Below are 72,089 nucleotides of genomic sequence, written 5' to 3'. Positions count from 1 at the left end.
TTACAGTGTACTTGACTTGGACTGCGTAATATAATTTTGGCCATACCAGATATTTGAAGGAAGACGCATGAATCGGCAGAAGCCCTCAGGACAAAATAGTCAAAAACATTATAATGGAAAGGCAGGTATAAAGAAAGGAGATTGAAGGAGGTCATCCTGCAGAAATAATGTAGCACAATATTACCTGATCCTAAAGAAGTGTCCTCAGCTAGTGGCACCAGGAGTCAGCCTAGTCCTTTAATGCCTAGAAACTACATTAGTGTCAGATGTCCAATTTTTGCACAGAAACTTTCTTTTTGTGGAAGTCTGTAATCTCCAGCTGTTTTGAAGCCCTTATTATTGACTTTACATCTTGCTGGTGGAGATATGTAGGCACAATTATCTCCTATGGGCAAATTCACCTGTGTTGCAAATGGCAGGGGTTCCTTTTTTCCCAGTAAATACAAAGCACACACACGTGCTACAGAACACTTGCTTTTCAGCAAATAGTCACCACTTGTAGCAGTTACAATGTAGAAGATAACAGAAATTGTTCAGTATACTTGGCTGGCTATGGCTATGATCAGTTTTTTAGTTTCACTCAAGCTGCAGGGATTCAGGTTTGATTGTGACAAGAACCCCTCTGCTCTAGCAGTTGTGACAGTTTCTAGCCATGCTACATAAAGTGACAGTCTTACAATAGTCATCTTATATTTAACAAGGATAGATCTAATGCTTTTCAGTTACCGTAAGGCATGGCATAATAAGAGTACCCAGGAGACTGCAATTTGACTGGTCTGGAACACTGTAGCAAAAATTAATTGTTTTGAAAGATAGGCTCTTATTTATTTATTGCAGGTACTTATATAGTGCCATCAATTTACGCAGCTCTTCACATATATATTGCACATTCACATCAGTCCCTAACCCTCAAGGGGCATACAATCTAAGGTCCCTAACTCATATTCATACATACAAGGGACAATTTCGACAGGATCCAATTAACTTACCAGTATGTCTTTGGAGTGTAGGAGGAAACTGGATTACCAGGAGGAAACCCACGCAGGCATAGGGAGAACATGCAAACTCCAGGCAGGTGGTGCCGTGGCTGAGATTCAAACCAATGACCCTAGTACTGCCAGGCGGAAGTGCTAACCACTTAGCCACTGTGCTGCCCCTCCTATTATTAATCAATGATTCCAAATTAATAATAACTACTTCGCTGATGATCTTTTGGCTGTGACCAGGAGTAGGTCATTATACTCCAATGCGCTTTTTCTTGCGCTATCTGGTTAGTGCGTTTTGCAGCTATTCTCCTATCACGGAAGTCACGAATTTGATTGGCACACGGATGTACTTCTAATGACTCTAACATCCCTATCACTATATGCACTTTGTTTGGTCGGATGAATCATTAATACTTACCCGTCCATTGTTTACATTAATTTGTACGTTTAATTTGGTGCATGTTATACCTTCAATGTATTTCTTTTAATTCTGATGTGCACACGCCAATTCTTTTTACTACATGCTCAAGCGCTGCATTTTTGCTGTTTTCATTTTCTATGAGGAGGTTATACGAGGTTTACCTTCATGCTAGCAGCTTGAATCCCTCAGACCAAGCGCTCGTCTTTTACCCCATTTTACTATATGTTATTTAAATGTTTTGTGTGTTTTTAACCACTTCAATACCGGGCACTTTTACCCCCTTCCTGCCCAGACCATTTTTCAGGTTTCAGCGCTCTCACACTTTGAATGACAATTGCACGGTCATACAACATTGTACCCAAACTAAAATGTTATAATTTTCTTCACACAACTAGAGTTTTCTTTTGGTGGTATTTAATCAACACTGGGGTTTTTATTTTTTGCTAAATTAACAAAAAAAGACTGAAAATTTTGAAATAAAAAACACGTTTTTCTTTGTTTCTGTTATAAAAGTTTGCAAATAAATAATTGTTCTTCATAAATTTAGGCCAAGATGTATTCTGCTACATGTCTTTGGTGAAAAAAACCCAAATTAGGATGTATTTTTTAGTTTGTAGGAAAGTTATAGCGTTCACAAACTATGGGATATATCTGAATATTGATCAATCCTGAAGTACTGACAGCCAATCTAATTTCTTGAGGTTCAAAAATGTCAGAACAGTACAGATATCCCCCAAATGACCCCTTTTTGCAAAGTAGACAGTCCGACGTACTTCATAAGAGGCATGGCGAGTTTTTTGAAGTTGTATTTTTTTTATCATAATTTTTCGGAAAATGGAAAAATTAAAAAAATGTTCACTATTTTTTTTTTACATACTGTCACCAGTGCAGTACAGCGTCATCATATAACTGGCATGGCAGTGATCAGGGACACTGACTGGTGACAGTATGAAAAAATATATATATAATTTTTTTTAATTTGTTTAATTTTTTTTATTATTTTTAATTTTATATTACGTTTTTTTCTTTTTTTTAAGATTTTTTTTCATATTTCATATGAAGTGATCAGTATTTTTTTTTTTAATACACAATTTGCTCATAGCAAAGAATTACTTTGCTATAAGCAAGCATTTACCTGAATGACCGATTCATTCAGGGTTTTTTTTTTTTGTGCTTAGCTGTGATTTGGCCACAGCTAATCACATGACACAGCTGGGCTGTGATTGGCCCAGCTTGTGCATGTGATTGCTGTGACCATTCACAGCTAGACACACTAGTATACAATGGATGGCATGAATGAAGCCATCCATTGTATACAACTGTCATGTGACCTGCTGTGATTGGTCACAGCAGGTCACATGGTACCGACAATGGGGCTGGTACTCAGATCTGTCATCGGCCGTGTCTGAGGTGCACAGACAGTGACAGATCATGCCGCGGCTCTGCAGGCATGCAAACTGTACATGCCCGAAAGGACGCCATATGGCGTCCACCCGGAACGGTGAGGGTTTTTGCCGGCCGCCATTCGGCCATAGGCCGGCCGGAAACCGGTTAATGTTGCCCTTTAAGCTCCATTAAATGTTATATTTAAAAAAATATTTTTGCATTGGCACACGTTATCAATACCCAGGTATTCAAAACTTTTTAAACAACTACCTGCAAATTAGCCAAGAAAATTACCAGGATCAAATTGGATTCAATAGGATTAGCCACAATTTTCAGGCACTGGCAGAGCTTGAGGGGTCACAGGGGTTGCAATGGTGACCACGCCCATGCTGCAGGCATATGTTGCATTTTATGCACAGGTGAATGCAGAGAAAACACCTGCAGTGGTGGGAACCCATGGACAGGAGGGGGTGACTAGTGAGGTGGTGGCAATTACAAAAACCGATCCCCTGAATGTCTCTCCATGCAGCAGTTGAAAGCTGCTTCTCTTTGTCCCCCCCCCCCATGGATTTTAGCTGCTGCATGGAGAACCATTCAGGGGATTGGTCCTTATAATTGACCACCCCCTCTTCTCTATCAGATTCCCCCCTCCCCCACTGCCTGGGTCCTCCTATGTGCCCTCCTTCCACAGCGCTGCCAGCTTCCCTTCTCTTTTCTCCCTTGGCTGCTTCAGAATGGAGAGCGTGGGAAGGGGCCAGTAAATATGCTGGCCCCTTCCTTTTCTGAATGAATACAGTAATTATTCAATACCAAAAAATATATAAAACATCAAAATAGCGCAAATAAAAAATGAAGAAATAAAAATACTAAATAAACAAAATATATAAATAGAAAAATAAAAAACCTCCAGTGAAGAATTTGCCAAAAAACTTAAATGATAAAAATATAATAGATTACATCAAATAAATAAGTCCCACTCCAAATCAATAAGGTGAAAAATACATTTGTAAAAGTCCTCCAAAGAGCCTTTGACCCGTGATGACACCGTATTAGTGCTTTAAAACTATGAAAAATAAAAACGAATTCCCCCATCGCATCAAAGAGCTGGTAAACTGCAATAAATTCCATTTTTATAATTTGGTTTAGATAAACTTTAATTTAACAGACTTAGTTATCTGCATGCTTAAACCAAGATAGTGACTAACTAGGTAGAGAATCAAAAAGAAAGACAATGATGTCAGAGCCTACACCTTTAAAATATCCAAGCAATGGCAGTTCCTATATTTCTGTCCTTATATATTTTTACATTTAAAAAACCCACCAGGTAATCTCCTCCAGTGCAGCATGCATGAAAAGAATGCATTACAGCTAAAAGTACAACATCACTTTTGTTTGGCTCTCCATAAGTATTATTAAGGCATTATTCAAGGTCACTTGTGCTCCCTCTGTGCTCAATATTTGCCTCTTCCCTGCTAATAACTACGTCTATCCCTGGTGATTCCAAATGGGTTGTTTCACTTAAATGTAGAACTACATACTGTTTATTTTTGAAGATCAGCATTTAAACGAAAATTGGACAAGACATTCCCACATTATGCTGTCCGAGTGAAAGCCAAACAGGTGCCATCCGCAATACTGTGATTTTTCTGCCATTTAGCTTATCTGACCCAGAAGGACCAATTAGTGTTACTTGTCTGCAAAAGTCTCTATGGAAACTTGCCAGATTAAATCTCCATGTAATAGCAGAAAGCAAATCCTGTGATTGCCGTTCCGCATACGATTACAAGTGTTTGTGGTCTTTGCATACTAATTTTAAGTAAGAGAATGTTACTCACTAATGACATTTTACTAAAGTTGCACTGGGCCTGATTTACTAAAGTGCAGTGTAGTGAGTTTAAGTTCAGTGAAGTGAAAGTGGGTCAGGTTTACTAAAAAATCCACTTCTGCCATTTAGTCGTATCAAGAAGCAGCTTTTTTTTTTTCAGTTCAGTTAATTGGATGTTTCAAGTGAAAACAGTTCCACTTCAGCACATGTAACATTTTAATAAATCATGCCTGCTGAAGTGACAATAGATGTGGATTTACATGATGATGACCTAGGCTCTGATAAACTAAATTGTTAGACATTTCTTTCTCATCGGAAATTTGTTGTTGGTATAAATTTGTTTTTGGTGTAAAATCTAAAAACGAATTACTATATACAACACAAGTTATATGGAAGAGAAGCTTGCTTTAACTTTAGTTTTTTAAAGCAGTATTAATCCCAAAAGCAATCATTTATTATATCGCAGCTTTTTTGGGCTTTCTTTCCTTTATACCTGGTGATCCTGCCAGTACCTCTGTTTATCAACCAAACAAACTGTTATGAAGATATGGCAGTTAGAGGGTTGAGATAAGGCAGTTACCACTTACAGGGGTGCTTACATTGATCAGTTCATTTCATATATGTAAAACGTTTATCCCATAAGGAAAAAAAAGACTGCTGCTATAACTGATTACACTGTTCAACAGGTAAAAAGTTTTGGGCATAAAATTAGCTAATCTTACATAATATTGGGGTGCTGAAAATGAAAATGATCCTAAAAAATGTTGATTGGCTCTAATTTCCATGATATATTCACCCATCTAATGACGTAAGCCATTCAAAATTATGATGCAACTTCAGCTGCATATTGCGCAGTTGATACTGGTGACCAATAGAAAATTGCATGTATACTGAGATGATGCAATATTAGCCTTTAATTGCATCACTTCACTGCATAAAAGCTGCAGTATCTGTAGCTGATTGTAGTTCGACAGCGTCTTTACATTTCGTTTTATGCTTATATAGGCTACTCAGTAATGCCTCGAACTTGTGTGAATAAAGCAGATAATTTCTGCTATATCTGCTGTGAAATAACTTTTATCTCACAAAAAAGGAGGATAACAGGAATGATTAAGAAAGCCTACAACTTGTATTTTGGCTGCAAGATAGGAGACCAGGACAAGAGCTGGGCACCACATATATGCTGCAATTCTTGTGGGACGGCACTGGAGCAATGGTTGAATGTAAAAAAGGCATCTATGCCTTTCGCTGTGCCAATGATTTGGAGAGAGCCAACAGATCATGTTAGTAATTGTTACTTTTGTATGGTGCCTCCAATTGTAAAAGGGCTAAATAAGAAGAAAAAGTTATGATGAGTTTCTTTCTCTGTTGCGTGGAAAGGAAAAGGCTGCCTGGACAGCATTTGTATCAGTGACATCAAATTTTCTTGGAAACAATAAAACACCAGACTACAAGAAAGTGGTAGAAAAACTCATCCAGACTTACAGAAATCTGGGTTGCAACATGTCTCTAAAAATTCATTTTCTACATTCGCATCTGGATTTTTTCCCACCAAACTGTGGAGCAGTGAGTGATGAACACGGAGAGCGCTTCCATCAAGACATTGCAGCTATGGAAAGAAGATATCAAGGTAAATGGAGACCATCAATGCTTGCTGACTATTGCTGGACAGTTGTAAGAGATAGCCCTTTCCTCGAATACAAGAGAAAAGCCAAGAGAAGCAAAACCGACACAAACTGAAGACAAAACTAGTGAGAATCCTAAGTATTAAAATGATTCAACTTAGCTTATGGCTATAATTTTTCTTGGTAATCCTATGCAATATATTATGCCATTTAGGCTTTGTTATGTAGTCAATATCACTTGCTTTATATTTGTGGAAAGACATCTATCTATATAATTATTGTGCATTATGTAGTCATTACGCCTATAGTAGAAAACTTTCCGTTTACAGAAAAACTAGAGCCAATTGACAAATTTCATTGTTATATTTGAACTCAGAATGTGAAATTCATTAAGAAATGGATCCTTTTGTTTCCAAAACTGGCAAAAAATAAAAATTTGTTGAACAGTGTTATTAAGTGTTAGCTGGAGTTTGGCTTTAATTTGTGTATCTAAAGCTACTAGTGCATCTAACACTCCTCTCTCTCAAGATTAACAATGTTGCTTTCTCTGTGCTCCTTCATCCAGGGTATACATATAAGGCCGTAACCCCCATCTAGCGATTTGAAATGTGCGTTTTTCACACTTTATCATATATTTTTCCTGAGTTTTCTTGCAACAAGCAAAGGGTATCTCATTGATTTCAATGAGCTGCCCAACGTGCAACTAACACAGCAAAGTAGCTCATGAAGCATTCTGCCTCATTCCAGTTTCCAGTTTTTTACCACTCTTTTTAACATGAAAGTTAAAAGTATACCTTATGGCACTGTGGATGGAAGGAAAAAGATCACCCCACCGGCAAGTGAGAAGAGGAGAGCATGAGTCCGAGCGATTCCAGTGTCAGCCAATACAAGTGAAGGGATGGACACTGCTCAACTGACCCCAGGAATCAAATGTTAAGGAATGTTAAGGAATGGCCTCACCTACACACACCCTGATGCGTTTCACCTCGCCTACTGTGGCTTGGTTTACCTCTGTGATCAAGCCCTGGTGGACGGGGTGAAATGCATCAGAGGGTGTGTCCAGAATGGCGGCTGAGGCCATTCCTTAACATTCCTTTACATTGGACTCCTGGGGTCCGTTGAGCAGCCTCCAGCCCTATGCTTTTCAACATATTTACTAGTTTTATTTCTGCATGTGGCAAAAAGCGTGCTTGCTTTCTGTGTTTGGTGTGCCATTAACAATTAATGGCACCACAATTGTGATGCACATTTTTCATGCATCTCTGAGTGCATTCCTGGTATGCAAAGATGCGAAAGGAGATTGATACACGTAGGGAAAACAGAGGGAAAAAACAAAAAAAAGAAAACAAATGCAACTACCACATCGAACAATTGTTAACCTGCTGTACATTACAATTTTAGTTTTGGGTTTATTATTTCTTTAAAGCCTATGTTCTATTGCAAATTGTATTTTGACCTATTCCTATTCCCCTCACCACCATATATTTGATGTTTAATATTTGATAAAATTAGTATGTACACATGGTATTATTAATGTAGCGATACACCCACAGGGGATGCTTGATAATGCTTGTCTCCAATGTTTGCACAGACCTTGCAAGCCTCCTGACACCTCTGATACTCTAGGTTCAGAGATATTTCAACTGTATGAAATAATAATGCAAGAGACATGATTCTTTAGTAACACCTCTATGTTAAGCTTGTTCAAAAGAGTAGGCCACAGAATGAAGGTTTAGGAGGTGCATCCCCAGTTAATGCATAAATGCAAACAACATCAGCAGGAGGGAGAAGAAAAGGCTTGCTGACTTATCAGCTCCCTCTGGACCACAGGCGTTACAATAGGAAATGCAAATAATTATATAAACACTCCAAAGCCTATGCCATAATAATAAAGTGATAAATCAGTGTAAAATAAATGAACAGTCCAACATATAATAAATGTGCATGTAAAGCAATGTGTCCACCACTTGCACAATAATTTTTCGGCTAATGGTGCTCTTCAAACATGAATCACCCAGGTGCTCCTTACACCCAGGGGCGGATTGACCATTTGAAAATTCAGGCACTGCCCGAGGGCCCGGGGTCAGTAGGGGGCCCTATTAGATGTCCCTGGTACCTTTTTCATAGGCTTTTTTGAGCTTGGGCAAGGACACAGGGGCCCCATGATCCCTTATTGCCCAGGGGCCCCATGAGTTGTCAGTCTACCCCTGCTTACACATATGTGCATTCCACAATGACTGTGACTCTCAGCAATAGAGAAGTCAAAACATGCTTAATACGAAGATCCTATGTTCCAAAGCCTCACTTGGATGGACACTCAATGCTTGTCATGCAACAAAATCCTTTGTGGGGCCTCTAAGTTCTTTTATTACAATTAGAGATGAGCGAATTATTCAAAAATTCGATTCGGCTGATTCGCCGAATTTGTGGAATAAATTTGATTCGATGCGAATTTATTCGCTGCGAATTTAACTTATAAAAAGGGTTTCTAGGCTCCAGAGAGCCTTTATATTAGTGCAGAACACTGTACCTTTAATTTAAATGCCCTTGGAGTCTGCTGGGGAAGAGAAATAATACTGTCAGTCAGTATGACATGCAGATGAGTGCCGTCGATCTTAGAATCACCGCACACTTCACTCATTTGGGCAGTCACGGGGCCAAAACCAGAGTGTGGAGCCACAGTGTGGCGGTGGAGGCAGCAGCAATGGGAGGCCATACAGCACCCTATGACAAAATGGAACCCACCAGCAGTGTGAGGAGACCTGAAAGTGGCACATGGCAGAGTTTGGCGATGGAGACAGCAGCAATGGGAGGCCGTACAGGGACCCATGACACACTCTGGACCTGGCAGCAGCAGTACAGGGGCCCATGGCAAGAAGAAGAAGAAGAAGAAGATGAGGATGAGGATGAGGATGAAGAAGAAGAAGAATAAGTAGGATGAGGATGAAGAAGAAGAAGTAGGATGAGGATGAAGAAGAAGAAGAAGAGGAAGAAGAAGTAGGATGAGGATGAAGAAGAAGAAGAAGAAGAAGAAGAAGAAGAAGAAGAAGTAGGATGAGGATGAAGAAGAAGAAGAAGAAGTAGGATGAGGATGAAGAAGAAGAAGTAGGATGAGGATGAAGAAGAAGAAGAAGTAGGATGAGGATGAAGAAGAAGAAGAAGAAGAAGTAGGATGAGGATGAAGAAGAAGAAGAAGTAGGATGAGGATGAAGAAGAAGAAGAAGAAGAAGAAGAAGAAGTAGGATGAGGATGAAGAAGAAGAAGAAGAAGAAGGATGAGGATGAAGAAGAAGACGTAGGATGAGGATGAAGAAGAAGAAGAAGAAGAAGTAGTAGGATGAGGATGAAGAAGAAGAAGAAGTAGGATGAGGATGAAGAAGAAGAAGAAGAAGTAGGATGAGGATGAAGAAGAAGAAAAAGAAGAAGAAGTAGGATGAGGATGAAGAAGAAGAAGAAGATGAAGAAGAAGTAAGATGAGGATGAAGAAGAAGTAGGATGAGGATGAAGAAGAAGAAGAAGTAGGATGAGGATGAAGAAGAAGAAGAAGAAGAAGTAGGATGAGGATGAAGAAGAAGAAATAGAAGAAGTAGGATGAGGATGAAGAAGAAGTAGGATGAGGATGAAGAAGAAGAAGTAGGACGAGGAAGAAGAAGAAGAAGAAGTAGGATGAGGATGAAGAAGAAGAAGTAGGATGAGGATGAAGAAGAAGAAGTAGGATGAGGATGAAGAAGAAGAAGAAGAAGTAGGATGAGGAAGAAGAAGAAGAAGTAGGATGAGGATGAAGAAGAAGAAGAAGGAGAAGAAGAAGTAGGATGAGGATGAAGAAGAAGAAGAAGGATGAGGATGAAGAAGAAGAAGTAGGATGAGGATGAAGAACAAGAAGAGGAAGAAGTAGGATGAGGATGAAGAAGAAGAAGAAGAAGAAGAAGTAGGATGAGGATGAAGAAGAAGAAGAAGAAGAAGAAGAAGTAGGATGAGGAAGAAGAAGAAGAAGAAGAAGTAGGATGAGGATGAAGAAGAAGAAGAAGAAGAGGTAGGATGAGGAGGATGAAGAAGAAGAAGAAGAAGAAGAAGAAGAAGGATGAGGATGAAGAAGAAGAAGAAGAAGAAGAAGAAGTAGGATGAGGATGAAGAAGAAGAAGTAGGATGAGGATGAAGAAGAAGAAGAAGAAGAAGAGGAAGAAGAAGTAGGATGAGGATGAAGAAGAAGAAGAAGAGGATGATGAAGAAGAAGAGGATGAGGATGAAGAAGAAGAGGATGAGGATGAGGAAGAAGAAGAAGAAGAAGAAGAAGAAGTAGGATGAGGATGAAGAAGAAGAAGAAGAAGAAGAAGTAGGATGAGGATGAAGAAGAAGAAGAAGTAGGATGAGGATGAAGAAGAAGAAGAGGAAGAAGAAGAAGAAGAAGTAGGATGAGGATGAAGAAGAAGAAGAAGAAGAAGAAGAAGTAGGATGAGGATGAAGAAGAAGAAGACGAAGAAGAAGTAGGATGAGGATGAAGAAGAAGAAGTAGGATGAGGATGAAGAAGAAGAAGAAGAAGAAGTAGGATGAGGATGAAGAAGAAGAAGAAGAAGAAGAAGAAGTAGGATGAGGATGAAGAAGAAGAAGAAGAAGAAGTAGGATGAGGATGAAGAAGAAGAAGAAGAAGAAGTAGGATGAGGATGAAGAAGAAGAAGAAGAAGAAGAAGTAGGATGAGGAAGAAGAAGAAGTAGGATGAGGATGAAGAAGAAGAAGAAGAAGTAGGATGAGGATGAAGAAGAAGAAGAAGAAGAATAAGAAGTAGGATGAGGATGAAGAAGAAGAAGTAGGATGAGGATGAAGAAGAAGAAGAAGAAGTAGGATGAGGAAGAAGAAGAAGAAGAAGAAGAAGAAGAAGAAGTAGGATGAGGATGAAGAAGAAGAAGAAGAAGGAGAAGAAGAAGTAGGATGAAGAAGAAGAAGAAGAAGAAGGATGAGGATGAAGAAGAAGAAGAAGAAGTAGGATGAGGATGAAGAAGAAGAAGAAGAAGTAGGATGAGGATGAAGAAGAAGAAGAAGAAGAAGGATGAGGATGAAGAAGAAGAAGAAGAAGAAGAAGTAGGATGAGGATGAAGAAGAAGAAGAAGTAGGATGAGGATGAAGAAGAATTCCAGTGCAGCAAAAAGTGTATCTGCAGAGAGCTCCGCTATTTCTGACAGTTCTCTGACAGTTCCTTCACATTTACAGCGGTTGAAACATTGTATCTATTTGTTTCCGAATAAAAACATCTGTATCCTAAATGGAAACAAATAGATACAATGTTTCAACTGCTGTAAATGTGAAGGAACTGTCAGAGAACTGTCAGAAATAGCGGAGCTCTCTGCAGGGACACTTTTTGCCGGCTGTAGAAGGGATGAAAATCAGCCGATCGGGGAAAATTCGATTCGCGCATCCGAAGTTTGCTAATATTCGGATTCGGCGCAAATCAAATTTTTCCTAATATTCTAAACGAATTCCACTTCGCCAGGTTCGATTCGCTCATCTCTAATTACAATTTCTGAACTCAGAACATCTGGTAGCTTTTGCTGCACCCTCCAGGGATGGTCTGACCCCTGAGTATCGATCAGTAGATGTGTCTCAGTCATTGTATTAGGCTCCCGGTCTCCCTGGGGATGATCAGGTGCACAGGTCCCAGCTCCTGGTCCTCCCAGTGTGTCTGATCATCACTGGGGGGACCGGGAGCCTAATACAACTACTGAGGCACCTCCGGGAGACCAGGACCCCTCTACTGACCGATACACTGGGGAGGGAGCTACCAGAGTTTCTGAGATCAGAAATTGCATTAAAGAACTTAGAGGCCCCAGAGAGGATTCTGTTGCCTGATAGGTTTTAAGTGTCCATCCAAGTGAGGCTTTGGAACATAGAATCTTCATATTAAGCCCATTTTGACTTCTCTATTACTGAGAGTCACACTCATTGTGGAATGCAGATATATATATGTCATGGTGTAAGGAGCACCTGGGTGATTTATGTTTGAAGAGCACCATAGTCTGAAAAATTATTGCACAGGTAGTGGACACATTGCTTTGCATGAACTTTTATAATATGTTGGACTGTTCATTTATTTTAATACACTGATTTATCACTTTATTAGTGTGTCCTATGCTTTGGAGTGTTTATATTTATTTGATATCGTACCTTTTATGTGCTGTTGCATTTTAATATTTTTTATATATATATTTTTTTTTTTTTTTTGCACACACGCTGTGATTTTCTATTAAATATATTACTCTGGCATAAATGGGTATAGACATCCTAATTTGAATAACAATGGCTTGCAAAGAGTTTCCTTTACCAGAAATAACAACTTGAGTCCTTAGATGTTTAAAGTTCCTGATGAGATAGTAGCCATTGTCTTCTGCTGGCAATGGTGGAGCCCATATATAGTAGTGAGTAATGGTAATTCAATGAAGATAACAGATAGACTGTGATAAATGCGCAAAGCAAAGCTCTCCTGGTACTGAGGTGTAAAGGTCTGCATGCAGTGTCTCTAGAGTGTTGTCAGAAAGAGTTTGGGTATCCACCCACTCACAAGTGACATGGATAGCATGGCATCCTAGAAACAAGGTTCTTGCACAGGCTCTTGGCTACTTGCAGAGAAGTGCAGAGTTACCATCTGACAACCTGTCAGTGTGGCAAGCAGAGATGACTGGCTGAACACTGGAAAGTGACAGTCTCGATGCAGAGAAGCTGATTCGATTCCAGTGTGGCGATCGGCATCACCGCTGTGCTGAACTGGTATGCAGAGTCCCACAGTAGAATCCAGAAATTTATCTCAAGAGGAGAATGACAGTCCCCTCAGCTCTGAATCTCAGTCCAAGAGAGCTAGGCATCCCCTTGCTTTAGAATATATAGGTTTTTTAATGACCCTCTGTATTAAACTCTGCCTGATAGTTGTAGTCCAATCAGCACTCAGGAACACAGCATGTTCTGGCTATAGGACTACAGATCCCATGATCCTCAGCTGTACAAGAGCTGTATCCACTCTGCTAACATGAAGTGATGTAATAGTCCCAGTACTGGGCACTAGGGCAGAAAAAGGATTAATTGTATAGTGATAGGGATAATGCCGGCACCTGATACATTAACATAGGCATTGCATGAACCAATCAGATTCTCTGTTTTATTGTCCTTTACTGCAAGGAAAAAATCTGGTTGCTGCTGGGCAACATAGACATCTTGAGACTATTCTTCCACCCGCATTGTCATAAATAAAGCCTTGTACATGAGAGTGTTGCTGTCAGGATCATTAAAAGAGCCAAAATGCGCCTGTGTGCCAGACTCAATTTGTTTATAAAATAAATAACTGACCATCTTCTTTACATTAAATATATGATAAACAGACTTACTAAAACATTTTTCAAAGAGAATCGGTCACCAATGGAAGTTTAAAGATACCTGGATCTCCACTTTTGATTTGTTATTATAGTGTAGTTTTACCTTTTAGGCATTACTTGAATTGTCATTTTTTTACCAATGTGTCATGTTTTCTCCCTCCTCAGCTTACAGATAGTAACAGATACTCAATAACTTTCTTAACACAAGATCTGTCAGAATGAAATAAAGCAAAAATATTTGTTAATTGAGAGTTGTTTCTTCTTCTGCAGCCCTTGCACAGATAGGAGGCAAGTGATTGTTCATGGGCACCATATAGCCCAACACTGGACTAACATTTCTAATCTGAGAGGAAACAAATAACACCACATACATCTATCTCCTGGAAGTTAACATGGTCATACACTATTAGATTTTTGTTTGTTCAGAAATGGGCTGAACGAAAAAAATAACTGAAAGAATTCTCCATCTATGCTATACAGAACTGGTGGACAAATCTCCCGCTGTGCCAACTATATGAGGCCAGGGGCGGACTGACAACTCATGGGGCCCCCCGGGCAATAGGGGATCATGGGGCCCCTGTGTCCTTGCCCAAACTCAAAAAAGCCTATGAAAAAGGTACCAGGGGCATCTCATGGGGCCCCCTACTGACCCTGGGCCCTCGGGCAGTGCCGAGTTTCCAAATGGTCAGTGTCAGTCCGCCCCTGTACGAGGTGTGACAATTTAATTCCCAGAAGGGACCAGTAAAAACCCTATCAAACACCTCTACATTCTTCAAAAGATTGAATGAAATTTGAAGATGAATTCTTTCTGATCTTCTGTCAAGATTTGAAACATCATCTTTGCTGAAATCTTTCTCATTCCCAAATCCTCCATTAGAATCTGCCATATTGATTCCCTGTTCATGTTCAATTCCTCGGCCATCATTTCCTCGGCCCATACTCGATCTGAGGGTACAATGGTTTGCACTCTGTCCACATTTGCATCCGTCCTTTGTGTTTTGGCTGCCCACCTCTTACATCATCATGGACATCTTCCCACCTCTCCTTAAACTGCCTATGCCACTCAAAAATACATGATTTCTTAAAGGAATGTTCACCATAAGCATTTTGTAACAGTGTTAAGGTTCCATTGCTCAAAGTAGAGGTGAAAGCATAGCCCTGTGTCCCAGAACATAGGGTATAGGCTTGTCCTAATACCAATCCAGGGGGCTAGTAAATGTAAAGAGGAACGGATTGCCGCTACTCCCGACCTGCCCAGGTGAATAAATGATAAAGAGTGGCCTGTTAACATATAGCTAAAGTTTCACTTGCACTTTTGGCAATTCAATCATGCAAAATATGATGTTATTCCACTGCTACAGGTCCTGTCACTCATTTTCTGCCAACAGCGCAATGCATATGAGTGTTTTTCTTCTACTACTCATCTGGTCTGCAACCCAGGCGAGTGCCAGTTAGAACATGTCAGAACACGCACGGATGTAAATGGCTGTGGGACTCACTACCACAGTGCTATGCCGCAGGCATTCCGGGAATTAAATTGTCACACCTTGTATACTGACACCCAACACCAATTCCGTCAGAATACCCAAACTGCCCAAGCAAAAGAATAAATGGACTACTGGTTTCAAATTTTGTAACTGAAATTGTCACTGGGCAGAGTTCAGAATCCACATATGTATAATTCAGTGAGATGGCTAAACAAATGTCCAAGTATCCAAGACAATTTAAAGGAGAAGTACAGCTAAAGCTCTTTTGGCTGTACTTCTCCTGTGGATCACAGGAGTGCAGTTTGTTCTGCACTTCTGTTACCCATTTTCAGCTGACAGTGGGCTGAAGTCTGCTGTTGGCTGACGTCACTCAATCAGTCCAGGCTGTGGAAAGATCCTGACTTTAAATTCAGGATTCACCACAGAGCCTGGAGTGGCACCTGGCTCAGCCTCTCAGTGAGCTGCTGAGAGCCTAAGCCAGCCGCTCTGTTCCCCTCCACAGCCCAGCTCTCCAGTGAGCATGGGGGCCCCCCATGACAATCACCGCTGTCTGCTCAGTACGGCAGGGAGAACTCAGCGATCAGTGGTCATGTGATCGCTGAATTCTCACAATTAGGGACAGTGGGGGACAGATTCAGCCTTGGACCAATGCTGCATCCACCTATGTAAGTATAGTTTGGGGGGGGGGGGAGCCAAACTTCTCTTTTAATCACAAAATTGATTCACAGCAGAACAAATCCAAAGTGTTTCAGGGGGCAAACAGACCCCCCTATCATCAGGGCTTAAAAATGTTGACTGTGCTTCAACTGACAACAGAGTTTTCTGCATTTACTAAGCACAGTCATAATTCTTAAGCCCCAATGAAGGGGAACTGTGTGTTTAGCCCTGAAACTCATTGGTTTTGTGGATGCAGCCACTGTTCAGAAATTTTGACTGGTTCCTTCAGTTTTTTATTAGAAAGATATCTGGGTCAGGGAGATGATGGGGCCACCCACTAAGCAAATTTGGCCATTTCACCAGGAACTGGCCACAATTCAAACTGTGTATGGCCAGCTTTAGTCTGAACTCTGCAAACAACTTAAACTGGCCATACACTCTTAGATTTTTTTTTTGTTCAGACTGCGGGTTCATCAGTCCATGCTGGTTGTTACGTATGATACCTTTAACACATTCTTGAATATAGTCCCTTATCATTGCCTCAAATACTAACATACTTTTATCGTGAGGCTGACTGGAGTTTCCTGGTATACATCCCGACCCTTGTTTGAATACTGGTACCACATTTGCACTATGCCAATCTGTTGGCACTATTCCAGTTAGTAAGGTGTCCTAAAAATAGAAATAGCAGCTTGACTATAATAGAGTTAAGCTCCCTGAGGACTTATTGCTTTAAGCCATCTGGTCCAGGCAATTTATTCAAATTAAGTAATTATAGGTCTGTTTTGAACCCGGTTTTCTGTCAGCCACTGGGGTATACTAACTATATTATTATTATTGTTTTTATAATAACTGTTCCAACTGTCAAACCCATCTTTTTAGTTTATATAAACAGAAGAAAAAGATGTATTTACTTCATCTGCCTTCTCCCCGTAGAGACCAACTTCCCATGCACATCATTTATGGAACTTACGTGCTCTGTCCTTACCTTATTACTATGTACAGTATTCGAAGATTTTTTTTTTTTTAGTTTGTTGTTACCTTCTCTAGCAATATATTTATAGTCTTCTATTTTAGCTCCTTTACAGCTTTTGCTGAATTCCTTGTAGTGCTGAAATGCCGCAAATGTCAATTAAATTTGTATTTTTTACCTCATGCATTTGCTTTTTTAAACAAGAATCTAGCTATGTAGGATTTAATTTAGTTTATTATATATATATATATATATATATATATATATATATATTTGTTTCCCATTGGAATATACCGGCAAAGCTGTTTAATTTATCCTTAAAACACAGTCGCTTGTCCTCTGTGTCTTTTTAAGACTATTTGGTCCTATCAGGTCTTATGCAGTAAGGATGACAATTTATTGAAGTTAATCTTTTTAAGATTTAAATTCTTGCCATACCAACAGGCTTCATTTCCTTGTAAATTAAGACAACACGATGGGCCCAAGCATCTGGTAAAGAGCAAACTGTTCGGCGATCAAGGTCCTGGTGACAGATTACACTGTCTATTTTTCTAATAAAGTGTCCTTGACCACCATTATCTGTTTGTTCTTGCCTACAAACCTGCTCTTGTCCTTACTGGAGCAGCCATTTCCCTGGTTGCTAAAGGAGATACTCATACTCATATCCCCATTATCATTCAACCAGGCATATTTATTGGGATGCTGTATATAAACTCAGGTTTAACCTTTCTAATGCTTTTATTTCTATTTTACTCAATCATTCTTCAAACTGTGATCCAGCTACCTACCTCTGGTGCCTGCTCCTCCAGTTCTCCACTCTCACTCTATACTGCCCCCAAGTTGTTAAATATCCACAGTGTTGCTATGTATACCTTTAGATCCAGTATCTGGGCTTTTGAATGAACAACTTGATGACAAATTTCAGAGTTCACCCTGTAATGGTTTTGAAAGCCCTCAAGAATAAGGCAAGGTGTTGCATTACCATTTATGAAAGAATTGGTCACCACTAGCTATCTGGGGTTAATCAGAATTTTAGAGTATTGCAACAATTTACAACAATGTTGTAGATAAGTTACAATCCTTTAATCTTGATCTGTTCTGCTACTCATTGTGGTGTACTATGCCCTTGTATCAACTATACACTTATCACAGCAATACATTTTACACAGGAAACTTTGCTTGCACTGTTGCCTAGTCCAAACCTTACAGGCTCTTTAGCCCTCTCACTGCAGAAACCAACCAACTTCCCAGACATCAGACAGCATACAGCAACCCCCTCTCAGCAGACACTAGGCACCAGCGCTAGTATAGCAGATCCAGCTTTCTCATTGCAGAAACCAGTCCTTTCACAATAGCTCCCTACATCAAAACTGTACAAAAAAGTGGCAACCACCCCAACCTATAACTAGCCTTTTCAGTAAGGTGCACGTGGAAGGGTAATGCACTTGACAAACAAACAAAAGATTTCCCATCACATTTACCAGCTAGCCTGAAAAACAACCAAATTGACCCTGTCTGGCAATTCATGTTAAAAACAGAGTTTTTAATTTGCACAAACTGCAGTATACAGAGGAGCCTTGACGTGGCCACTGTATATACTGTATTTGCAAATGTGCACAAACAAAACCCTCTGTTTTTAACATGAATTGTTAGACAGGGTCAATTTTGTTTTTTTGTGGGCTGGCAGGTAAGTGTCCTGAGAAATAATTTGTTTGTGAAGTGCTCCCTCCTTACCAGACCAGCAAGCAACCCAAAATGATGCTCTTGCAATGGCATCTTGGTGTTCTAGTTTTCTCCTTCTTCCCTCCTTTGGCAGCCTAGCAGGTTGGTAGCCCGCACTGTGTTCTCTCCTCTGCATCCACTTCTTCTCATCCTCTTCCCCGTTTTTGGTTGTGCAGCTCCAAATTTTCCAACCAATAGCATGAACTTCCTAAGGGATCAGATGTCATGGCACATTATCCTTTATTTTTACACATTCTTTGTCAAGTTTCCATTTATCTGACAAGTTTAAATATACAAGTAAAGTTAAACTTCTTCCACCATAAAAAACAGTTCTCTGTTCTGCAATGTCATCTGTCTGAGTAATGTCTCTGCAGAAATAAAATAAACAATAACATCAAAGTGGGTGTAAAAGGTAACTAATTTATGATTGTGACAAACTGCTATCACAGATTCCTCCTGTTTAGCATTTTGATTGAGTTATAGAAGACATTTATCATGCTTGAATTTTGAATATTTTATAGACTTCAGACATATCTTAATCAAGAAGAGTTGTTGCACAGATCACCTTCCATAAAAACAGGTTTTAATTCTGCTGAAACTTGAAATCTGAGAACGTCTTTGGGCATGCAGCATAATGAAAGTCTGGCAGGACTTTTATTTTTGCTGCATTGTCTATTAACTCTTTTTTGGTTTCATGGGGTAATGTGCATTTTTACGAAGATTTCTAACAACATATAATGACCTAATTTGTTTGTGACCCCTATATACAGTAATATAAAGGCAATTTCCCTTTCCCTATTACACCGTGCTTTATGACAATTGCAAGGTTTGGAGTACTGATAATCAAGTCAGGAGATTTGTCAGCTCATTAGCATTTGATTCACCAAAATACTTCTCATTGGTTGGAATATAGTTAGTTGCTGTCCTTTTTCCACTCCTTGCCTAATAGGGATCTATTGGTAAGGGACCCAACTTCCTTAGAGGATCTGCTCCTTAGGGGCTCCATGGCCGATTGTACCTTCTCAGTGATGTATAACATCCTTGTGCATCATCACATCCTGATCTTCCTGATTACACGGACCTCTGGGCAACAGAACTAGATGTTTCAATCCCATTGAAAGACTGGAAAAAAATTTTTTAACTTACTCACCTGTAATCTTTAGTCAGTAGGGCCCATGAGACTAGCTTCAAATTACTATCTAGGTGGTACCGGAGCCTAACCTTCTTTATTTAAACAGAAGAAATGCAGCGCTCTTAAAAATGATATTAGAAATATTAATAGACACAGTCCAGTAAAACAACAGTGTTCCTTGTTTCCCAGTGTAAATGGTAGAATTTTGCACTAACCAGAACGCGCATGGGTAATGCGCATATGTGTATATATCCTGAAGATCCTTTCTCCACTTAAGGCTGGTCAGGTATATGGCCTTGGAAGAATGGAGATCCTACGCCCTCATGTGGTGGGAAATGATCCAGCAGGTCAGAGCAATGACGATCCAGATGAGCCTCCACAAGGAACTGGCACAGGAATCCCAAGGGCTACAAGGATGGAAAAGCTCCTCACAGGAGACACAGGGGAGCACTCATAGTGTAGTAATTAAAACTTTATTTGAAAGCAGCATAAGTGCAGAATACAGGAGAAAGCCAAGTATGGGCAAACACACTGACCCTATTGGATGTCAAAATGGCCGCCGGGCCTCCTCGTGGCTCCGGCGGCTTGATGTCAACGGCGTCCTAGGTGGGACCCTAGGACGCCGTTGACATCAAGCCGCCGGTGCCACGAGGAGGCCCGGCGGCCATTTTGACATCCAATAGGGTCAGTGTGTTTGCCCATACTTGGCTTTCTCCTGTATTCTGCACTTATGCTGCTTTCAAATAAAGTTTTAATTACTACACTATGAGTGCTCCCCTGTGTCTCCTGTGAGGAGCTTTTCCATCCTTGTAGCCCTTGGGATTCCTGTGCCAGTTCCTTGTGGAGGCTCATCTGGATCGTCATTGCTCTGACCTGCTGGATCATTTCCCACCACATGAGGGCATAGGATCTCCATTCTTCCAAGCCATATACCTGACCAGCCTTAAGTGGAGAAAGGATCTTCAGGATATATACACATATGCGCATTACCCATGCGCGTTCTGGTTAGTGCAAAATTCTACCATTTACACTGGGAAACAAGGAACACTGTTGTTTTACTGGACTGTGTCTATTAATATTTCTAATATCATTTTTAAGAGCGCTGCATTTCTTCTGTTTATGTATTTTGGGACTTTTTATGTGTTTTCCTATATGTTCAGCTGCTTGCATTATTTATGAGCGCTTACTATTTACCACCATTATAACCTTCTTTATTGTCTCGATCTGTCTGTGGCTGACCTCTGCTGGCATTGTCAATAGAGTCAGGGTACCCTGACCCTCCATTGATGGGCTTGCCCTCCTGTTTATAGGTTCTGGACCTCGATCTTGGAGGTGTTCATAAAGATCATTGCTGTGACTATACCAAACTCTTCCCAGATTGCACTGCTGGTTGTATTCCTGGTACTCTCAAATATATTAACAAAGACTTATTAAGGCATTTTTAACAGTGGCCGAGGCTGGAGTAATGGAGGCTCTTAATGCACGTGAACTGAGCACCTATGACCATAATCACCAAACGTGACTCTCCTGGAATGCCTTTAGACTTTCTCAAGAATTTCAAGATCTACATATAGCATGTTGAAGTGGAATCTGTGACCCTCCTTATTATATTTTTTATATTTTCCTCTGGGTGCCGTGTTCAGAACCCCTTTTCTTTCTTTCTTTCTTTCTTTCTTTCTTTCTTTCTTTCTTTCTTTCTTTCTTTTTCCTTTTTCTGTCAATTATAACTCACATTGATTGTCCTTGCAGCTTATTCATATGTACTCCTATATGGGGTTAGCTCTGTTCTCTGACTTTCACATGCAGTCATTTTTATCTATAGAGTAAGTAATATAATTTTTTTTTCTTGTTGTAATAGTGTTTGGTTATAGGTTGGATTTGTTATCTACAGTATTTGCTCAGTATTTTGTTTCCATACTCCATCTTGTTTTGTACTGAAACTTTTAATAGATTCAGATTGAAAACAAAATATTTCTAAGCAAATGTACAGCAGTTGATCTGAAAAGAAAAAAACAATGGAATTTTGGAACCTAGGTATTTATGATTCATTATTTATATGATTTAATTAATTCTGGAAAAATTTACCTGACATAAACGTCTAAGCTGTGACCACATAGGAACACATTTGGTTATGCAAGTTCTCATGTAGTACTTGAAACCTTACAACAGCCTTTCTCAACCTTTTCAACGCAGAGGAAACCTTGACATTACTTTACGGTCTCAGGGAACCCCTGCTAAAAATGACTTTATCTACAATTCATGATACATTAGTGTGATAGCCAGAGGTAAGAATGATTCTAACACTTGTGGTCATTGGGAAGAAGTACCTCCTTACAGATTGCTAAAATGATCAATGGTGTCAGTGGGAACTTACCTGAGAGGCAAAAATTGCTCATTACTCAAGGAACCCCTGGCAACCTCTGGAGGAACCTTAGGGTTCCACAGAACTCTCATTGAGAAACCCTGCCTTACAACAAGTCACAGTGACCAACAATGACAATCTAATTGTATCTGTTTTCATTGACTTCTGTCTACTTTCTATACCTGGCATCATTTCTTGCTGCTGTTGTTGTACATGTCTTTTTTTTAGTATTTTTTAGGACATAATTCTTTTGCAGGAGAGGGTAATTAGTCTTGAGGTTGAATTATCCATCATTTGCTGTAGTGATGATGAAAGGGTGCTAGATAAATAAGACAGAAACACAATGGTCTATATGCTATGAATGGTCAGCTTCACTCCCTAGCCTCACTCTTTAGCCAAAGACTGCACATTCAGTATGTTATGACTCAGTCAGTAGCTTAGACCCAATGGTCTATTTAAACATAACATTGAGTAAAATATTGATACTGAATTTTGGTCATTTAATTTAACTTCAAAATGCAACATGGAAAAATAGCAGTTTTTTTTTAATGGCATGCTTGGGAGATGACTTTTTGCTGCATCTGGTGTTATGGAATATTGTGACATTCTACTTTCTGTAGGGTTTGCCATAAGTTTGTGATCTCATGCTATATAAACATAAACTGTATTGCCAAAAGTATTAGGACACCTCTCCAAATCATTGGATTCAGGTATTCCAATCACCTCCATGGCTACAGGTGTATAAAATCAAGCACCTAGACAAACATTTGTGAATGAATGGGTCACTCTCAGGATCTCAGTGAATTCAAGCGTGGTACTGTGATAGGTTGCCACCTGTGCAATAAGTCCCTCTGTGAAATTTCCTTGCTACTATATATACCATAGTCAACTGTTAGTGGTATTATAACAAAGTGGAAGCAACTTGGAACAACAGCAACTCAGCCACAAAGTGGTAGTCCACGTAAAATGACAGAGCAAGGTCAGCACATGCTGAAGCGCAGAGTGCACAGAAGTTGCCAACTGTCTGCAGAGTAAATAGCTAAAGAACTCCAAACTTTGTGTTACCTTCATATTAGCAAAAAAACAGTGCATAAAGAGCTTCATGGAATGGGTTTCCATGGCCAAGAAGCTGCATTCAAGCCTTACATCACCAAGTGAAAATCAAGCATTAGATGCAGTGGTGTAAAGTACGCTTCCACTGGACTCTAGAGCAGTGGAGACATGTTCTCTGGAGTGATGAATCATGCTTATCTGTCTGTCAATCTGATGGATATGTCTGGGTTTGGCGGTTGCTAGGATAAAGGTACTTTCCTGACTGCATTGTGCCAAGTGTAAAGTTTGGTGGAGGAGGAATTATGGTGTGGGGTTGTTTTTCAGGGGTTGGGCTTGGCCCCTTAGTTCCAGTGTAGGGAACTCTTAAGGTGTCAGCATACCAAGACATTTTGGACAATTTCATGCTCCCAACTTTGTGGGAACAGTTTGGGGATGGCCCCTTCCTGTTCCAACATGACTGCGCACCAGTGCACAAAGCAAGGACCATAAAGACATGGATGAGCGAGTTTGGGGTGGAGGAACTTGACTGGCCTACACAGAGTCCTGACCTCAACCCAATAGAACACCTCTGAGATGAATTAGAGCAGCCAGGCCTTCTCATCCGACAACAGTTCCTGGCCCCGCTAATGCGTTTCTGGAAGAATGGTCAAACATTCCCATAGACACATTCTTAAACCTTGTGGAAAGCCTTCCCAGAAGAGTTAAAGCTGTTATAGATGCAAAGGGTGGGCCAACTCAATATTGAACCCTACGTACTTAGACTGGGATGCCATTAAAGTTCATGTGCGTGTAAAGGCAGGAGTCCCAATACTTCTGGAAATATAGTGTATATGTTTTGAAAATATGCATTCTTATTATTTATGAAGGCGCTTTTTATTAATCAATTAATAGCTATTAGATTATAGTACATGCATACAAAAATGTTTCTGTGTATCCCCTATTTTATTTTATCATGTTTTATTGTGTTGTATTTTCTTTAATTACCAATAGGTCAATTTAAGTGAGCCTTTTTCGTCTGAGTGAATGGCTCTTTTTATCTCGATGCATTGATTGTTGTAAAACCTACACATGTGGGAGAGCAACTAGATCGGCAGCTGCTTTGAACTTCCTAGTACCACTCAGTATTTAATCTTCCATGGGTAGCCAAGTAGGTATGCAGCTGATGAAGAGGTAGCCACCTTGAAACAAGTTTTGCACATAGTCCAAGGAGAGACATCTTACAGGGGGCCAGGCTGTGGGAAGAGCCATGGTTTGTGGATGATGTATGGTCTTGCTATCCCCTGCTTGGAAATCCCCAATGTGTGCTGTTTGTCACATACCCTGTGAGTAGGAATTTTCCTTTTATTAAAGCACTTTTATTAATGATACTACACTATGCTGGTTTGCACTGTGTTTTCCCTCTCCTGATAGAAAATAGAAAGAGACAAGGCAGGTTTTATTTTGCAATAAAACTTAGAGTGTATTATCTGTGAGACAATAACCACAAATATTGCACAGTGGCTGGACAGTATGCAAACAGCTTGGTTAGGTCATGATATAAGAAAGAGAGATGAAGTAGATTTTATTGATATGAACATTATAATGAATTATTTGAGAGACAACACTCACAAATATTTTACAGTGGCTGGGCAGTATGTGAGCAGTTTGGTAAGGCTGCAATGTAAGAGGGTGCAACTTTTTTTAAAATTAAAGTGTAATATCGGACAAATGATAACCATAACATATTGTTTAGAGGCTGGACAGAATGTACACAGCATGGTTAGGCTGCAATATAAGGGGAAGTGGGAGTGTCTAGACAGTATGTGAGAAGCTTAGTTAGGCTGAAATATAATAGGGGGAGAGGAGGCAGGTTTTTTCTTACAATAGAAAAGGGTGTATTATCTGAGAGACAATAGCCCAAAACCCTGTACAGAGTCTGAACAATATGTAAACAGCTTTGTAAGGCCACAATGTAAAAGATAGAGACAAGGCAGATTTTATCTTAAAACAAATATTATATTGTATTAATTGAGAGTCAATAAGTACAAATATTGTACAGTGGCTGGACAGTATGTAAGCAGCTTGGTTAGGCTGAAATATAATAGAGGGAGAGGAGGCAGGTTATATCTTACAATAGAAATTAGAAAGTATTATCTGAGAAACAGTAGCCCAAAAACTTGTACAGAGTCTGGAAAATATGTAACCAGCTTTGTAAGGCCACAATGTAAAATATAGAGACAAGGCAGATTTTATCTTAAAACAAATATTAAAGGGTATGATTTGAGAGTCAATAAGTACAAATATTGTACAGTGGCTGGACAGTATGTAAGCAGCTTGGTAAGGCAGCAGTGTAAGAAGGGGAAACGAGGCAGGTTTTATACTGCGATAAACAATAGAGTGTATTATTTGAGAGACAACAGCCACAAATTTTGTACAGCTTCTAGACTGAATGTACACAGCGTAGTAAGGTCACAATGTAAGAAGGAGGAGAAAAGGCATGGTTTGTCTTGAAATAAGTATTAGAGTGTATTATCTGAGAGACAATAGTCACAAATATTGTTCAGTGGCTGGATAGTATGTTAGGTTGCATTGTAAGAGGGAGTGATGAGGTAGGTTTTATTTTGTATTATCTGAGAGACAATAGCCACAAATGTTTTTGAGTGCCTGAACACTGGAATTGGCTGCAAACTTTGAGGTTTGATGTCATGATTACGGCTGTAATGACTGAAACATGATGATTTTTATTGGCTGTATCTTTCTGCTCATCATAAATAAAGGTACAGTTCACTGATCCATACCACTGTGCTGACTTTTCCACTGGACTGTGTGATTGTGAGACTTCAGAAACATCAGCCTGAGCACTGGTTTGAGACTTTGAGTGTATATGCACACAGTTACCTTTTTGATTTACCTTGAAGCAAACATTGGAAATTTGCCAGGTGATGTCTACCTATAGAAACTAGGACAGAAACTTTGATATGCAAAGCAGGATTTACCTTGCAGCAAAGATTAGAAATTAGCAAGCTGAGGCCCAGCTGCAGAAACATTGTTTGGTACCTGCAGAGTACTTAAGTGTTAGAATGGGTCACAAACTTCAAGATGCAACACAGGATTTACCATGCAAAAGACATTAGAAATTTGGCAGCCGAGGACTAGCTGCAGAAACTGACCACAAACCTTGAGATATTATCAAGATTTACTCTACAGCAAACATTAGTATTTGGCAGCTGAGGTCCAAGTTTGGTAACATTTTGTGGAACATTTGTAGTGCCTGGGAACCAGAATAGTATGCAAACCTTGAGACACAAAGCAGGATTTACTCTGCACTAAACATTAGATATTTGGAAACTGGATTCAAGCTGCTGAAACATTCTGTGGCACTTTTACACTACTGAAGCATCGGAATATGCTAGGAGTAGTGGCAGGAGCTAGTGATGGTAGCAGATAGTATTTTTTTGGTTGGGGAGGGGCTGGAGCTAGGTGATTAAAACTTTAGTGTATAGCACCAGCAGCAGGGTTTTTGTAGCTATTGGTAATACAACAGTGATTCTATTGAAAGTGAGCCAGTCCACACTGTCATGGGTTAGGTAGACTCTCCATTACCTAGTAAACCTTCTGCTGTACTGAAGTCCCTCTCAGACAGCACATAGGCAGCATGACAAGCCAGAAGCTGTAGCACATAATGTGAAAACTCTGGCCAGCAGTCTAGCTTAATTCCTAATAGTCCTTGGGGTTCTCTTATGGGTACTTTTATGTGGTTCAGGTGCTGCCCATGAGTGCTACCTGAAGGCATGCTTGGATGCTGTTATTTAAAAAAACTCTAAAAACAGCTCCAAGGAAGCCATTGCTTTGCCTCCTTTCAGGAGGAAGGATTCCATGGTAGGTGGGCCTTGAACCTATGATAATGGCAAACTCAAACTTCATCCTTAGTAACAACTAGCAATTTCACTGTCTGTTTTCCTCCATTGTTGATTACTCTTATGTAATTAGTGACAAAATCATACATATCTTCTATACACTGTGTTTGGGGAAATTCACTTATGCTTTCTGCTCCATTTATCCAATTTAGTGGATTTTACACTAACAAAAGTGTGCTATTTAACTTCCAGAAGTAAAGTATTGTAGCTTTTTTACAAATTACGCTGTGATCTTTCCTGGTGATGGAATTATACCCATTTCATAAGCTTGACTGCCCTTATAGGCAACAAATTCAATCAAAACTACATCATGTATCTTGACACCAAAGCATGGAGCAAGAGCTTTTTCAAAACCTTCAAATGGCAGCTAATCAATGATGCGTGTTGTCTGTGGAGGCTGTTCGAAGATCAACAATGTTTTCCCCTTACTTTTATTTGGAAATAGCACTCATGTCAGTGCATCAAGATGAAGAATAACAATATCCCTTTCACTATTTCTGTACTGCAGGGATGAAGTTGATTCCTCATCTGATAGACATGTTGGTAGTAGTAATGACAATGAAAGACTGCAGGAAGGCCAGTGGATGTCTAACATTTATACAGACCAGAAAAAGTAGAAAGCTGTATGTTTGCTTTATTCTAAGTTAACAAGAATAATTAAATATCTATGACTTTGAAATCACTAAAATTTCATATAAAGTAACTCATGTTTATTATGTTTAAATCTTCAGGACTCCTTAATACCTAGTGATCCTACCATTAAGGTCCTTGTTTAGGCACTTCCTGTTATAGGGTGACAATGAACTGTCCCTGTAATCCAATTATATTCCCTCATTGTCACCTTTTCTTTCTATAGAAACATTATTTCAGCACATTTTGCACAGGCACGGTCAATTTTGTTGCCATCAAAATCTATCTTGAGGAATGCCCGGCAACCATTGCTTAAGTGTATGCATGGGGACAGAATGTGGATGCAAAGGTGCTGCAGGAGATTCACAGTGCCTATATGCAACAAAGGATAAAACACTGTAAAACAATATTTTAATAAAATAAAATCAACATGGAAAAGGCCTATGATACATAGGGGGTTATTTGCTAAAACTGTGTTGTGCAAAACCAGGTGCAGTTCTACATAGAAACCAATCAGCTTCCAGGTCTTATTGTGAAAGCTTAACTGAACACACTGAAGATTGAAGCTGATTGGCTACCATGCACATCTGCACAACTTCTGAGTGCACCGGTTTTAAAAACTCTCCCCCTTAGTGCTTTAGCAAACTAAATTCCGTCACTTAGAGTTCACATTTAGTTTATGCTACGAGGTTGACCAGCTTCTGAGTACCTCTGTTGCCCATACCAGCAGCATAGTGGTCACATTTTCTCTGGGATCAAGGAATGCAGTCATAGCAGTAAAATGGTCAAAGAAAACCTAAACCATAACAATGTGCATTACTGGATCTGTAAGTTTCATTAGTGCAGTTCCATCCAAGAATGATCTGTCTCCCATCTACAATATTCTATTTGAAAACCTGTTCGAAATGCATTTCTGCAGCTCATAATAATTAAGAAATCAAATTGCACGTAATCTAATATTGTTTAAGTTTACTAGCATTAGTTCCAAGCTCTCTTTGAAGAAAAGTGTTCATTTATTCATGCCACATTCAAACAGAGCATGAAATCACCAATTTATGCACTGCACGGAAGAACAAGAGCAGATGCAGCTTAAAGCCTGTGACAAATGACCCCATATCCCTGATTTTTAAGATACTTGTTCTGTCTTTTTTGTTAGGCTTTGTTCTGTCTTGATAAAAAAAAAAAAAGAATAAAGCTTTATATAGGTAAACTTCAAAAAAAGTAATGATATCTTTTTTTTCATATGTGTAAAAAATATAGCCTATATACTTAATGTATAAATATATAAATTCACATCACAGAAGTCACCTAGATTGTTAGTGTTAAAAGACCTCAACCTAAAGCAGCGAATACTAACTATGGTGACAGTCAAAGATCTATTACTGTCTATCTATTATATCTATAATTACAGATCTACAGATCTGTAGTGTAAAACATGATAGAGCAGAGTCTGGATTTATAATTTTGTTTCTGTAGCACATATACACCAAGACTCTGACATGTTCAATGCACAAAAAAAATATCCTATTTGTTTGGAAGTCAAGTTCAAAGAAATTATGTGGGGGACATGATCTAGCAACTGAATTCTCAGAACAGGAATGCATTCCAGAACAAGTAAAAAAAATATTTTTAGGTATGAATTTCCTTTTTTTAATAATCTGAAATTTTGCCCATTCAGGTCAACGTGCAAGGCCTCTTGTTAGTCCTCCACATCATTTTGTCCATTTCTGGCAAGTAACATAGCATCTTTTACCAAACTGTCATAATAAAAAAAAATTCTCAGCCCATTTCCCACCTTGTTCTGGGCATACTTTAATGCCTATGCTTACTTTTACTGCCACTCTCCCACCACTCAGATCCCTACCACCATCTCTGGAGAGTCAGAGACAATGATTCTCATGTTCCTTGCTCTAAGGGACAGTGAATAGCTGTTTAAGTCCTAAGCTCTGCATTCTGAAGAGGTTGGATGATGTGTTCCCCATACCTAGGCATGATGATGTTAACATGCAAGTTGTGCTCGCATATCTATATTATCACACTAACAGATCATAATTGGTAACACTCAGTATTACTGCACAGCTAATTTCCAAAGCTCTAAGTATCTCTTGCATTTTGTCCATCCAGATCTTAGTGTGGACTTCCAACACTGTAGTGTTTAGGAGCTTAGAGCTAAGATTTCCTAAATAAGTGAATGTTCACTCTTTCCATTTTAGTGGCACAGTTGGGTTTATGTGTCAAATATAAAATTGAATCATTGTCCCAAGCTTCAGTTGCTAGAGCAGGGGTAGGCAGTCAGAGTGACAATATTTGCAGATAGGAAGAATGGGGAGAACTAGGCTAGGATCCAGTAAAAGCATAGATGAGGAGAGCCATCTAAAACTAAAAGTTCTTTCTCTAAAGAAAAATTTAGGATTTTCCATTTATATGTAAGAAAAAATGTATTAGTGTTTTGTGTAAAAAAGATCATCCAGTGTATTGCTTTCCTTTACAGATACAAAGGCTATTAAAAAAAACATTTAGGATGAGTCGTGTAACCCTCAGTAAGTAATGAATAATTTCCATACTCATTCACACTTTACAAGTTCCACTAGTATTCAAGATATTTCACATTAACACCTTTGAAGATGAACATGTTTTATTACTGATTCTAGCATGCAATAAATATAAAATAGAGTTAGAACTGTACACTAAAATATTCTAATATTTTCAAGTTATCTGCTTATATTTTTGTCATAATGAAAATCATCCTTTAGTACTGCCCCCATAACAATCAAAAAGACATCTATGTCGTGTGTTATTTCTTCATGCTCATTTTACACCAGCTTCACATCTTCAGATTTTATGTTGCAGTTTTATACAGGGTGTAACCAGGGCCAGGTTTATACTTTTGTCTCCTCCAGAAATGACCAAAACATTCTCAACAAGAGTTCAAAATAGATTGTAGATTTTCCAAGTGTATTACAAAGTCCAAAATAAATAAATAAATAACTGTTACTGAATTAAACAGGAAAAAAAGTATCCACTTACAGTTAAAATAGCTGAGACTGGCATGTGGAAGTGTCGGAGACCACACTCAGATACCAGGGAACACTCAGTGAAGGAAAAGAACAGGAGCTGAAGCCACCAGCTTAACATGCACACAGCACTGTCCTTTTCAGTATGCTGGATGATCTGGACACCTCTCACATAGGGAGATGGACAGGAACATGGTACGCAACATGCTCTGGGATTTATGCCCCTTTATCAAGCCTGTCATGTGCCATGTGGAATAAAACTATATTCCACTGCTACAGCTACTATTGGTTGCTTCTGATTTTTAACCCAATGAATAACGTGCACTGGAGGATAAAACAGCTAGACTGTTTAGATCTTAAATTAATGTAAAATAAATACTGAAGTATTTTTAAAGGTGGCCATACATACCACAATTTGATTGTGCAAGCTCTGTACAACCTCATTAAAACCACCAAAACAGAGCAGTTTCTATATACTTTTCCAGGCCCCTTTATTACACAGCTGTTGGTAGATGCAAAGGAAAATGCACATATATAACAATATAACATAAATATACAAATAAATATATAACTATATGTACATGATTACCCTAAACCCAGGAGTATAAAGTTTACTAAAAATAAATATATATATATATATATATATATATATATATATATATATATGCAGCAAATATTATATATATATAACAAATATAAAAAACAAGTATTTTATTAAACAGAAAAATGTTTTTATACAAATTAATATCTTATAAAAGAAGTGATTTTTGTGTTTAGGTAAATACTAAAACCACATGGTGACTATCAAAACTATGAAATTTAATTGGCTTTGGGATTTTAATTAATAGTATTAATCTCAATCTTCTCATTTAATATTTATTGAGATAGGATGTCTAATGTACAGATCCAGAAGATTTTTGGCAATGGCTTCTAAGACCAATACATGGAAGCCTTCTGTGGATTTCTCAAGTTTTATGGCAAAATGTCTAAGGACACTGGGCTCCATCTACAAAGCGGTATCTTATTGCCAGTGGTGTATTTTGGTTTTGTGCTGCCCTAGGCAAGACTAAAATTGGGTGCCCCCCATCTAAATTGGAGCCAGTGGTGGCTCGGGGAACTTAATCTAAGGTTTACCATTATCACAAAGATAGGTGGAGGATAGTGTGGCCATCCAGGGCCCCTTGGGAACTTGTACCACCATGGCCTCCAGGAACTAAAGTCCCAGCATGAACCCCTTTATAGTTGAGGAAGTGACCCCACAATCTCCAACTAGCATGAACCCCTGAGATCTAAGTATGTAAACCCCCCAAAATTGAAGGAATGCAATTCCCAGCATGAAACCCCGAGATCTAAGGATGTAACCCCTCAAACTGAAAGACTACAAGGGCTAGCATACACCCCATAATAGCTGAGGACATGATCCCTCAAATCTCCAACTAGTGAAAGACTACAAGTACCAGCATGAACTCCTGAGATCTAAGGATGTGACCCTCCCCCCAGCACAAACCCATTAGAGCTGAGAATGTGACACCCCCTCCCCAACTAGTGAAGGACTTCATATCCCAGAATGAACCCCTGAGATCTAAGAATGTGCCCCCCATATTGAAGAACTAAAAGTCCCAGCATGAACCCCTGAGATCTAAGGATGTGACCCCCTCCAAACTGAAGTACTACAAGTCCCAGCATGAACCCCTGAGATCTAAGGATGTGACCCCCCCAAATTGAAGGACTACAAGTACCAGCATGAACCCCTTTATAGATGATGATGTGACCCCCCCAGTCTCCAACTAGTGAAGGACTACAAGTCCCAGCATGCATCCCTGGGCTCTAAAAATGTGACCCCTCTCCCAAATTGAATTACTACAAGTCCCAGCATGAACCCCTTTATAACTGATGATGTGACCCCCCCCCAATCTCCAACTAGTGAAGGACTAAAAGTCCTAGCATCAACCCCTGAGATCTAAGGATGTGATCCCTCTCCCAAATTGAAGGACTACAAATCCCAATATGAACCCCTGAAATCTAAGGATGTGACCCCTTAGATCTCAGGGGCTCATGCTGGAACCTGTAGTCAGTGACAGTGTATACTTTTGGCACTGATCACTGTATTAGGGTCACTGATTCCCACAAAGTGTCAGTTAGTGTTAGATTGTCCACCGCAATATTGCAGTCCCACTATAAGTCAGTGATCACTGACATTACTAGTATATATTAAAAAGAAATTCCAGGAAGATGGCTGCTTAGTCACACAGCTCTGGCATAGGAAGGTCCTTTCTGCACTCTGTGAGGGTAACCAGTCTAGCTAGTATGGGGAAATCAGTCCGGAGCACTTCTGCTGTCCATTCTCCATCCCCCAGGAACATAGGCATGCAGCTCAGTAGAAGTATCCCTAAGATATTTAGAACACAGTAGTGTGACATGACAGCCTCCTCCCTGACCTCCGGCAGCTCACCATGCTCAGAAAAGGAAAGCACGAGTCTGACCCAGGCCTACCACACATTGACACAGGACACCACTCTGCAGGCAGCTAAACCTCCAAGCCTGGATGATCTGCACGCAGTTGCTGCAGACATAAAAGAAACACTTTCGGCTGCAATATCTGGCTTACGATTAGATATGCAAGCAATAGCTACTAGGATGGAAAAGGTGGAAGAAATCACGGTGCGCCATGACACTGCAAATCAGGAGGTAAGTACTACTGCAGACACCCATACTCAATACCTGCGAGAAATTCACTGACATCTTGAAGATCTTGATAACAGAGGTCGCCGACACAATATGAGAATCAGAGGTCTCCCTGAAACAGTGGAAACAAATCATATTATGCAAGCTGCACTTGCTATCTTTAATGATCTTCTAGGCAGACCCCTGGACACACAGATAAACATGGAATGCATACACAGAGCTCTACGACCCCGAGACAGGGACATGGACCCACCCAGGGATTTGATTTGCTGTATAGTAGATTTCAGACTCAAAGAGGAAATCTTACGTAGGGCTCGATTCAGAGGCTGTATCCTCTACCAGGGTACAGAGATCAAGTTATACCAAGACCTCTCACAAATCACCATACAACAACGCAAAGGTATTCGACCTTTGCTTGACTTCTTGAGGGAACGGGAGATACCATACCGCTGGAACTTTCCCTTCTGTCTATCTGCAGGTACTGCGGGCCATTCTGCACAACTGAGAGTCCCTGAAGACTTACCGATTTTCTGCAATGCTCTTAATATCCCTTGTATAGCACTACCAGATTAGTACGGTGATCTTCACCTCCCAGAACACTCAGCGGAAGAACCGATGTAAATTCACCACCAAAGACGATGTCCCTCAAGCCATAGAAGACATCTCTCACCACCGCACAACTCCCCTCCTCCGGCTAACCGCCGATCCCCCGGAGAAGGCAGTGTGCCTGCATCGCCAGCTCACCGTAAACCCAGACGAGAATTACTCTGATCCTCTCAACCACTCTTCCACCCTCTTTGAGAAACCACGAACACGCAGCTAATGCTCCCTGACACACTGCCGTGAGTATACTCATGCACTACTATCCTGCAATACGCTGATATATATGAGATATTTTCACTGCTATACTACCTTAGCCATGTATATCACTTGATAGACTTCACCTCCCCCTCTGCTGAACCGCTCAGGGATTGTCTACCTATGCATGCTCTTTATTGCTCTCACAAGGAGCACACTGGAACACAGTATCTTGACATGACGCGCTACTCTGATATTGCCATGCACCCCTGTGACATTTTTAAGAAAAATGCAGGAATCTCATACTACCTGCTTGCCTGCCGCATCTCTATGCATCACTTGACCCACTTGGGAGATCACCCAGCTCCTCACGTCCCACAACCTGATAGTTAACGATTGGGGAACCCAATCTCTCCTAAGGCATACATACGGCCACTTCTCTTACCTATACGTGGCATGAATGCTGACCCTATCATCAGGGATTCAAGCCCATGTAGCCATACAAGGCATCTAAGTCCAATTGTAGACTTCACGACCTGAACATTAGTGGGGCATCCTTCACCCTATCTCTACGGAAGAACATCACCTAAAATGGACCTATACAACTACTTTACATGCCATCCCTTAATCTGCGGACAGCAGCAAAGGGAAACGGATCTGTTCATCCTTAGGTCGTTTCTTACACATAGGCCTTGAGGGAGTCTACCCATTCACTGTTACCTAAACTGTTTACTATATATTTGAGATGTTTGGTTTGTGTTTGCACCTGTATACAGGGCATTATGTTTACATACTAAGTGTTTTGGGGTTGGCCGCTTAGGCCCGCAGTACTATTGCCATTTATTTCTCACATCTTTCTTGAAGATATTCCTCTCTTCCTGTGTGAAAAAGTTATTATACCCTTTCTCTATGACTAAGAGCCTAGGCGCTCGCTGGTGCTGCGGACCTACTGGCTCAACGCCTCATTTCCCTCATATGGTATACCCGATCCTTCTACATGTATATATATTAGCACTCTCCTACAATGTTACCTGTTTTTGACCAAAATGGTTAGATGTAATAGTTGATTTATCATGCCTATGACCTTTACTATGTCTGATAAGAATGTTGTATATTACTGCTTATTCTTGCCATACACATACCTACATATAGTCCCCCAGTGGGCAGTAATCACGGGAACTATAACTCCAGATAACATGTTAGATGGACTCATATACGTTATTTTCTAAACTGACCTAGCAGACGCTTTCACTTCCATTATACCCCCATGCTACAATCAAACCATAACAAAACTCATGACTAGTGCGACATCTTTTACAAAATACTCTCCCCGTACACACGAGTAACAGACAAAATGCAGACAAAAGAGTTGATCCAATTCACTAGGATCTACCTCCTCGCACCTTCTTTAAGCCCCACCACATATACACGGCCTGATCTCCCATACACACTTACATCTACCCAACAACCCTCCTACATACAGTGAAACCATAAACCTTACTCAATTTTAGTACCGTCCAGTCTAGACACTTCTACGACTCCATTTTTCTTTATCCGACTACACCATTGTCTACCAAGGACCTACCACCTCCCACAACAGCAGAGTTCATGAACTCGTGCTGAATACCTCCGACACCTTTCTTTTCTACCTTACAACTTAGGATAGCTGGCCTAACTCCTGCTATCAGATTTCTCTATTTAGCCCTATAGGCGATTATAATCTGCTACGGACTTGGCTACCACTCTATTTCTCTTTTTCTGAATTTCAAAATCCCCCTTTTTTTTTTCTTTTTCTCCCCTCCTCTACCACTCCACATCCGATACAAGACACTGCCCCATCCACTCTTGCCTCAAACTCCACTACCCGTTATTCTTCTCATACCCCTTAGCTCGTTACCTCCAGCCGACAGAAAACTCTCCAACACAGAGACACCCTGAAATGGACCCGAAACATTGTACATTGAAATATGCCTCTCTTAAGATTGTATCCCTGAATGCTAAGGGTCTCAATATACCAGAAAAACGCTCGAAAATTCTCACATACATGAAAAAATGTAAAACAGACATAATATTCTTACAGGAGACCCACTTCAGAACAGATAATATCCCTAAGCTAACTAATAAAGATTTCCCAACAGTATAGCACGCTACTAAACCCTCAGTGAAAACAAAGGGTGTAGCTATTGTCATCTCTAAACATATACCAATACAAGTTACAGACTCGCTTGTGGATGTTGACGGACGATACATAATCCTTAAAGGAACACTATGGGGGAGACCGATTACTCTAGCTAATATTTATAGTCCCAGATCGGCTCAAGTAAGCTTCTTTCATATCATAAGCATGCTATTAGCCTCTTTCCACTCTGGTATCCTTATCCTCGATGGAGATTTTAATCTAGCTCTTAATCCCCTTGAAGATACCTCTTCTGGTACCTCATCGTTGCCATACCGGGCTCTTCGACAGATTAAACGGCAACTGCACGAGCTCCTACTCCATGACTCCTGGCGTACCCTCAACCCTGAAGGCCGGGATTTCACTTTCTTCACCCCCCCACAACCGTTACTCACAAACAGATTACATATGGATCACGCAAAAAGACCTCCAGTTCTTAAAAACCACATCCATTGAACCGATGTTCTTATCGGACCATCCCCCTATTGCTATGACCCTAAATTTCCCAGAACGTCTATCCTATAATAAAATGTGGAGATTGGATGCTACCTTGATAACTGACCCGGTAAATGCTAACACCCTAGGTACACACATTGAGTCCTACTTTGCAAATAACGACACACCAGACACTAACCCTATTACTCAATGGGAAGCTCATAAGTGTGTTATACGAGGATCTCTTCTAGCCATGGTAGCAAAATGCAAATAAATTTCAAAAGAATCTATTGATACACTTACACAAAAAATTCAAAATCTGGAAAAATCACAGAAGATGACTTTGTCCCAACAAACACTTACAGACCTGAAACACATCCGATCTCTCTTAACTGCAGAACTAGGCTAGAAAGTCAGACACAAGTACCTGTTATCACAGAAGCTCTTCTATGAGTTTAGTAATAAATATGGGAGACTTTTAGCAAGAGCTTTACAAACTAAAAAGGCCAACGCCATGCACACCGCAAGGGCAAATGCTCATATCTAATGAAGAGATTGCAAACCACTTTGTACAATTCTATGCTGAATTATACAACTTACCCCCTGAAACGAAACCACCTGATGACTGCAGACCACGCACAGTAATCCTAGAAGACTTTCTTAGTCGCTATAGCCCCATGCCAATACCCCATCAAATGGCTACTAAGCTGGATGGCCCATTAAAGCCTGAGGAATTAATATTACCGCTTAGACAAACGAAAGTAGGGAAATGCCCAGGCCCAGATGGCTTCTCCGCCGCTTACTATAAAACTGTCCCGGACCTGTTGGCATCTCCTTTTCTACGAGCTTTTAACCTACTATCCAAACCAACTCCCCCAGAACACAACCTACTTAAGGCACACGTATCATTTATCCCCAAACCTGGCAAAGACGCAACCATAGCATCCAATTATAGGCCAATATCACTGTTGAACATTGACATTAAGCTATTCGTTAAAATACTCGCAAATAGACTACTTCCCATGCTCACAAACCTCATAACAAAAGACCAAGTGGGATTTGTACCCAGTCGAGAGGCCCGGAACAATACCTTAAAAGCAATAAACATCCACCACTGGCTCACCAAATCTAGCCAACAAGGTTTTTTCTTATCCCTGGATGCAGAAAAGGCATTTGACAGGCTGGCATGGGACTATCTTGAAGCTGCCTTAAATGCCTTAGGACTTGGCACCAACTTGATCCACTTCATTATGTCCCTATATTCTGCACCCTCCGCAAAAGTATGCATTAATGGCTTTCTATCTCACGCCTTTAATATCCGCAACGGCACCCGCCAAGGCTGTCCATTATCCCCTATCCTATTTATTCTAACTCTTGAGCCCTTCCTACGTCGCTTACGTGCAAATATGGATATCCAGCGTATAAGAATTAACAACAGACAATATAAACTTGCTGCCTTTGCTGATGATATCTTACTCTTCCTAACAAAACCCCTCATATCTCTACCTAATTTGTTGCGTGACTTCCAATATTTCCAGTATATAGCAAACTTTAAAATTAATTTCTCCAAGTCCCATGCCCTAAATATTACACTGCCAACAACACAGGTCAAACTATGCCAACAACATTTTCCCTTCACATGGCAAAAAGACACAATCACCTACCTGGGAGTTAAACTACCCTCCAAGCTCAAAAACCTCTACTCTCAGAATTACATACCATTCCTTCGCGTGATAATAGCAGACATGGAGCGTTGGTCCAAACCCCTTTTCTCCTGGTTTGGACCTGCTGCCATTATCAAAATGAATATCCTACCCTGCCTTTTATACCTTTTCTGAACTTTATTGATTGACCTGCCAGCATCTTTCTTTCTAACATATAAACAGTGAGACAGTTTCTCACTTCCTGTGGAAACAACACCGTCCCAGAATTATCTATCATCACCTCACCACACCTAAAACCAAAGGTGGAATAGGTCTGCCGAACATCCAGATAGCTGCTGCCAGGCCCCTAATCTGCCATGGGTCCCTATACCGACTCCTCATGCTGTGACGTTGCAACAAGGTGGAATTCAACCCTACATATGTTAGACCGCCTTTACGAACAGCAAAAGGCCATCACAGATTTCCTGATGTTAAAAGCGGATAAAGGTACTCCCTGTGTAACTTAGATGTCAGCCATTGGCAGCTCATGCGTGACACCTGCGCTTGCTCAGGCCCTTTGAGGAAGCCACGCTATTCGTGAGTCGGCAAGACTATGGGATGAACGACGTCATTCCTCTGTTGCACGTCCTGGAACAAATGCTGTTAACAATGGCTGGTCAGGGTGCGGTAGACGTGGCGCACAGATCTAAACGCCACATGACCCCTGTGGGGGCAGGACAGGAAGAAGAGGAGGAGGTAGAGGAGGACATTGGTGCTCAGGAATTATTGAGTGAAATGGGTGGTTTTTCCACTCAGCGGACAGGAGTGGAGGAGCAGGAGAGCAGCTTCATCTCCTCTTTGTGAATGAGTCTTTCCTTGAACTTAATCACATCCAAGTGAAATGGCCTGTCTCTCAAATATTGACCTGGAAATACCTGCAACTTAGACACTTTGCTAAATCTATACAAGGCTTTAGGCACACTTCATTTTCCCTCACACCCTTTGACAAATTGTGCGCCTCCAATAAACCCCTACAACACGGTATCTCTATTTTACATAATCTGCTATGGTCGCATGAATCTGCTGCCACAGGAAGAACATGCACGTCTTGGGATCATGATTTACATCTAGACCTTACTGAAGAAAACTGGGAACAAATATATAGACACGTTCACAAAGGATTCATCAATGTCTTCATTCAGGAAAATAATTACAAAATCCTATCACGGTGGTACCGTACACCCTCACTTCATAAATTTGATGTGACTATATCAGACAAATGCTGGCGATGCCACCAAGAAATAGGAACTCTTTTACACATTTGATGCGAATGTCCATTCATCCAGCCTTTCTGGAAAGAAGTACATTAACAAACTACCCAGATTACTACCCACCCACTGGCATTTACCCATGCACAACACTCCTTCCCCTTCGCCCCCCTACTTCAAATCTCTTGACATGATGATGGTCAATGCAGCTAAACTGTGCATACCAATACTTTGGGGAACCTCTAAAACTCCAACTATACCCGAATGGTACAGTAGGATAAACAAAATAGCGAAAATGGAAGAATTAATCTCTGTGTCAAAAGACGCACCTACGAAATTTACTTCAACTGGGGCATGCTGGCTCCATTTCCAAACCCTGAGGACTACATTCGGGAATTGAAAATCCCCCCATGAATGAATAGGGCATCAGGTGGATGCCCAGATATATATACGTTCACTGAGTCTCTGACTCAATACCGTTCTTTACTCACAATCACAAGCTGAAAAGATAGAAAACGTACTGCGCACACTACAGTTCTACATGAATCCATATTACCCACAGCCATACCTTCCCTACACGCATCCATGCCTGATTAAAGTACGATGTGATGGAACGATACACACAGACCGCTACTAATACAATTAGGGTACCCCAACCCTCTAACCCTCCCCCACCCCTCCTTTTGTTTTAGTTTTTTCCTTCTCTTCTCTCTTTTTTTCCTTTCTTCTTCTTTTTCTTTTCCTTTACTCTTCTCATTCCCCTCTTCTCTTTGTTGAGACCCCTGCAACCGGTTACTGCAGGCAGTATACTGGTCTCCGGACAATACATATCCATGTGTAAGTCACTACAGCTGATTTGCAAACATTGGACTGACACATACTTTGGAAAGTCTTTGATTCGTGGAATTAGCCCCCCCCCCTTCACTTTCAAAGGGGGGGAGGGAGGAGGGGTGTGAGAGGAGGGAGGGAAGGGAAGAGAAAGGAAAAGTTTGCCATCATGAATGTTGGTTACTGAATTGCCATTTAATACATGGTGCTATTATTGTATTTACTTGATGTTAACTATGGAAATGACTACATTTGATTGTTATAGGGGTTGTTTTGCTTTTTGTTCTCCCGATTGTTATATCATCACCCCCCATTCTCTGTATTCCTCGTATCTTATATAATCAATAAACCTTTATTTTGGAGAATAATAAAAAAAAAAATTCCAGTATATATAACACCATTTGTAGGCACTATAACGTTTGTGCAAACAAATCAATATATTATTATCAGGATTTTTTCTATTAAAAATATGTAGTGAATACATTTTGGCCTAAATTTATGAATAAATTAAAATTTTTATTGGATACGTTTTATAGCAGAAAGTAAAAAATATTGTTTTGGTTTTTTTTGTTGTCAGTGTTTTTTTGTTTATAGCGCAAAAAATAAAAAACCCAGAGATGATCAAATACCACCAAAGAAAGCTCTATTTGTAGGAAAAAAGTACAGCGTTGCATGACCGTGCAATTGTCAGTTAAAAGTAACACAGTGCTGTATCACAAAAAATGGCCTGGTCATCTTCCGGAGGTCAAGTGGTTAACAACCAGTAAAAATAGAATACTTTTGTTAGCTACCACATACCTGGACCACTACTTAATTACCGCATGCATTTTATTATTTATTCCCTTCTGTGAATTGACTTTAACTCTTTTTTAAGCAGTATTTACAGAGTGTTTTGACATTTTGTGGTAAATACCGCATAACAGTATAGTGACTTGTCAGTTTCAGGATCACATGCAATATTTAGGTAAAATGTGTCAGATCACCTTAATATTGCATGGGATCTGCTTTTGTGAATGAAGCCCATTGTGTTCTGTACTCCCTTTTTTTCTATTAATCGTTGGTGTTCATCCAACCTTGTCCTTAGTGTGTGGTTAGTGCAGCCCACATATAGTAAGCCGCAAGGGCAGCTCAGGTAGTATACAACGAAGTCTGTAGAACAGTTATAGAAATCAGTGATGTTGGAGGTCTTGGTCCCATGCGTAAATTAATTTTGCAGATGTTTAACAAAAAGACATAGAAACACAGAAATATAGAAAAGTGTCGGCAGTAAAAGACCAAGTGGTCCATCGAGTTTGCCCGTTTTTTTTTCGTTTTTGGGGGAGGGTTTATTTATTTATTTATTTGTTTGTTAAGTTTTTTTTTCGGTTAGAGTATAGACCTATGCTTGTCCCCCACATGTTTGAAGCTATTTACTGTTGACTGGCTCACTACCTCTGCTGGAAGTTTTTTTCCAAGCATCAGCTACTCATTCAGTAAAATATTAATAAACAGAAAATGCTATTAAATAGTTGAATCCTCAGAAAATACTCTACAAGTGCAGTCCAATCCCTAAAGAGTCCACAAAATAAACCATAGCCTTCTTGTGTGATAACGGTGACAAATTGGTGTCCAAAAAAATATATACAATCCTTCCAATGATTTCCTCGGTAATGTTCCCTCAAAGAAAAAGAAACATCACATAGTGCATTATCTTTTAAACTATATATAAATATGTGACATCACTCAAGTGAATAACCCATCAAAATTATTATCAGTGTAAATAGTGAAAAAAGTGAAAACACTGTGAATCCAAACAGTGAAGGAACACTGTGTGTGTGAATCACTCTTCAGTGCTCCTACACAAACTAACACTGTGACACTTCTATTTGCAGTAAGGAGTGAATACCCTTACCAATAATCCAAAACAATGACGCTTTTAATATAATTCAATAACTGGGGTGGGAAACGGCCCTCCTGTAGATCTCCACAAGGCATACACTGTCTTCACGGCACTACATGGGTCCATCAGCCATAATACTCCATATATCCCCATACACCTTGCTCCATATAGATGTAAACATATGAGGGACAGAAATAGTTTAATACTGCCAAGATAGATGCAAATAAACTTTATGTCAGGAATGGACTGGCCAGCAATGGTGGGACTCACCTGCCTTATGGGCTGCAGTACCAGGGCTGGCCAGCGGGTGCTCCCAGCAATCAGAGACTCAACCTTGCAGCCAGCCAAACACCTGAAACTGCTTATGCTGGTGTATTTAAGGGATGGCCAGACCTGCAGACTCTGCCTTGGTGTGTGTTTCTCTTGGGCCCTGTATCCTGTTCCTGCATCCCTGTTCCTGTTCCTGTCTGATTCGTTGCTGACCCTGCTCTGATCCCTGGCTTTGTCTGACCATTCTCCTGCTCTGATCCCTGGCTTTGTCTGACCATTCTCCTGCTTAACCCCATACGTTCTGACCTCCTGTTGATCATCCCGGCCTGCCTGACGACGCTTGCATTGTATGTTTTGTTATCTGTGGGTGGTTTGGTTTGGTTCATTTGCACTGTGTTATGTTTTAGTATTGCACTGCGTTTATGTATTGTTAGTGTTAATAAATCATATTGTTTATATCATATCTGGAGTCTGCGTTTCCCTGCGTCAGTCACATACCTCTGGTCATACCCTGGAGCCCTGACACTTTAATCAGAATCCTCACATTTTAAAACTTTTAAAACTGCTTTAAATACCATACAGTAGCCTTGCTGCGATCCAGGAAATGTCCAGTAACTAACAGGTGATCTTTTCCCTTTTCCAAAATGGCCACCGGTCAACTTCCGGTTCCCATCTGCGTCTTGACATCACTTCCCTTGACGCGTTTTGTCAACGACTTAATCATTATGATGGGTTATTCGCTTGAGTGATGTCACATATTTATATGTAGTTTAAAAGATAATGCACTATGTGATGTTTCTTTTTCTTTGAGGGAACATTACTGTGGAAATCATTGGAAGGATTATATATATTTTTTGGACACCAATTTGTCACTGTTATCACACAAGAAGGCTATGGTTTATTTTGTGGACTCTTTAGAGATTGGACTGTACTTGCAGAGTATTTTCTGAGGATTCAACTATTTAATAGCATTTTCTGTTTATTAATATTTATAACTCGTCAGGGGTGAAGGTGTTGATGGTGCTGTGCGGAGTTGAATTTATATCCATTTATATTCATTTAGGAAGTGGTTTTATTTAATATTATACATTCAATAAAATAGTACTTTCTGAGTTTTGAACTTTCCTTCAGTTAGGAAACTGAAGAAAAGTTCAAGACAACTCATACACTTGATTTTCTTGCACTGATACAGCCCTACTAATTGACTAAAGAAGCCAAGTCTAATCCTAGAATTAAAATGATTACTCAACTTACTGGGGCTATCCTGGACATCGCATTAAGCACTTTTCAGTAAACAAACCTAGGTTTATCAGGTAAATGAGGACCTAGTTTTGGGTCTTGTTTAAAGAATATGTAAACTGAACATTTCAAATTTCTGATATTCTTAGTATTTCCTTTTTGTGAAATCCAACACTGGTCAAAGATAAGTCTGCATAAAACATGAGTGAATACACACTTAAGGGGTTAGACATAAAAATGGAAACACTACATGATTTGCAGGTGTGAAAGTGACCAAATGTTTCGCAGTGAAAGTGGAAATGAGGTAACATTCTTTTGTCCCGTGAAGATGGAGTTTAAGCTCAGCAGTCACTTTTGTAGCAGTTGTAAGTTGACCACCCTTATGCTTTTCAGACAATGTTTTCCCAGAAACTGTATATGCCGTCATAACCTTTGATACTGTACCTCATGATATGGCAAATAAATTGGCAACCAGGGGCGGACTGACCATTTGGAAACTTGGGCACTGCCCGAGGGCCCAGGGTCAGTAGGGGGCCCCATGAGATGCCCCTGGTACCTTTTTCATAGGCTTTTTTGAGTTTGGGCAAGGACACAGGGGCCCCATGATCCCCTATTGCCTGGGGGCCCCATGAGTTGTCAGTCCGCCCCTGTTGGCAACTTCAGTAACAGAGGCACCAGCTAAGTGAGCACAACAATGTTTGGCAGAGGTGAAAAATGTGGGACTTTTTGTTTAAGGAATTAAGGACTGGACAATGAAGAGAGTAATAAAAGTTCAGGGTGTAATTCCATTAGTCCATATTTGGAGGGAGGTGACTACATCCAGTGAGGCAGCTGTTCCTCAGAGTTTGCAAGCTTTGTGTAGAAAGATAGGAAAGGGGACAAGGGAGGCGCCACTAAGTGTAGTATTAGTATGGAGTTTATTCAGCAAAGGATAAGAAACACTCAAAAGAAAGTAGATAAAAGATCACTTGTCATCATAACAGCACAGGTCCTATGCAGCTCAGAGTTTAGGAGGGAATCCTTCTTGCTACGGATGGAGGCACAATCACAGTGTCTGCTGATGAACCGGAAGGCATCTACGGGTGGAAATGATGTCACTGGACAAGGAAAGGTGCAAACAGGCAACACACTCTCCGGCAACTTCTACAGACCCGAAACCTAAAACCACTTTCACACCTGTTGCCACTTTCACACTTGCAAATCATGTAGTGTTTTCATTTTTTGTCTAATGCCTGTATATGAACTTGATTTGTATAGATGTTTATAATTTTTTATTGATTGGTTGTGCACATTGATTTTACTCTTTACATTGATCGTTCACAAATAAGTTCACATGGATCACAAGTTATTGCAAATTTATATGAGTTTGATATTCTTTATAGATATATGCATGCTGAAAATGTTTGCTTCATTCAGCTGTGGATGCATTCATGCATTGAAGAATTTTGTTTTGTCATATTCGTTAAGTTGAACCAATTGATTTCATATCTTCAACATTTATTTTGTCTATTCGTTGGTCAGGGTGGATTTGAAACATTTTAAAGTTTCACCTTGGGTCTGAACTATTATAACATCATAAAATCACCAAACGTGACCATATGCCATCAAAATTAAACAAATGCATCCATTAATTTTGTTATAACTTATTTCTTGGATTCATTGACATTTGTTGCTATGTCCATTCAGAGATTTGTATACATCCGAATCTCCTAAGATTAAAGTTTCATCTGAAAAACGAATCGTAATGAAAACAAATGCACATGTCTAGTTCTTTATTTATTGATGCTGATTGTTGTTTATTGATCAGTTGTGCATATCGATCGCACTGCTTTACATTGATTGGTTTTTATCAATTGTACTTTGCAGTTGTATTAATTGCAATGTTTATACACTGCTCAAAGAAAATTAAAGGTACACTTTTTAATCAAAGTATAGCATCAAGTCAATAAAACTCCTGGAATATTGATCTGGTCAGTTAAGTAGCAGAGGGGGTTGTTAATCAGTTTCAGCTGCTCTGGTGTTAATTAAATTAACAATAGGTGCACTAGATGGGCAACAGTGAGATGACCCCCAAAACAGGAATGGTTTTACAGGTGGAGGACACTACATTTTTTTCCCCTACTCATCTTTTCTGACTGTTTTTCACTAATTTTGCACTTGGCTAGGGTCAGTGTCACTACTGGCAGCTTGAGACGATACCTGAACTCTACAGAGGTTGAACAGGCAGTCCAACTCCTCCAGGATGGCACATCAATACGTGCCATTGCCAAAAGGTTTGCTGTGTCTCCCAGCACAGTCTCAAGAGCATGGAGGAGATTCCAGGAGACAGTTACTCTAGGAGAGCTGAACAGGGCCATAGAAGGTCCTTAACCCATGCTCCTTTGAGCAGGGAGGAACAGGATGAGCACTGCCAGAGTCCTACAAAATGACCTCCAGCAGGCCGCTGGTGTGAATGTCTCTGATCAAACAATCAGAAACAGACTTCATGAGGGTGGTCTGAGGGCCCATCGTCCTCTAGTGGGCCCTGTGCTCACTGCCCAGCACCATAGAGCTCGATTGTCATTTGCCATTGAACACCAGAATTGGCAGGTCCTCCACTGGCGCCCTGTGCTTTTCACAGATGAGAGCAGGTTCACCCTGAGCACATGTGACAGACATAAAAGGGTCTGGAGAAGCTTTGGAGAATGTTATGCTGCCTGTAACATTGTTCAGCATGACCATTTTGGTGGTGGGTCAGTGATGGTCTGGGGAGGCATATCCAGGGAGGAACACACAGACTTCTACAGGTTAGACAATGGCACTCTTACTGCCATTAGGTATCGGGATGAAATCCTTGGATCCATTGTCAGACCCTACACTGGTGCAGTGGGTCCTGGGTTCCTCCTGGTGCACGACAATGCCTGGACTCATGTGGGGCAGTTCCTGGAGGATGAAGGTAATTAATACCACTGAATGGCTCCCATGCTTGCTGACCTAAATCCAAAAAAACACCTCTGGGATATCATATTTTGATCCATCCAACACTGCCAGGTTGCACCTCAGACTGTCCAGGAGCTCAGTGATACAGTGGTCCAGATCTGTGAGGAAATACCCCAGGACACCATCGGCCGTCTCATTAGGAGCATGCCCCGACATCAGGCATGCATACAAGCATGTGGGGCCATACAAAATATCATTTTGAGTTGCTGCAATTAAATTACAGCAAAATGGGCTAGCCTGTTGCATAATTTTTTCACTTTGACTTTTGGGGTGTCTTTGAATGTCTTTGTAGGTTGATAATTTTCATTTCCATCAAATGATGGGGCATTCTTATGTTTCTAACACTTTGCCCAGTCCATATTAGTATAGATATCCAGCATGATATTTTTCCCCATTGAGATCTGATGTGTTTTCAAAGTGCTCCTTTAATGCTTTTGAATAGTGTACTTTGTTTGCATTTTTCGTCAGTATGCACCTTATTAGGGTTTATTTGTTTGGGGACACATGAAATTTTACATATATAGAAGTTAATTTATCCTCTCAGCGCAGCACATTTCAAACACAAACAAAGCAGAAATGACTGATAATCTATCTGATCAGTGAAATAACATTATGCAATGCATAACTTGCTTGGAGGAGATTAAATCAAATTTATGGAAGCTCTGACGTTATGGAGCTTGCCTTGCATGAGAGGCTTCAGAAGATTCCAAAGGTTTCCAATGAAGACAACCAGAAGTTCCAAGAACAAAGCAAATATCCCCCTAAACTTGTAATAGCCACATCTACTAGATCTTAACTACCTAGATACTGTACACAGTGGGGTGGTGCAGACAGTGGTTATTGCCATACAATATACAAGAAGGATGGACTACAGCTGTTTCCAAGTACAATGAATGACAGCTAGTTTCCTTTTCAACCTTTTCTTTCTTCGCAAGGTTCATTAAAGACTTAGCCAGAGCTAAGAATAATCCAGGTTATCAACCTACACATTTCTAGCCCTCCAACTACAAGAAGAGAAAATGTCAACACTACATACAGAGAACCTGGAAATATTGTGTCTGTTAAAAAAATGGTTGTTACATCCACTACAAGCAAGAGTGAATAACGATGAAAAGACCCAAATTCCTACTGTCTCATTCAAAACAAACCACATCCTCTCAGAAAGCATTGTACATTAAGGAAAGCACTTTGAAGAACACAGGGAGTTTCCAAGGAACCAGGACATTTTCTTCAGATGTTGCACATCCGTGGAGCACTTCTCCAGAAACTCCAAGGATATAGTCAAGTGCTCAGAAGTGACAGATATGTATCAGCCAGGGGCAGACTGACCATTTGGAAACTCAGGCACTGCCTGAGGGCCCAGGGTCAGTAGGGGGCCCCATGAGATGCCCCTGGAACTTTTTTCATAGGCTTTTTTGAGTTTGGGCAAGGACACAGCGGCCCCATGATCCCCTATTGCCCGGGGGCCCCATGAGTTGTCAGTCCATCCCTGGTATCAGCCTTACATTGAAGCCACTTTAAATGAGTCTATGCATACACTTATCAGCCACTTTATTAGGTACAATTGTTCAATTGCTTGGTAACACAAATTGCTAATCTGCCAATCACAAGGCAGCAGCACAATGCATTTGGACATCTAGACATAGTGAAGACGACTTGCTGAAGTTCAAACCAAGCATCAGAATGGGGAAGAAAGCGGATTTAAGTTACTTTGAATGTGGCATCGTTCTTGGTGCCAGACTGGCTAGTCTGAGTATTTCAAAAACTGCTAATCTACTGGGATTTTCATGACAACCATCTCTAAGGTTTACAGAGAATGGTCTGAAAAAGAGAAAATATCCAGTGAGTGGCAGTTGTGTGGTTGAAAATGCCTTTTTGATGTCAGAGGTCAGAGAATGAGCAGATAGTAACTCACAGTAACTCATGTCAATATGGATCAAAATCTCTGAGGAATGTTTCCAACACCTTGTTGAATCTATGCCATGAAGAATTAAGGCACTTCTAAAAAAAAGGGGGGCCCAACCCGGTACTAGCAAGGTGTACTTAATAAAGTGGCTGGTGAGTGTACACCGAAGATCTTACACTGTCTGATCATGGTAGGGAGCAGTCACCTCCAACACTTGTAAATAAATACAGTGAGTTATGCTGCAAAAGACTTTCAGTTAAAAACATTGCTAAAATATGTCTGGGAAAAGTGTTTCCTTGCGGACAACCAGAGAAAGCTGTACAGTATGTATGCTTTTGAGATAAACAAAGTAGTCATTTGTTTGCCACTAGACATGTACATGCAAGAAAATGTGGTTTAGTTTCACATGCATTCGTTAGATTGATAATTTTATTTCTTCTTATTCGTTGTGTTGATCCGATTAACTTTTAGGATTCATTTTGTTTCTTTAGGATTTGTTTCTTATATTTTTTAGACCAGGTGGATTGTAAGAGTTTTACAAATTGTTTCCAAAGATTTGATAAGTTTTTGAAATGATCCAAATTCGTTGTGAATAGCTGATTGTTAAGGAGTGAGTGTCTGCTATGTCCTCAACAACCATGACTCATCTTTTATATTTATATTGTAAAGCGCTGAGCAAACTGTTGGCGCTGTATAAATCCTGTATAATAATAATAATCTTTTGTCAGCAAAAACTGCTGTCAGTAAACCAAACAAGTGCCAGCATTACAAAATGAAAAAAAACAAAAAACAAACTGAGGGTTTCCCCCAATTTATACCATGCTTTTTGGGTCTGGTATCGATCTTGAGGGGAATCCCATGATGTTTTTTTTTAATGGCATGGAGTCCCCCTTAAAATCCATACCAGACCCATAAGCATTTCTATTTTCATTATAATTTTTTTTTCAGATCTTTTACCATTCATTTCTATATCCATTTGGAAATTCAGATACATTAGAATCTCCAGAAATTACATTTTTATTTGAGAAAAGAATCAAAAAAGGAACTCATTGCACATATCTATTTTCCACTTCATAGTTAGTTCACATGTTCAATGTAAAGGGAGTTGTAATGTTCTATACCTTGCACACATGTGCTAGCAGAGAAGAAAGCACAGGAAGGATTGCCCCTTCTGGAGATCTCATTATTTCAAACATAAATTGGACTGAAGGAATTCAGCTTCATTCATTTATTGAGTGCAGTGATACCAAATGAGAAAGAGGAAATCCCTACTCCAGAAGATGAGCATTGCATGTATGACCCTAAAGTTTCTAAACAGGTCTACATACCCTCATTGGAAGAAAAAACACAAATAATGCTACTACTGGGAAGAGACATTCCAAGAGTCTAGAAGCTACAAAAACAGTGCACAATCCTCATGCCCAAAAGACCAATTTAGGCTGGGATCTTATTGGTGCTCTTTGTTCCAGACAGAAACAGAATTCAATCACTGTCCACAACAATTGTTGAAAGAACTCAGGGCATCCCCTTCATCTACCAAAACCTGTGCTTCGGAATCCCAGAGGAGATAACCACTCTGTTAACGAGACTTCCAGAGAGCATTCAAGGCTACATCAGAGAATCATCTTACATCAGCGTCAGTGAGAGAACATCTCAAACTTGTACTGACAGCAACAAAACGTATATTTTAAAAGGTGTCCAGGAATACAGTGGGTCTAAGAGAGTATGTCAATGCGTAAAGTGGCATTTGAAACAGAACAAGCTGCATGCATCATGGTTAGGTCCCACTCTGATCCAGTCCACTACAGAAGAAACTTTAAAATGCTGCATCACCATTGCATTAAAATACAACATGTATGCATTTTAATGCAACACAGGTCAATACAGCATTGTAGTGTGAATAGGACACATATCTATCTACGCATTTACCTGCATTTTACAAGTACACTAAAAAGCATATCAATACAAATCAATGTGCGTTAAAACATGCATAAAATGGATGGAAATGTACATCCATTTTCCCTGCATTTTGCTGCAAGTCAGTGTGAATTCAGCCTACGATGACTCCGCCATCTCTGTTGTAAAGGTGGCCCTGGCAACTCTTTATGCAGATACAGAAGTACAACGTTAGTGATAAAAGTACTTTTTTTATTAATATTTCTGTGTCTTATTTATTACTTATACATTTATTGCTCATGTTTCCATGGTCACACATAACAGATCTTTTTTTTTTATGCACTTCCGGTCTGCCATCCTAACATCCTGCGTCACTTCCGGTGAGTGGAACGCACACTGAGCGGTGCGTTCCAAGCGGCCATCTTTGGAGTTGATCCTGTCATTCCTTGCTATGCCAGGCTGTGAGATCTCTGTGATGAGATGTGGAAGCAGTGTTATCTATGTTAGCCTATGGAGGCAATAAAACAGATGCTTTTATCCTTTTTGCTAAATGTGAGTGGTCTGGCAATTCTTATCAATTATTGCAATTTGTAATAGCAGTATTACACTATCATAATTTTTTTCCCTTGCACTGCTGTGGAGTTTGGTGAGAGGAGAAGGCAGGAGCGAGTGGAAAGAATATTCAAACCCTATATGGTGGGAAAGAGTACTGAAGGCTTCCAAGAAAGGGGGCTTAGAATCCCAAAACATCCTAAAAGGCGCATTACTTACCATCATCTGGTGAGTGCGGTTGATGTTGGTTTTGTTCACTGGTGATTGGTGCAAGCATTATTTTGTTTGGATATCTGTTTTTTTCACAATCCGTTGGGAGAAAGAACTTTTCTTTAATATAATTTGGAAACTTTTTTGAAAGTATTTTATTATATGTTCAGTTGATGTCACTATATAAATAATTAAAATTTTTGTCATTTACGCTGTATAATATGTATGGCACTGTTTTAGTCAGGGGGTGTTTTGCGCTGTTTTTTTAATATATTTTTATTTTTTGGTGTATTTACCTGTGTGCAGCAGCAATCCATAACCTGGGTTTAATTAATTGTGTGGGGGTACACTTGTGTGCAGGGGTTTCTGTATATCTACTCATAACAGATCTTTTACCCATAAAAAACAAATTTTCACTACAGTGGAATTTCTGAATCTCTACACTATTGAAATATAACACATGACATTATTCTGATACCACCTCATATGCCTGTTTTCGCTGATTATACTGTTTTCCTGTGGCTGTAGGGGAAAATAGTACAGTATCTGATATGAGGCAGTGACTAATAGGCTCATTGTTTTTAATCTAGAAGTTTTTCAATCTAGAAGGTAATTCATAATGATTAATACGCTTATATTCTGAAAAGTCTGTAAAACAGTTAGAGCATAACATCACAGGATCAGAAATTTCTGTGGTTATCATACTAAACACTAGATGTCACTAAAGCTACATTATATTTGTAATAATATACAGAACTGTTTGAACAGTGCAAAGGTTTATACGTTCATATGTCAAAATAGCAAAAGTAACCTTACTTCTTTCTAAGCAAATCTATTTTATGCTTTCAAGCATCAGTCTGATCATGAATTATAATTTTTTCCATATAAAAACACATTTCTTTTTTTTGGTAGGGGGTTTTATTGCTAGTAAAATTATACAAATGTATATTTGCTTTCATATCTAAGAGCAAAGGAACAAGAATATTCAGTCCCCTTTACTGCCCACCAACATCCAAACATAATGAAGTTATAAATAATTTTAGACTGATTACAAAGTCTTAGGCTAGGTCAGAGCTATTCAGAAACTTGAATTTCAAGCCATGAAAAATTTGCAAACTAAGTACATATGTTAGTTACCTTTTTCATAGGCTTTTTTGAGTTTGGGCAAGGACACAGGGGGCCCCATGATCCCCTATTGCCCGGGAGCTCCATGAGTTGTCAGTCCGCCCCTGGTATGCAGTGTTACTGAATGTTACCCCAACATGTGTTTGGTAAATTCCTGTTTTTCTGCTCTGTATAACTACACTGCTCAAAAATTAAAGGAACACTTTGAAAACACATCAGATCTCAATTGGGAAAAATATCATGCTGGATATCTATACTGATATGGACTGGGTAATGTGTTAGGAACTTAAGAATGCCCCATTGTTTGATGGAAATGAAAATGATCAACCTACAGAGGACTAAATTCAAAGATACCCCGAAAATCAAAGTGAAAAAATTATGCAGCAGGCTAGTCCATTTTGCTGAAATTTCATTGCAGCAACTCAAAATGGTACTCAGTAGTTTGTATGGCCCCCACATACTTGTATGCATGCCTGACAATGTCGGGGCATACTCCTAATGAGATGACGGATGTTGTCCTGGGGTAATTCCTCCCAGATCTAGACCAGGGCATCACTGAGCTCCTGGACAGTTTGAGGTGCAACCTGGTGGCGTCGGATGGACTAAAACATGATATCACAGAGGTTTTCTATTGGATTTAGGTCAGGCGAGCGTGGGGGCCATTCAATGGTATCAATTCTTTCATCCTCCAGGAACTGCCTGCATACTCTTGGCACATGAGGCTGGGCATGGTCGTGCACCTGGAGGAACCCAGGACCTGCTGCACCAGTGTAGAGTGACAATGGTTCCAAAGATTTCATCCTGATACCTAATGGCAGTTAGGGTACCATTGTCTAGTCTGTAGAGGTCTATGTGTCCCTCCATGGATATGCCTCCCCAGACCATCACTGACCCACCACAAAAACGGTCATGCTGAACAATGTTACAGGCAACATAACATTCTCATTGGCTTCTCCAGACCCTTTCACATCTGTCACATGTGCTCAGGGTGAACATGCTCTCATCTGTGAAAAGCACAGTGCGCCAGTGGCGGACCTGCCAATTCTGGTGTTCAATGGCAAATGTCAATAAAGCTCTATGGTGCCGGGCAGTGAGCACAGGGCCCTCTAGAAGATGATAGGCCCTCAGACCACCCTCATGAAGTCTGTTTCTGATTGTTTGATCAGAGACATTCACACCAGTGGCCTGCTGGTGGTCATTTTGTAGGGCTCTGGCAGAGCGCATCCTGTTCCTCCCTGCTCAAAGGAGCAGATACTGATGGGTTAAGGACCTTCTATAGCCCTGTCCAGCTCTCCTAGAGTAACTTTCTGTCTCCTGGAATCTCCTCCATGCTCTTGAGACTGTGCTGGGAGATACAGCAAACGTTTTGGCAATGTCACATATTGATGTGCCATCCTGGAGGAGTTGGGCTACCTGTGCAACCTCTGTAGGGTCCAGGTATCAGCTCATGCTGCCAGAAGTCACACTGACCCTAGACAAGTGCAAAACTAGTGAAAAACAGTCAAAAGAGATGAGTACGGGAAAAAAATGCCAGTGGCCTCCACCTGTAAAACCATTCCTGTTTTGGGGGTCATCTCTCTGCTGCCCATCTAGTACACCTGTTAATTTCATTAACACCAAAGCAGCTGAAACTGATTAACAACCCCCCCTGCTAGCTAACTGACCAGATCAATATCCCAGGAGTTTAATTGAATTTTTTTTTTTTTTTTTTTTTTTTTAATTTAAATATTTATTAGTTTTTCATATTATTACAAAAAATTCCAAAAGAAGAGGTAACAATACATATAAATATCCCATACATTTCTACCTTACCCCTTCTAATAAATCTTTTCTTTCCCTCCCCTCCCTGCCCTTTCCCGCCCCCCTTCCCCCTCCCTCCACTTAGCACGTTCTATACTCTCTCGAGGCACAATAGTATCTTAATTTATAGTTTTCTATACTTCTCTTTCATTCCTGAGTTTTCCCATTTTTCCCATCTTGTATAGTATATTCCCATCCTATCTTCCTGCATATAGTAAGATCTTTCCATTCTACTTATCTGATTTACTCTGTTGATCCAATCCTCCTCCTTCGGCACCTCTGTTTTTTGCCAGAACTTGGGTATCAACCCCTTTGCAGCGTTTAGATAGTACCATATGCCTGATTCTTTATATTTATTTACTGAGATCCCAGCATTATGTAGAAGACACATCGTTGGGTCCAGCCCTATGTCATTTCCAGTTATTATTTCTATTGAGTTCACTATTGTCTTCCAGAAAGCCTGAATTTTCGGACATTGCCACCATATGTGAAACACCGTGCCCTCCTCCCCGCAACCTCTCCAACACATTTTAGAATTCTCCCTCCTCATCTTGTGCTCAATACTCGGTGTAATATGCCATCGTGTCAAACATTTATAATTAATCTCCACGTCTCTCATACAAACATTCTCGTGTATCAATCTATACATCTTGTTCTGTTGGTCCTCATCCAACACCACCTCCATATCTCTTTCCCATTTCGTTATAAAAATTAACTTAGTGTCTGTGTCTAATTCTGTGAGTATTCTATAAACTTTAGCAATACCGTGTTTCCCATCTCTACGTGTTTCTAACAACCTTTCAAACCTATTCCAATCCTTTTTTAATCTCAGGGGTTTTGGTAGTTTTCCAATAAAACATTTTAACTGATGATATTTCCACTCGTCTATTCCAATAAAACTTTCTCCCTTCTTCTCTTTTAATTCTTTAAATGGTCTCAATTCCCCCTCATCCAATACATCTCTCAGTTGGATATCTTCCCTTTTAAACCATCTACCTGATATCTCATCCTTTCCTGGGGGGAAATAATCGGAATTTACGAGAGGCATTAATATAGAATTGAATTCCCATTTCCTATTTTTGTGTAAATTATCCCATTCCCTTAAGACATTTAAGGTGTAAATACTTGTGCTTTCTTTAATTCTTCTAAAATGTGCTGGGACCCATATCATCTTACTCAGACTAATCCCACTCAATTCGTTTTCAATTTGTACCCAACTCTTCCCCTTGTGGTTGAATGTCCAATCATAAATTCTTGCTAAAATTACTGCTTTATAGTATCTCTTGACATCAGGTAATCCCATTCCCCCTTTCTCTTTAGTTCTACTCAATATTTCGTATGCTATTCTTGGTTTTTTATTCCTCCAAATATATCTTATTAACATTTTTTTCATTATCTTAAAAAAGGCCTCTGGGAGTTTAATTGGGACCATTTGGAATCTATACAGTATTTTAGGTATGATTACCATTTTAACTAGGTTTATACGTCCTATCCATGATGGGTTTCCTCCTTCTAATATTTTTAGTTCTTCCTTGGTCTCATTTAATAAAGAAATATAGTTTAATCTATACAGCTGTTTATATGAGATAGCCAGTTTTATTCCTAGGTATTTTAAATCTTTTTCTCTCCATGTAAAGGGGAACTCTTTTTGTAGCTTTTCCTTTTCACTCTTTGGTACATTAATGTTCAAGATCTCTGTTTTTGTTGGATTAATTTTTAAATTTGATAAATCGCCATATTCCTTCAAGATCTTTATTATATTAGGTAATGTTATTCGAGGGTTGTCTACATAAAACAATAGGTCGTCCGCGAAGGCCGCAACTTTATGTTCTATATTTCCTATCTGGATTCCCTTTACCGCTCCACTATTTCTTATCGTAGACAGGAGGGGTTCCAATGACAGAACAAACAGCAAGGGGGACAGTGGGCAGCCCTGTCTTGTTCCATTGGACATTCCAATGGATTCCGACCTCTCCCCATTTACCGTGATAATTGCGGTGGGCTCTCTATATAGTTTACCTATCCACTCCCGCATTCTCTCTCCAATCCCCAACACTTCTAAGTTGTCCATCATGAAGGCCCAGTCCACTCTATCGAACGCCTTCTCGGCATCAATCGACAGTAGTACCACCGGGGCCTTCCCTTTTCTACTTTTCTGAATGAGCATCAGAGTTCTCAACCCATTGTCTCTACCCTCTCTCCCTGGGACAAAGCCCACCTGATCTCCGTGAATCCATTCAGGCATTAGATCTTTCAGCCTATTTGCTAGGACCTTTGCGTACAACTTAGTATCGATGTTCAATAGTGAAATTGGTCTATAACTAGAACACTGGGAAGGGTCTTTTCCCTCCTTTTGAATGAGTACAACATGGGCCTGAAGAGATTCTCCTCTACCCTCCATCCCTCCTCCCAGTTCATTCATATACTTCTTCAGCTTAGGTAACAATATTTCACTGTATTTTTTATAGTACTTAACTGTATACCCATCCGGGCCTGGACTTTTTCCACCCCCTGTACTTTTTAATGCTACTTTTATTTCATCCTGGGAAATTTCCGCATCCAGGGCATTCAATTGTATTTCACTTAACTTTGGTAATCCTGCATTTTTTAAATATATCATCCTTTTTTCATTAATATCCTTTACATTTTCCTTTAAAGGGCCATGGGGGCTAATATTATACAGTTTTCTATAGTATTCCGTGAATACTTTAATAATCCCTTTGGTTGAATAAACCAATTCTCCTTTAGAATTTTTTATCCTTTCTATATAGTTTCTATTTTTCTTTTTATTCAGAGCTCTCATTAAATATTTTCCTGGTCTGTCGCCCCATCTATATCTTTCATTTAGTACTTTGTTATATACTCTTCTCCTCTCTTCGTCCATCAATCTCTCTAATTCATCTTTTTTATCCATTAACTTCTGTCTTATTTCTCTTGTTATTTTCTTCTTTTGTATCTGCTCTAGATCCAGGATTTCTTTTAGGAGCCCACTAACCCTCTCTCTTCTTTCTCTTTTCTTCCTTGCTCCCATCGCAATCAGGATACCTCTTATATATGCCTTGTGACTTTCCCAAACTGTGGCTGTTGATACTTCCTCTGTCTCATTCTCCTTAAAATATAGCTTGATCTCTTCCCCAATCTTCTGAGCTATGTCCTCATCCAAAAGAAGGGCCTCATTTAACCTCCATCCTAAACCTCCCGTCCACCGTCTTCCCCATCCCATTTTCATTGTGACAGGGGCATGATCCGAGAACGTACTCATCTCTATTTCTATTTTAACCAATAGCTCTATGAGTTGATGATTTATCAAAATATAATCCAACCTCGAATATATCTCATGTGCCTTAGAGAAGAAGGTGTAGTCTCTGTCTCTCATATGCATTATTCTCCAAGTGTCCACCAGCTGGTACTCGTGGATCGCCTTCTTCAAAGCTCTCAGAGACCCACCCCCCTCTCTCCGCACAGGGGAGGTTGCATCCTTTTGGGGATCCATGCAGAGATTTAAGTCTCCTGCTACTATCAAATGCCCTTTTTTAAAGTCCATCAGTTTTTTCAACAGCCCCTTCAAGTAGATCTCCGGCTTTTTGTTGGGGCAATATATATTGGCTAAAGTACACTCGATTCCCTGTAATTTACCTTTCAAAAATAGGAATCTCCCCTCCGGATCAGTTCTTCTATCCTCCAGCTCGAATCTCATGTTCTTTGCCAACCCTATTGCCACCCCTTTTGCTCTTTTAATTGGGGAGTCAGCATAATACCATGTTGGATAATATTTTGATTTTAATTTCACATTTGACTCTATCTCAAAATGTGTTTCCTGTAAAAATACAACTGACGATGCCCTGTGGTGTAGCTCTTTAAACAACTTAAATCTTTTCCCAGGACAGTTCAACCCATTCACATTATATGTTATAACCTGTATTTCTTCCATCCTTCTTAAATCTGTCTATCTTTCTTCTAATAAACCTCTTTCTATTAGGCCCTTCTATCGTGCAACATTTTAACCCCACCTCCCCTCCCCCCTCATCCTCCCACCCGACCCCCATCTCCCACTCCCCCTCCCTCCCCCCCTCTCTTTTTTTTCCCCTACCCGTTTTTAGGCTTATAAACTGCCTACAAATCATTTGTGGATCTATTTCCACCTTTGATTTAAGACTTAGGGCGTAAGCTCCGCCCATGGACGGCTCTCCTCTCCTCCGACCCCCCCAGATCTCTTCTCTCTAACGTCCAGGCTCAAGAAGAATCTTAACTTCCCTCCCTTCACCAGAATGTTCTGAGGGACCTCAACATCCGGAGGGGAGAGATCAGGGGCGAGAGACGGAAGCAGGAGAGAGAGAAAAAAAAAAAAAAAAAAAAAAAAAAAAAAAAAAACACATAATTTCTACTTAATTCTCCCTCCCTTCCCTCCCCAACCCCAAAATCTCCCTCCCCCTCCCCCCGACCCGCTGCCAGTCCTCTTTCCTCGTAACATCTGTATCTCCTTTATCTTCTTCTTCTTCTTCCCACCCCGCCATCTCAATTCTTTGCAAATCCAGTCTCTCGCAAAAGACCCTTAGTTCCTCCGGAAATCTCAAGTAGGCTGTGACCCCGTTTTTCCAGCCAATCAGAGATGCTGAGATACCCCATCTATACTGCACATTCTGTTTCCTCATTTGCTCCAACAGGGGTCTCAGGGATCTCCTTCTCCATAGGGTCTCTGCTGTTAAGTCTGCATAAATTTGGATAGTCAAATCTCTATACTTAATTAATGATCTTCCTTTGGTCTTCTTCCAAATCTCATCTTTGACCCCAAATTTTTGGAACTGTACAATTATGTCTCTCGGTCTTTCCTTCTCATTAGCCTGTTTGAGCTTTCCTATTCTAAACACTCCGTCTAACTTGATCCCGTCTGTTTCAGGTCTATCTCTTATGGAGTTAAAGATTTTTTTCACTAGTTCATATAGTGTTTCGCCTTTTGCAGTCTCTGGAATTCCTCGTACCCTAAGGTTACACCTTCTTTCTTTATTTTCTTGGGCTTCCATCCTATAGATCAATTTTTTCTGAATGTTTTCCAGTTGGTTTATTTTTTTCCTTAAGTTATCGAAGTTTTGAGCTTGAATTTTAACTTTCTCCTCTGTTTCTTCTATTCTTGAAAGCAGGTGCCCTAGGTCATTGCGAATAGCTGTCATTTCATGTTTTATCATTTTTTCCAGGTTCTGAAACATTTCTATCATCTCCTTCTTGTTTGGTGCTTGTAGTTCCCCATCTGATTTTCTTTTTCCCGAACCGTCCTCTATTTGTTGGCTGCAGCTGCTATTCATGCCCAATGATAACCTCGGACTATTACCTGAACTAATGTCCATTTCCCCTTTTGTGCTTGTGCCCTGGGCCCTTTCTGGCGTAATATTTCCATATGATGTAAATTTCTTTATTGTTCCTGTTTGAGACCCTTTGGGCCCTGCTGCCTTGGGACCCTTATTCTTCATATCCTCTGTGAAATTTCTGTTATTAAAATTTTTTTTTTTTTTTTTTTTTTTTTTTTTTTCCTTCTATATCTTCAAGATGGGATTGTACCTCTCCTTTATAATTTCTGTACCAGACAAACTTGCAATTTTTTATGTTTTATTTTCCTAGGACACCTGAGCCTCCTCTCTTCTTCTCTTCTAACCCCTGGAAATCCTCCCCTCCCCTTTCACCTCCTGGTCTCCTATGTCACTCTGGGATCCACAACACAGCAACACAATAAGTCTCCAGTAGTTCTCACTCACCCTTCCCTTCTCAAGACGGTAGCTCCATGCTTGTACGGGGGGCCATCGCTACTGCTCAATCCTGGGAGGGGGGATTTCTCAGGGTTTCCGATGATGTGTTATTTTTCTTTCCCTCTTCTTTTCCTTTCCTTTTTCCTCTCTTCTTCTTTTCCTCCTTAGGGTTCGTCCCAAGGAGGCAGGATGGGAATCCTGGTATTCCTGGCTCCACCAGGTCCAGGTGCGGACATCCAGATAGGTAGGGGGGTATAGGCAGCAGTGAGCGTCTCCCTATCACATCGGGGAGACAGCCGGCTTCCAATTTCCCACGCCTCTCCTTCCCCCTGTCCGCCTTAGGCCGGCCGGCGTCCCTGCTTCCCAGGGATGCACCGCGGCTGGTCACGTGCCCCGGTCGCGCCTCCTCGTCTCCCGGCAACCAGGCTCAGCGTCCCAGTCTCTCTCCACTACTCTCCGGCTTCAACCGCGCACCGCTGCCCATTGAAGAAAGCCCCCCAGGCCGAGGTATTTCTTTGCCAACTAGGGCTCCATACCGCTGGGGGGAATTAAGACCGAATAGAGGGGGGGTCGGTCAGAGAGGGCTCGTGCGAGAGCTCCTAGCTCGAGCTCTCCGCCGCCGCCATCGTCAGGCTCCACCAGGAGTTTAATTGAATTGATGCTATACTCTTATTAAAAAGTATTCCTTTAATTTTTTTGAGCAGTGTATATATCCTCCTAGAGAGATGTATCAAATGCAACTAGTAATATGTATAGGAAACTGCATAATGAGCTCTAATATTTGTTCTCTGTACCTCCAATTATTTTAATTTAACACATGAGACTCACTCCATTACCACATATACCGGTAACTAACACCCGACTCACACTTTCTAATTGTGAGAATGAATATGTTTTGCATAAACAGTATTTTGCAGAATACTTCAATGTACACTTTCAGATTGAGTTTTAATGCTTCAAAACTACCAACAGAATTCATAAATTCCTATTATGAGTGTTGTGATATGATGGGGAGTTAGCTATTCTGTAAGTATACAGTTACATTGCATCAGACCTCCTAATTCCGCAATTGGTTTTACAAAATCTTTTCCATGCAATAAAATGATAAAACTCCAAAATGTGGTATAATTTACATAAAAGAAGCAGTTATATTATGCACACATAATTCTTTCACGTTTTATTAATGAAGGTTGGGTAAAAACTATGTTAAGTTACCTACATGATATCATAAGTCCACAGCAATGTTTATCACATTAAGTTCCTAAGATGGTGATTTTTATGTAAGGCAAAAGAAAAGATCTAGAATTTGCTGCACATCCTCAAATCCTTTTTTGAAATAGTAAAAGTTAACGTGTTCACGCTGTGGTCGGCTCTTACTCATAGCCAGATTTAGCATTATTGTAGTACAAAATTGGGATGTCAGTACTTAAAATGGTGATATAAAATCTATATCCCATTCAGAGAATTATAGAATCGCTGCACTCAAAATGTCCTTAGGAATACTTTACACCACAGCATACTTTACTTTACTGTGTTGTGCCTGTAGAAGCACCTAGCCAGGGGCGGACTGACCATTTGGAAACTCGGGCACTGCCCGAGGGCCCGGGTCAGTAGGGGGCCCCATGAGATGCCCCTGGTACCTTTTTCATAGACTTTTTTGAGTTTGGGCAAGGACACAGGGGCCTCATGATCCCCTATTGCCCGGGGGCCCCATGAGTTGTCAGTCCAACCCTGCACCTAGCTACAGTATATGACAGCACTGCAGTAGAAATCTTAGTGAAGCTGTGCCCAGATTATGCATACTATTTTTTTCCTAATTCTGAACTGGTAAAAAAGCACCTTAAATTCATTTATGCAGTTATATGCATTGTGGAGAAATTAATTTCCAAAGTTTACACCAGAAACACTGATATCACAGCTGCTTTCCCCTTTACTTTCTATGGAGAGCAGAATATTGTCTTCCTGCCATACTTTGAATGTAAATAAACACCAGAAGCTGCTATAAAATGAATGAAGCTCTACTTTACAGTTTCTGGGGTTGATTTACTAAATGAAAATATGCTGTTCAGGTTGTAAGGGAAGTTGCACCTTGCAAAGGATTTAAGCTTAGTGAATAAAGTGAAGTTATGCAGACATCCACCATCCAATCATATGCAAGAAAAAAATGTGTTTTTCCCCCTTGCACTTGATTGGCTATTTCACCACATTCAAGTTCTGCAGAAAATTCCATTGCACAGTAAAAATACCATTTGCATTTAGTAAATCAACACCTGTCTCTAAAAAAAAAAAAATGGATCGACATACTCTTTAACTATGCATAAAAAGGTTTTTAATTCATGTACAGTCTATACAAGTCATCATTTCCACTTTGCAATTACAATGGCTGAAACAGCTGCATGAATGTTTAAAAAAAACAAATCTTTAGTCTGTATCTGCATATCTGTGTGTAAACTTGGGAATTGGTATGAACATTATGCCATCTAATAAAACATGATTATTAGAGATGAGCGAATCGAACCAGGCGAACCGGAATTCGAGTCGAATTTCAGGAAATATTCGATTCGCGGCGAAACCGAAATTTTGCCTACTTCGGGTGCGCGAATCGAACATTTCCCGATCAGCCGGCAAAAGTGTCCCTGCAGTGAGCTCCGCTATTTCTGACAGTTCTCTGACAGAAGGAACACATGTTTAGCGGTTGAAACATTGTATCTATTAGTTTACATTTAGGATACAGATGTTTCAACCACTGTTCATGTGAAGAAGCTGTGAGAGAACTGTCAGAAATAGAGGAACTCTGCACATACACTTTTTGCCGGCTTGGAATTATTCTTCTTTTCATCCTACTTCTTCTTCTTCTTCATCTTCATCCTCAGAAGAAGAGGATGAGGATGAAGAAGAAGAAGAAGAAGTAGGATGAAAAGAAGAATAATTCCAAGCCGGCAAAAAGTGTATGTGCAGAGTTCCTCTATTTCTGACAGTTCTCTCACAGCTTCTTCACATGTACAGCGGTTGAAACATCTGTATCCTAAATGGAAACTAATAGATACAATAGACTATTAATGACAGTTCTGGGACTGTCCTTCCATACAGCGGTTGAAACATTGTATCTATTTGTTTCCATAAATGGATCCATTTATGGAAACAAATACATACAATGTTTCAACTGCTGTATGGAAGGACAGTCCCAGAACTGTCATTAATAGTCTATTTCTGACAGTTCTATGACATTCCCTCCATACAGCGGTTGAAACAGCTGTATGGAGTGAATGTCCCACAACTGTCAGAAATAGACTATTTATGACAGTTCTGGGACATTCACTCCATACAGCGGTTGAAACATTGTATCTATTTTTTTCCATAAATGACATTCTGCAGATACACTTAGAGGAGCGCTGCAGATACACTTTTTGCCGGCTTGGAATTATTCTTATTTTCATCCTACTTCTTCTTTTTCTTCTTATGAGGATGAGGATGAAGAAGAAGAAGTAGGATGAAAATAAGATTAATTCCAAGCCGGCGGCAAAAAGTGTATCTGCAGCGCTCCTCTAAGTGTATTTGCAGAATGTCATTTATGGAAAAAAATAGATACAATGTTTCAACCGCTGTATGGAAGGACAGTCCCAGAACTGTCATAAATAGTCTATTTCTGACAGTTCTGGGACATTCACTCCATACAGCTGTTTCAACCGCTGTATGGAGGGAATGTCATAGAACTGTCAGAAATAGACTATTAATGACAGTTCTGGGACTGTCCTTCCATACAGCGGTTGAAACATTGTATGTATTTGTTTCCATAAATGGATCCATTTATGGAAACAAATACATACAATGTTTCAACCGCTGTATGGAAGGACAGTCCCAGAACTGTCATTAATAGTCTATTTCTGACAGTTCCATGACATTCCCTCCATACAGCGGTTGAAACAGCTGTATGGAGTGAATGTCCCAGAACTGTCAGAAATAGACTATTTCTGACAGTTCTGGGACAATCACTCCATACAGCTGTTTCAACCGCTGTATGGAGGGAATGTCATGGAACTGTCAGAAATAGACTATTAATGACAGTTCTGGGACTGTCCTTCCATACAGCGGTTGAAACATTGTATGTATTTGTTTCCATAAATGGATCCATTTATGGAAACAAATACATACAATGTTTCAACCGCTGTATGGAAGGACAGTCCCAGAACTGTCATTAATAGTCTATTTCTGACAGTTCCATGACATTCCCTCCATACAGCGGTTGAAACAGCTGTATGGAGTGAATGTCCCAGAATTGTCAGAAATAGACTATTTCTGACAGTTCTGGGACAATCACTCCATACAGCTGTTTCAACCGCTGTATGGAGGGAATGTCATGGAACTGTCAGAAATAGACTATTAATGATAGTTCTGGGACTGTCCTTCCATACAGCGGTTGAAACATTGTATGTATTTGTTTCCATAAATGGATCCATTTATGGAAACAAATACATACAATGTTTCAACCGCTGTATGGAAGGACAGTCCAAGAACTGTCATAAATAGTCTATTTCTGACAGTTCTATGACATTCCCTCCATACAGCGGTTGAAACAGCTGTATGGAGTGAATGTCCCAGAACTGTCAGAAATAGACTATTTATGACAGTTCTGGGACATTCACTCCATACAGCGGTTGAAACATTGTATCTATTTTTTTCCATAAATGACATTCTGCAGATACACTTAGAGGAGCGCTGCAGATACACTTTTTGCCGGCTTGGAATTATTCTTATTTTCATCCTACTTCTTCTTTTTCTTCTTATGAGGATGAGGATGAAGAAGAAGAAGTAGGATGAAAATAAGATTAATTCCAAGCCGGCGGCAAAAAGTGTATCTGCAGCGCTCCTCTAAGTGTATTTGCAGAATGTCATTTATGGAAAAAAATAGATACAATGTTTCAACCGCTGTATGGAAGGACAGTCCCAGAACTGTCATAAATAGTCTATTTCTGACAGTTCTGGGACATTCACTCCATACAGCTGTTTCAACCGCTGTATGGAGGGAATGTCATAGAACTGTCAGAAATAGACTATTAATGACAGTTCTGGGACTGTCCTTCCATACAGCGGTTGAAACATTGTATGTATTTGTTTCCATACAGCGGTTGAAACATTGTATGTATTTGTTTCCATAAATGGATCCATTTATGGAAACAAATACATACAATGTTTCAACCGCTGTATGGAAGGACAGTCCCAGAACTGTCATTAATAGTCTATTTCTGACAGTTCCATGACATTCCCTCCATACAGCGGTTGAAACAGCTGTATGGAGTGAATGTCCCAGAACTGTCAGAAATAGACTATTTCTGACAGTTGTGGGACATTCACTCCATACAGCTGTTTCAACCGCTGTATGGAGGGAATGTCATAGAACTGTCAGAAATAGACTATTAATGACAGTTCTGGGACTGTCCTTCCATACAGCGGTTGAAACATTGTATGTATTTGTTTCCATACAGCGGTTGAAACATTGTATGTATTTGTTTCCATAAATGGATCCATTTATGGAAACAAATACATACAATGTTTCAACCGCTGTATGGAAGGACAGTCCCAGAACTGTCATTAATAGTCTATTTCTGACAGTTCCATGACATTCCCTCCAAACAGCGGTTGAAACAGCTGTATGGAGTGAATGTCCCAGAACTGTCAGAAATAGACTATTTCTGACAGTTCTGGGACAATCACTCCATACAGCTGTTTCAACCGCTGTATGGAGGGAATGTCATAGAACTGTCAGAAATAGACTATTAATGACAGTTCTGGGACTGTCCTTCCATACAGCGGTTGAAACATTGTATGTATTTGTTTCCATACAGCGGTTGAAACATTGTATGTATTTGTTTCCATAAATGGATCCATTTATGGAAACAAATACATACAATGTTTCAACCGCTGTATGGAAGGACAGTCCCAGAACTGTCATTAATAGTCTATTTCTGACAGTTCCATGAAATTCCCTCCATACAGCGGTTGAAACAGCTGTATGGAGTGAATGTCCCAGAACTGTCAGAAATAGACTATTTCTGACAGTTCTGGGACAATCACTCCATACAGCTGTTTCAACCGCTGTATGGAGGGAATGTCATGGAACTGTCAGAAATAGACTATTAATGACAGTTCTGGGACTGTCCTTCCATACAGCGGTTGAAACATTGTATGTATTTGTTTCCATAAATGGATCCATTTATGGAAACAAATACATACAATGTTTCAACCGCTGTATGGAAGGACAGTCCCAGAACTGTCATTAATAGTCTATTTCTGACAGTTCTATGACATTCCCTCCATACAGCGGTTGAAACAACTGTATGGAGTGAATGTCCCACAACTGTCAGAAATAGACTATTTATGACAGTTCTGGGACTGTCCTTCCATACAGCGGTTGAAACATTGTATGTATTTGTTTCCATAAATGGATCCATTTATGGAAACAAATACATACAATGTTTCAACCGCTGTATGGAAGGACAGTCCCAGAACTGTCATAAATAGTCTATTTCTGACAGTTCTATGACATTCCCTCCATACAGCGGTTGAAACAGCTGTATGGAGTGAATGTCCCAGAACTGTCAGAAATAGACTATTTATGACAGTTCTGGGACATTCACTCCATACAGCGGTTGAAACATTGTATCTATTTTTTTCCATAAATGACATTCTGCAGATACACTTAGAGGAGCGCTGCAGATACACTTTTTGCCGGCTTGGAATTATTCTTATTTTCATCCTACTTCTTCTTTTTCTTCTTATGAGGATGAGGATGAAGAAGAAGAAGTAGGATGAAAATAAGAATAATTCCAAGCCGGCGGCAAAAAGTGTATCTGCAGCGCTCCTCTAAGTGTATTTGCAGAATGTCATTTATGGAAAAAAATAGATACAATGTTTCAACCGCTGTATGGAAGGACAGTCCCAGAACTGTCATAAATAGTCTATTTCTGACAGTTCTGGGACATTCACTCCATACAGCTGTTTCAACCGCTGTATGGAGGGAATGTCATAGAACTGTCAGAAATAGACTATTAATGACAGTTCTGGGACTGTCCTTCCATACAGCGGTTGAAACATTGTATGTATTTGTTTCCATAAATGGATCCATTTATGGAAACAAATACATACAATGTTTCAACCGCTGCATGGAAGGACAGTCCCAGAACTGTCATTAATAGTCTATTTCTGACAGTTCCATGACATTCCCTCCATACAGCGGTTGAAACAGCTGTATGGAGTGAATGTCCCAGAACTGTCAGAAATAGACAGAAACTGTCACAGAACTGTCCTTCTTCTCATCCTTCTCCTTCTTCTCATCCTTCTTCTCATCCTTCTTCTCATCCTTCTTCTCATCCTTCTTCTTCTCATCCTTCTCCTTCTTCTCATCCTTCTCCTTCTCCTTCTTCTCATCCTTCTCCTTCTCCTTCTTCTCATCCTTCTCCTTCTTCTCATCCTTCTCCTTCTCCTTCTTCTCATCCTTCTCCTTCTCCTTCTTCTCATCCTTCTCCTTCTCCTTCTTCTCATCCTTCTCCTTCTCCTTCTTCTCATCCTTCTCCTTCTCCTTCTTCTCATCCTTCTCCTTCTCCATCTTCTCATCCTTCTCCTTCTCCTTCTTCTCATCCTTCTCCTTCTCCTTCTTCTCATCCTTCTCCTTCTCCATCTTCTCATCCTTCTCCTTTTCCTTCTTCTCATCCTTCTCCTTCTGCTTCTCCTTCTCCTTCTCCTTCTTCTCATCCTTCTCCTTCTTCTCATCCTTCTCCTTCTTCTCATCCTTCTCCTTCTCCTTCTTCTCATCCTTCTCCTTCTTCTCATCCTTCTCCTCATCCTTCTCCTTCTTCTCATCCTTCTCCTTCTCCTTCTTCTCATCCTTCTCCTTCTCCTTCTTCTCATCCTTCTCCTTCTCCATCTTCTCATCCTTCTCCTTCTCCTTCTTCTCATCCTTCTCCTTCTTCTCATCCTTCTCCTTCTCCTTCTTCTCATCCTTCTCCTTCTTCTCATCCTTCTCCTTCTCCTCATCCTTCTCCTTCTCCTTCTTCTCATCCTTCTCCTTCTCCTTCTTCTCATCCTTCTCCTTCTTCTCATCCTTCTCCTTCTCCTCATCCTTCTCCTTCTCCTTCTTTTCATCCTTCTCCTTCTCCTTCTTCTCATCCTTCTCCTTCTCCTTCTTCTCATCCTTCTTCTCATCCTTCTCCTTCTTCTCATCCTTCTCCTTCTCCTTCTTCTCATCCTTCTCCTTCTCCATCTTCTCATCCTTCTCCTTCTCCATCTTCTCATCCTTCTCCTTTTCCTTCTTCTCATCCTTCTCCTTCTGCTTCTCCTTCTCCTTCTCCGTCTTCTCATCCTTCTCCTTCTCATCCTTCTCCTTCTTCTCATCCTTCTCCTTCTTCTCATCCTTCTTCTCATCCTTCTCCTTCTTCTCATCCTTCTCCTTCTTCTCATCCTTCTCCTTCTTCTCATCCTTCTCCTTCTTCTCATCCTTCTTCTCATCCTTCTCCTTCTTCTCATCCTTCTCCTTCTCCTTCTTCTCATCCTTCTCCTTCTCCTTCTTCTCATCCTTCTCCTTCTTCTCATCCTTCTCCTTCTCATCCTTCTCCTTCTCCTTCTTCTCATCCTTCTCCTTCTTCTCATCCTTCTTCTCATCCTTCTTCTCATCCTTCTCCTTCTTCTCATCCTTCTCCTTCTTCTCATCCTTCTTCTCATCCTTCTCCTTCTTCTCATCCTTCTCCTTCTCCTTCTTCTCATCCTTCTCCTTCTCCTTCTTCTCATCCTTCTCCTTCTCATCCTTCTCTTTCTTCTCATCCTTCTCCTTCTTCTCATCCTTCTCCTTCTCCTTCTTCTCATCCTTCTTCTCCTTCTCCTTCTCCTTCTTCTCATCCTTCTCCTTCTCCTTCTTCTCATCCTTCTCCTTCTCCTTCTTCTCATCCTTCTCCTTCTCCTTCTTCTCATCCTTCTCCTTCTTCTCATCCTTCTCCTTCTCCTTCTCCTTCTCTTTCCTCATCTCCAAGGGCATTTAAATTAAAGGTACAGTGTTCTGCACTAATTTAAAGGCTCTCTGAAGCCTAGAAACCCTTTTTATAAGTCATCTTCGTAGCGAAGAAATTCGCATCGAATTGAATTTCACACTGGAATTCGCCGAATCAGCCGAATCGAATTTTTGAGAAATTCGCTCATCTCTAATGATTATGTACACAGTCAATATAGTTATTGATCAAGTATGCTGCTATAAGATGCACAGTAAGCAGCATCCTAACCAACAGCAAATTACAAAATATATGGCTTTATTATCTTGAAAAAAAAATTGTGTAAGAAAACTTTCTAAGAGAACATCATTAATGTTGCCCCTCAACAGGGAGACCTTAACAGCATTCTTTATGTTATTCATGATTGCATTTTTAGAACAATATCTGTTGAGCTGAACCTACCGTTGTAATAGCTTCTTCGGTACTACATGGACAAAAGATTGCTTGTATTGTTATTTACCTAGAAAGCTATTTGTTTTTTCCTCCACTGTTATACAGGTTACAGGATTAATTATATTTGAAATACTGCCACCTTCCAAGGAAGAAATTTAATGCAGAGCTTTGTTCAGCAGGAGCAGGAATTTCCTGCACGAAAAATAAAGTCAATGAAATGACCCTTGGCAAGTACCTCCATGGGACATAGATTGACAATATAAAAAATCTGGCATTTGACTGAAGTGCTGATGCATTTTTTGGCTGATCAACGTTAATCAGAATTGTTTTTAAATATACTGTAGGTCCAGCCAAAGCACATTTTTCTTAGCTTTGCACAAAATTGGAATGAGTTAAAACCCCTGATAAGCTCTGACTGCTATACGGAGCTGTCTTAGATTTCTCCTCACTTAAAATGACCATACATGGATCGAAATTCAGCTGGTTCAGCAGGGACTGGATGAATTACGATCCCTGTATGGGCTAGCTGGTTGATCAATTTCTTTTCAACCAGCCTGCCAGGCTTTTCCAGAATGATCAGTGCCACAGTGCTATAGTCAGCAACACTGATCATTGTATTCTGCTGGTGGGGAATGGCTTTCTGCTGGCAGAATACACTAGGTCAGTGGGAGTGATTGCCCCATCCACATTAAATGTGTAGGTTGGTTTATTCAACCCACTGCTTCAATGAAAAAAAAAAGAACCATGTATAGCCTTCCTTATTGTCCTGCTGACAGCCTTTTTCAAGCCAATGAGTGAACAGGGGAGGAACTCTCCAACACTAATACAAACTGAAAACAAAATAAAAACACCTTTGTTTTAGTACAGCATAGATTTTAGTTGGTAATTTTCAAATGGTAATCTGTTATAGCACTAAAAACAAACAGAGATTCTACTCTTTCCTCACTCTATCCAAAATGATACACAAAAAAGCTTTTGTAAGAAAAAAACCTCAATGCCAATTGTTATATTGTTCTCACTATATTGGCAATAGTACTTTTTTGTGTACCTTTCAATAAATTTACATGATTGATTACATTTCTTATACATCCCAATATACTGTATAGTGACAATATCATTTTTCAAAACTATTTCTTGTTGTTTAAAAGTAGTCCTTGAACATTTATGAAATTACTTTGCCCATGCTGGGATTTCTTCTGCAGGCAATAGAAAGCATTTCCATAGCTTCCTCTTCCCCAGTGATCAGACTTTAAAGCTAAAGTTTACTCAACTTTTTTGTTGGGATACAGTTCCTTAGCTGCCTCTAGGACCAAGAACAGAGTATCTGCTCACTGGTTCTCTGCTCTGCCCCTCCAGTGCTCACTGGAGTTGGGCTGTGGAGTGAACAGGAGCAGATGACTTAAGACGACCATAAATGGTTCTTGTCTTGGTCAGTTCAGCAGGGACTGGACAAAATTTCAATTAAATTAAATTAGGCTCTCAGCAACTCACTGAAAGGCTGAGCTAGCTATCAGTCTGGGCATCTGGGTGGATCCTGCCTTTAAAGTTAGGATTTCTCCAAAATCCTAACTTTAAAAGCTCAGTGTCTCAGCTTTAGCCCGCTCTCAACTGAAAACAGGTCACAGGTGTGCAGAACTAAATGCAGTCCTTTGACCCAGAGGAGAAGTAGAGCCAAAAGAGCTATCACAGTCCCACTATAAGTCATTGATCACCACTATTAATAATGAAAAAAGAAAAAACCAGTATATATATCATAGTTTGTAGACGCTATAACTTTCATAAAGACCAATCAATTTACACTTATTGGATTTTTTTTACCAAAAAGATGTAGCAGAATACATTTTGGCCTAAGTGTATGAAGATTTTTTTTGTATATTTTATAGCAGAGTGGTGATCAATTACCACCAAAAGTAAGCTCTACTTGTGTGAAGAAAAAAAAGAAACATTTCATTTGGGTACAGCATTGCATGGCCGTGCAATTACCAGTTAAAGTAGTTTACCCTCATAGACAGAAAGAGACACCAGCAGAAAGAACCCCTTAATGTACTGTGTTCTACTATAAATGAAAGTTATAAGAGTCTGAAACATTTCTACTGGTTTAAATAGTTATCATATGCAGATAAACCTCACACTCAAATATATTAAAGTGATTCTAAAGGCTTAATTAAAAAAAAAAAAACATGTCATACTAACCTGCTGTGTGCAGTGGTTTTGCACAGAGCAGCCCGGATCCTCCTTTTCTCGGATCCCCCACCAGCGCCCCTGGCCCCTTCCTCCTGTCGGGTGCCCCCACAGCAAGCAGCTTGCTATAGGGGCACCTTAGCATGTGCACTCCCCAGCTGCTGCTCCGTGTGTCCATTCACACATGAGGGCGTGGCGTGGCTCAGCCTCACCCTCTTTCTCTTGTCATTGGCTCACTGGCTGTCTCTGCCAATGAGAAGAGAGAGTCCAGGGATACCCATGACTCCAGTGCTGCACAGAGAAGGGTTATTACCTTCATGCATAGAATGTATAAAGGTAAAAAACCTTCAGCCTTTACAACCACTTTAAACTAATGTATTCCCAGGGAGACAAAAACTAATTTCCTGTAGCAAAGCCTCTAACATATATCACACACAGTACTTTGAAGTTTTAATTGAAGAGTTTTGTGGCTTCCAGGTGCATGTTATTTTTTGTTTAATAGAAAATGTAATTTGGGAGTTTGTATGA

Source organism: Staurois parvus, unplaced genomic scaffold, assembly GCF_062004578.1.
Source record: "Staurois parvus isolate SC_StPar_1 unplaced genomic scaffold, SC_StPar_1.0 ptg000090l, whole genome shotgun sequence".
Lineage (NCBI taxonomy): Eukaryota > Metazoa > Chordata > Amphibia > Anura > Ranidae > Staurois > Staurois parvus.
Note: the sequence above shows the minus strand (reverse complement) of the source record.